The 66,909-nt window shown below is 34.9% G+C and overlaps 1 protein-coding gene and 1 long non-coding RNA gene across 2 annotated transcripts; both read left to right on the forward strand.

Annotated features, from left to right (window-relative positions):
- Window positions 1-14,419: 14,419 nt before the first annotated feature.
- On the forward strand, window positions 14,420-15,247 carry LOC148942451 (uncharacterized). Its single transcript, XM_089102701.1, has one exon. The coding sequence runs from the start codon at window positions 14,420-14,422 to the stop codon at window positions 15,245-15,247; it is 828 nt and encodes a 275-aa protein (XP_088958827.1).
- A 7,979-nt stretch (window positions 15,248-23,226) lies between these two features.
- LOC148942452 (uncharacterized) lies at window positions 23,227-46,010 on the forward strand. Its single transcript, XR_016143105.1, has 4 exons — window positions 23,227-23,241; window positions 25,521-25,660; window positions 32,379-32,642; window positions 45,548-46,010. It is a non-coding gene; the product is annotated as an uncharacterized LOC148942452 (long non-coding RNA).
- Window positions 46,011-66,909: the final 20,899 nt, after the last annotated feature.

The raw sequence follows: 66,909 nt of genomic DNA on the forward strand, positions 1-66,909 counted from the left end.
ATATAGGGGGGGGGCTGAAATTCATTTCTGATAGAAATACTTATTATATTCTTAATTATATTCATAATCAGCATAAAAAAAGGCATCGAATGGTGTATTCACTTTAGTCTTAACTCAATAATATGATTTGGTATTTATTGACCAAAAAGGCATCAAATGGTGTATTCACTTTATTTGAATTTATGCTATTCACAATAAATTCTAACTATTATTAGTCAACTAGTCGGAAAATGAATTGTTTTCTGGGCTAATGTTTCTTTCCAGCTAGATGGCAAAATTAAGTTTTGCTGGGGAGAAGTTATTAGTCAGCTAGTTGGCAAAATTAAATTTTTCTGGGGAGAAGTTATTAGTCAACTAGTTGGCAAATTTATGTTTGCCAACTAGTTTTGAAAAGGAAAGTTTTGATATACTCGAATCTCATCTGTGCTGTAAACCAATTTTACAAGGAGGAAATGGAAATGCAACCACTGAGAACAAAAGAAATAAAACATGTGTTGCTATAAGAAGTTGATGATGTTCTCAAGTCACCAAACGTAAATATTTGATTCTACCACATTATATAGTTTTATATTGCTAAGAAATTACAGCAATAAACTGAAAAATATAATTTTATTCTTGTAAAAATTTAATATCACTACTAAATTCACTTTTCACAAGCATATTTCTATCAACATCTTTTGAAGAAATACTCCTAGGTGAGGGCAAATCTGTGCTAACTTCATTGTAATCATTAACTGGAATGTCAATAAAAACGCCATTTGAATGAGATAATGGTTCTTTACTTTGATTTTAATTCAAAAGTGGAGATTTGTTCTGTTTGGGTTTCATTTATTGAATAACTTTACTTTTCATTCAAAATCTTATTCTGTTTGTTTTATAATTTATAAAAAACAAGAAAATAGGATAAATCTTTTTGAATTGTCCGAATTTAATATTTTCTCGTTTTTCGGCAAGTCTGGTCATTAAGAGAGAAATTTGTATTATTTTTTTTTCTTGTCTGATGAGCTAGTTTAAGGTGTTTTTCGTCACCGTTGTGAATTATATGACACGCTGAAAAATGCAACCAGGCATGGGCCGAATGTGTCAACTGTCAAGCTTGTGTATTTTACTTTTGTGTATGAATAGAAATCTTATTTTCGCTTCTTTCATTTGTTTTTATACTTTAAATCAATGCTTGGAAACAGATACAAGTCGTGATTCCAACTTTCTAACCTATAAACTTGATATATAATGCTCTTTGTTTAAGCATCACTTTTGTCATTCTGTCATTCTAACAAAGATTTTGTTAGCATCAAATTTCGCACATTCAAGAGGCTAATTTATGACAGGCGGGAAATATCTTGTAACAACCAATTTCCAGCTTTTATTGTTCCTAAAGCAAAGAGATTAGATATCAAGTTTGAGTCACATTTAACTTTGGACTCTTACAAATCAGGCAATACTGAATATTAGATAAAATAAAATTTAATTCTAAACAGAAAATGAAACTATTAAGGACTGGATGTGAAATAAAACCGAACTCAACGATTTGAATAGTATCTTACAGGAGGCGACTTCGGTTCACAAGTTTCACTAGCACAAAAAAATATCTATTTTGTTTCACTACACTGTAACACTTGTCAATAAGCTTGTGGATGTATAATTCAATGGAACATCTTTCTTTTGAATACCTTTTTTTAATTTTTAATTTCATTCCACCTCATCTCCTCTTAGTGGCACCAATAATAATAATAAAAATAATTAAGCATTTACAAAAAACTAAATGAAAACTACACTTTAATTTACATAGGGATAGTAGCCGAAGAATGGTCTTTACATTATTTAAGTCGTCCTTCTATACCATGTTACAAAATGCTCTCCCGCATAGGACATCCTCCCGCTGCAGGAAGTCCCCGCTTACGGTGGCCACTTTAAAATATCAAATAACAAACTTTCTTTAATTCTTATTCTACCAAAAATCCATAAATATAAAATAATCCCTTCCCCCCCCCCCCAATAATACAACCTCACAGTATTATAAACCTCTGTCTACTTCTTTGTTTGTATGCCTTTTATATGGTCTGATGTAACGTTTTACTCAAATTCTCAAATATATTCAATACACGACGGTATATGGTCTTTATTTAATGACTTGAGAATACACATACAGAGAAAATAAGGTAGCAGAAGAACAAACAACTAAGACGAAGGCGAAAGATGGAATGCCTTTTAAAGGTATACACTTGGCCCCATCTCTCTAGAATCGGAAGTCCCAGCTATTGCGTGTTCGACCGGCCTGCGAACAAACCCTTTCTCAAAACTCCCTTTAGTCCCGAAAGCCCCCCCCTGGACCGAGCTCTGGTTGAAATATATATAACAACTCTGCTAACATGAGACCAGGAAAAGGCGTCTCAAATTTATACCAAATACTTTACAGTATAACTTCAGCTTAATTTTACATTGCATAAAATAATCATACATTTATATATGAATCAAATAAGCTGAAATGACAACACTACCACATTTTAAATTTTCATTCTTTTCTTTCCTTTTCCTCCCTTCCGGATTAATCGGAAGGGAGGAATATGTTTTTAATCTTGCGTCTTGAATATCCTTTAAATCTTATGCTAACTGAAAGGCAATTAGCCTTGAGCTGCATCCACTAAGTTAAATATCTAGCAATATGTGTATAATAGGGATTTGTGTGGCCCTTATAGGTTTGATTCAGAAAAAAACATTAGAAACGTATCAAAAAGGCGGATAGCTTCCACATCATGTGTTTTTTGATAAGAATTGCCAAAAAGCAAAAGACCACATTTGGCCTAACTCTAGATTACATCAGCTACAGTAACAATAAAATATAACTGAAAATAGTCATGCGACACATCATTTTAAAGCTCCTGACATAAAGATTTTAAATTTTCAAGTCTTATCCAATAGTTTTTGAACCAAATTTGAATATGCCATGTTTTTCTTTGGGAGGTAGCCTACTTATATTCAGGGGTAGGGGGGTTTATGGAGCTAAAACATTCCTAGGCAAGGAAAACTTCTCCATTTAAGATATATGTTACTATAACAAATCTTTTTACGAATCATCATTCTTGTTTTGACATGGAGGGTTTGAGAGGAAAAGGGAGATGAGAGGCAAAAGAGACTGTGTATGATCGTATTAGATTTGTTTCAGAAAACAACGCTAGGAACATGTTTCGGATAAGAGTAGTGTTCAAATGTTGTGCTGTTCGGTAATTTTTGACAAAAAGCAAGAACCCTGATTTGGTCTACCTCTAGACTACCTCCATAAACGATAAAAAATTAAATATAATTGAATATAGTCATGCGACACCTCATTTGAAAGCTCCTGACATAAAGATTTTAAATATCTATGTCTTATGCAACAGTTTTCGAACCAAATTTTAATTTGCCATGTTTTCCTTTGGAAGATACTGATATTCTGGGTTAGGATGATTTTTGCAGGCAGGAGATTCTTAGGGAATAAAAACTTCTCTATATAATATGGATGTTACTATAACATATACTTTTACGAACTTTTTTTGTTCTTGTTTTGATCTGGGTGATTTGAGAAGGAAGGGGAGATGGGAGGAAAAAGAGGATTTGTTTGGCCCTTTTAGGTTTAATGTAGAAAACAACGCTAGGAACATGTTCAGAAGAAGGGTAGCTTTCAAATGATGTGCTGTTCGATAAGCTTTGCCAAAAAATGAAAGACCTCATTTGACCTACCTCTAGACTACCTCTGTAACAGTAAAGATAAAATATAATTGAATATAGTCATGCGACACCTCATTTCAAAGCTCCTGATATAAAGATTTTGAAAATCTAAGTCTTATCCAATAGTTTTTGAACTAAATTTTAATTTGCCATGTTTTTCTTTGGGAGGTACTTAAATTTAGGGGTGGGGGGTTTACGGAGCTAAGGCATTCCTGGGCAATGATAACTTCTCTTATTAAGATATATCTTACTATAACGAATCTCTTTACTAATTTTCATTTTTCTTGTTTTGACATGGTGGGTTTGAGAGGAATGGGGATTTGAGAGGCAAACATGTATTTGTGCGGCCCTTTTTTTTTTTTTATGTAACGCAACACTAGAAAAATATTCAAAAGACGAGTAACTTTTAAAGGTTTGGCTGTTCTTTCCTCTTCGCCAAAAAGCCAATACCTAATTTGAGTCTACCACTAACCAACCTTAAAAATAATAAAAAATAAAATTTAATTGAATGTAGTCTTGGGACACCTAATTTGAAAGTTCTTTACATAAAGATGTTAAATATACATGTCTTATGCAATAGTTTTCGAATCAAATTTAAATTTGCCATGTTTTTCTTTGGGAGGTACTGATATTCAGGGGTAGGATGGTTTAGGGAGAGTGTGCGGTCCTAGGCAAGGAATAATTCTCCGGTCAATTTTTATGCGGAGGTATAGAAACCTACCATAGAACTTCTAGTATCCTGTTGAGACTGGGAGGTCTTTACAGGAAAGGGGGAATGGTAGATACAAGGGGTGGTTTTGGACCGGTTTTGATTTAACGTAGGCAACAGCGCTCCTTCAGTTTACAAACGATGAGGGGCGTTCAAATATCGTGCTGTTTGATAATCTTTGACAAAAAAATGAAAGACCTCATTTTGCCTACCTCTATACTACATCTGTAATAGTAAAGATAAAATATAATTGAATATATTCATGCGACACCTCATTTGAAAGTTCCTGATATAAATTTTTTAAATATCCAAATCTTAACATATCGTGTTTGAACAAATTTTGTTAGTGCCTGGTTTTTCTTTGGGAGTTAAGGATAGTCTGTGAGAGGATGATTTTAGTAGCTAGAGCGTCCCTAGTTAAAGAAAATTTCTCAGGATAAGATGGATGGCACCATAACAAATATTTTCACGAACTATCATGTTTCTTGTTTTTACTTGGAATGTTTGAGAGAAAAGGGGAGATGGGAGGCAAAAGAGGTTTTGTGTGGCCCTTTTAGGTTTAATGTAGAAAACAACGCTATGAAAATGTACAAAAGTATGAGAGATTCCAGCTGATGTGCTATTTCACAGGCTTTGACAAAAAATGAAAGACCTTGGTTGTTCTCACTATTGATCAACTCTTCAGCAGAAGAGATAAAACAAACTATAGTACAGTTCTGGACCGACTTCGGTTGGAGCTCCAGACCTAAAGATGTAGATTATCCCTGTCTAACGCCATTTAGCTTTATAAAATATAGAAGGCAACAGGCGGGGCGGTGTTATGGACATATAGTTAGAATTGTATTGTTTATGTAGCGCCCACTGGACTTGGAACTTACTAAGACTTCCGGTCAGATGTCTGTTACAACAACAAATCCTCCTGTGAAATTTATGTATTTTTGTTGTGATATGGAGGTTTTTAAAGGAAAAGGGAGATGGGAGGCACAAGAGGAGTTGTGTGGCCCTTTTAGGTTTAATTTAGAATACAACGCTAGGAACATGTCAGAAGAAGGATAGCTTTTAAATGATGTGCTGTTTCATAAGCTTTGACAAAAAATGAAAGACCTCATTTGGCCTACCTCTAGACTACCTCTGTAACAGTAAAGATAAAATATAATTGAATATAGTCATGCGACACCTAATTTTAAAACTCATTATATAAATATTTTAAATATCAATTTTTATAAAATTTTTTTTTAACAACTTTTTATTTTGCCAGGTTTTTGTTTTGGAGTTTCTTTTATTTAGGGGTGGGGGGTTTAGGGAGCTAGGGCATTCCTGGGCAATGAAAACTTCTCTATTTAAGATATATCTTACTATAACAAATCTCTATACGAATTTTCATTTGTCTTGTTTTGACATGGAGGGTTTGAGAGGAAAGGGGAGATGGGGGGCAAAATAGGATTTGTCCGGCCCTTTTAGATTTGTTTCAGAAAACAACACTAGAAACATGTTCAGAAAAAGGGTAGCTTTCAAATGATGTGCTGTTTGATAAGCTTTGACAAAAAGCAAAAAACCTCATTTGGTTTACCTCTAGACTACCTCCATAACGATAAAAAATAAAATATAGTTGAATATAGTCATGCGACACCTCATTTGAAAGCTCCTGACATAAAGATTTTAAATATCTAAGTCTTATGCAACAGTTTTCGAATCAAATTTAAATTTGCCATGTTTTTCTTTGGGAGGTACTTATATTCAGGGGTAGGGTAGTTCATGGAGCTAGGACATTCCTAGGCAAGGAAAACTTCTCCATTTAAGATGGATGTTACTATAACAAATCCTTTTACGAACTTTCATTTTTCTTGTTTTGACAAGGAGGGTTTGAGAGGAAAGGGGAGATGGGAGGCAAAAGAGGATTTGTGTGGCCCTTTTAGGTTTAATATAGAAAACAACGCTAGGAAAGTATTCAGAAGAGCGATAGGTTTAAAATGTCTTGCTGTTTCATAAGCTTTTACAAAAAATGAAATACCTCATTTTGCCTACCTCTAGGCTACTTCTGTACTAGTAAAGGGAAAATATAATTGAATATAGTCAGCGACACCTCATTTGAAAACTCCTGATATAAAGATTTTAAATATCCAAGTCTTATCCAATAGTTTTTGATCCAAATTTAAAATTGCCGTGGTTGTTGTGGTGATTTACTGATATTTAGGGGTAGGATTGTTTAAGGAGCTAGGACATTCCTAGTCCAGTAAAATTTCTGCATTTAAGCTGTATATCACCGTAGAATATCTTTTTACGAACTATAATGTTTCTTGTTTTTACATTGAGTGTTTGAAAGAACCAGGGAAAAGAGAGGTACAAGTAGTTGTGCTTGGCCCTTTTTGAATTTACGTAGAAAACAATACGAGGAAAATGTTAAGAATAAGGATAGCGCCCAAATGTTGTGCTGTTTGATAAGGTTGGACAAAAAATGAAAAACCTCATTTGGCCTACCTCTAGACTACCTCTGTAACAGTAAAGATAAAATATAATTGAATATAGTCATGGGACACCTCATTTGAAAGCTCCTGATATAAAGACTTTAAATATCCAAGTATTATACAATATTTTTATAACCAATTTTAAATTTGCCAGGTTTTTCTTCGGGTGGTACTTATAGGTAGGGGTGGGGGGGTTATGGAGCTCCGACTGGCTGTGGGGAGTAAAAAGTCCAAATGGACTAGTGATATTACTACAAAATATCTTTCTGCGAAATTTATGCTTTCTCGTTTATATAGAGACGTGTTTAGAGAATTAAAGAGTAGGAAGGCAAGAGGATTTGTGTTACCCTTTTTGATTTTATGTATAAAACAACGCTCTGAACATGTAAGATAATCTTTCAAATGATGTGCTGTTTCATAAGCTTTGACAAAAAATAAAAGACCTCATTTGGCCTACCTCTAGACTACCTCTGTAACAGAAAAGATAAAATATTGAATATAGTCATGTGACACCTCATTTGAAAACTCCTGATATAAAGATTTTAAATATCCAAGTTTATCCAATAGTTTTTGAACCAAATTTAATTTTGCCATGTTTTTTTTTTGGGTGGTACTTATATTTTGGGGTGGGGGGTTTATGGAGCTAGGGCATTCCTGGGCAATGAAAACTTCTCTATTTAAGATATATCTTACTATAACGAATCTCTTTACGAATTTTAATATTTTTTGTTTTGACTTGATGGGTTTGACCGGAACGGGGAGATGGGAGGAAAAAAAGGATTGGTGCGGCCCTTTTAGATTTTTTTCGGAAAACGACACTAGAAACATGTTCAGACGAAGAGTAGCTTTCAAATGATGTGCTGTTCGATCAGCTTTGACAAAAAGCAAAAAACCTCATTGGTCTACCTCTAGACAACCTCCATAACAATAAAAAATAAAATTTAATTGAATATAGTCATGCGACACCTCATTTGACAGCTCCTGACATGAAGATTTTAAATATCTAAGTCATATGCAACAGTTTTCAAACCAAATTTGAATGTGCCATGTTTTTCTTTGGGAGGTACTTATATTCAGGGGTAGGGTGGCGTGTGGAGCTAGGACATTCCTAGGCAAGGAAAACTTCTCCATTTAAGATGTATGTTAATACAAAAAATATTTTTACGAACTTCCTGTTTTCTTTTTTTGACATGGTGGGTTTGAGTGTAAAGGGGAGATGGGAGGCAAAAGTGGTTTTGTGCGGCCATTTTAAATTTTTTTCAGAAAACGACACTAGAAACATGTTCAGAAGAAGGGTAGCTTTCAAATGATTTTTTTTTTGATAAGCTTTGACAAAAAGAAAAAAATCTCATTTGGTCTACCTCTAGACTACCTCCATAACGATAAAAAATAAAATATAATTGAATATAGTCATGCGACACCTCATTTGACAGCTCCTGACATAAAGATTTTAAATATGTAAGTCTTATGCAACAGTTTTTGGACCAAATTTAAATTTGCCATGTTTTTCTTTGGGAGGTACTTATATTCAAGGGTAGGGTGGTTTATGGAGCTAGGTCTTTCCTAGGCAAGGAAAACTTCTCCATTTGAGATGTATGTTACAATAACAAATCCTTTTACGAACTTACATTTTTCTTCTTTTGACTTGGAGGGATTGAAAGGAAAGGGGAGATAGGAGGCAAAAGAGGATTTTTGGGGCCCTTTTAGGTTTAATTTAGAAAACAATTCTAGGTACATTTCCAGAAGAAGGGTATCGTTCAAATGTTGTGGTATTAGTTAAGCTTTGACAAAAAACGAAAGACTTCATTTGGTCTACCTCTAGACTACCTCAGTAATAGTAAAGATAAAATATAATTGAATATAGTCATGCGACACCTCATTTGAAAGCCCCTGATATAAAGATTTTAAATATCCAAGTCTTATCCAATAGTTTTTGAACAAAATTTAAATTTGCCATGTTTTTCTTTGGGAGGTACTTATATTTAGGGGTGGGGGGTTTATGGCGCTAGGACATTCCTGGCAAAGTATAACTGCTAACTTTAATAGATATCTTAACTTAACGATTCTCCTAATGATCTTTCATATTTTTTGTTTTGACAGGAAGAGTTTTTCCGGACAAGGGAGATGAGAGGCAATAATAATGTGGTATATTACTTTTTTAGTTTTGTCGGGACAAAGCACCAGAAACATGTTCAGAAAAAAGGTAGCTTTCAAATGATGTGCTGTTTGATAAGCTTTGACAAAAAGCAAAAACCCTCATTTGGTCTACCTCTAGACTACCTCCATAACAATAAAAAATAAAATATAATTGAATATAGTCATGCGACACCTCATTTGAAAGCTCCTGACATAAAGATTTTAAATATCTAAGTCTTATGCAATAGTTTTCGAACCAAATTTAAATTTGCAATGTTTTTCTTTGGGAGGTACTTATATTCAGGGGTAGGGTGGTTTTTGGAGCTAGGACATTCCTAGGCAAGGAAAACTTCTCCATTTAAGATGTATGTTACTATAAAAAATCTTTTTACAAACTTTCAGTTTTCTTGTTTTGACATGGAGGTTTTGAGAGGAAAGGGTAGATGGGAGGCAAAAGAGGTTTTGTGCGGCCCTTTTAGATTTGTTTCGGAAAACGACACTAGAAACATGTTCAGAAGAAGGGTAGCTTTCAAATGATTTTTTGTTTGATAAGCTTTGACAAAAGGAAAAAAACCTCATTTGGTCTACCTCTAGACTACCTCCATAACGATAAAAAATAAAATATAATTGAATATAGTCATGCGACACCTCATTTGACAGCTCCTGAAATAAAGATTTTAAATAGCTAAGTCTTATGCAACAGTTTTCGAACCAAATTTAAATTTTCCATGTTTTTCTTTGGGAGGTACTTATATTCAGGGGTAGGGTGGTTTATGGAGCTAGGTCATTCCTAGGCAAGGAAAACTTCTCCATTTAAGATGTATGTTACTATAACAATTTTTTTAAGAACTTTCAGTTTTCTTGTTTTGACATGGAGGGTTTGAGAGGAAAGGGGAGATGGGAGGCAAAAGAGGATATGTGTGGCCCTTTTAGGTTTAATGTAGAAAACAACGCTAGGAACATGTTCAGAACAAGGATAGCTTTCAAATGATGTGCTGTTTCATAAGCTTTGACAAAAAATGAAAGACCTCATTTGGTCTACCTCTAGACTACCTCTGCAACAATAAAGATAAAATATAATTGAATATAGTCATACGACACCTCATTTGAAAGCTCCTGACATAAAGATTTTAAATATCCAAGTTTTATCCAATAGTTTTTTAACCAAAATTAAATTTGTCATGTTGTTGTTGAGATTGTACTTAGCGTCCGCGGGAGTGTTTCTTGTGCAGAGATGACAGTCCTAGTCAAGGAAAACTTCTCCATTGAAGATTCATGTTACTACCCAAAATCTTTTTACAAAAGTTCATTGTTCTTCTTTTGACAAGTAGGGTTTGGGAGGACATGGAAGATGGGAGGTAAAAGAGAATTTGTGTGGCCCTTTTAGGTTTAATGCAGAAAACAACGCTAGGAACATGTTCAGAAGAAGGATAGCTTTAAAATGATGTGCTGTTTCATAAGCTTTGACAAAAAATGAAAGACCTCATTTGGCTTACCTCTAGCCTACCTCTGTAACAGTAAAGATAAAATATAATTGAATATAGTAATGCGACACATCATTTGAAAGCTCCTGACATAAATATTTTAAATATCTCGTTCTTACCCCATAGTTTTTTAATCAAATTTAAATTTGTCTTGGTTGTCTTTTGCTGGTAATTTTATTTCAGGAGTTGGGGGGCTTTTGGAGCTAGGGCATTCCCTGGAAAGGGAAACTTCTCTATTTAAGATGTATGTCAATATGACAAGTCTATTTGCAAGTTTTTATTTTACTTGTTTTGACAAGGAGGGTATGGGAGGAAAGGAGAGATGGGAGGCAAAAGAGGATTAATGGGGCCATTTTAGGTTTGATGTAGAAAATAACCTTTGAAACATGTTTAGAATAAAGATAGTTTTCAAATGATGTGCTGATTGATAGCTTTTGAATAAAAAATGAAGCAACAAAATGTGTTTGCCTCCACCTCAATAGGCCTAACAGTTAAAATAATATTTTTTTTTAATATAGTCATGTAACACCTCATTTGAAAGCTCCTAACAAATGAATTCCAAATAACAATGAAAAATTCTGTGAAAAAAAAAATTTCAGTCATTAATTTTAAGTTCACGCTTATATTTGTACTTTTAAGTAAAATATCAAAAACAGCAAAAAAATTCAAAAATTTGGTAGCAGTTGAGAGCTATAAGTGTCAGCAGTTTTTTTTTTAAGGATAATTTTTATTTTCAGAGCTATAGGGTAAGCAATTTTAGGTCAGGGAGATAAACCCGGAGATGGGAGCCAGGAGATAACTTCATCCTGGTAACCTTATTTTTGCTTCTAATAGCTTGCTTCATTGCTCTCTGCACAAAACTAGGTCTTGAAAACTTTCTAACTTTCATGTCAAGGCGTGAATGTTTACCATTGCTACTGTCAAGCAGCAAATAAATTTGAAATTTCAAACTATTTGAAAGCTATCTGGCATCTATTAGAACTTTGTAAGTAATGTAGATGACAGGAATGCTTGATACAAAGGACTAGGATTTTCGATGGCTTAGTACCAAAGCATAATGTTCTAAAAATGGAATTATCGTCAAAAATTCCAAATAAAATACAAGTTGGCTTGTTTTTATTGGTGGTTAAAGGCTTTTTTTGCGAGCTGGAAAGTGAAGTTCGCTTAGCTCTCCGTTGTGTACATTTTACTATCCACAACTAGCGGAAAGCTACCGGACCTTGGTTTGTGAAAAGCACAGCAAAAAAAAAACGTAATGCAGATATCCAATTGAAAGAATTCTATGATACATATCAATTTAGTGATTTTGCTCGTCTATCCTCAGTTTCTCAGACCTTCATAGACATACTTTTTGTCTGTAGCAGCGTTAACACGGGTGAAACTTTTGGTGCTTTTTTTAAAGTGGTATTTTTCGGGTAGCGTGACACTATTGTGGCACTTCTCAGCAAAATTGGCACTTTTTTTCAAAGTAGTAATTTTTACAAAGAAGAATATTAAAAAAAAATGGAAAAGATATCTGTCAATGTAAAAAAGCATCAATGTCCTTTTTTCTTTCATTTTTCCATTCCTCTGTTTTCAGATTAAGAAACGCACGTTCCTAAATCTAGTTCTGAAAGAGTTAGTGTCTGATCGGTTATTAATTGTATTTATCATAGGGTCATCAATAGCTGAGACACATGTTCGTGTCATTCTGTTCAGTATTTTCAGAGAAAAGAAAAGTTCCAAGCATCCGAACGCACTGCAATAATCCAGATAGTTCATTTGTCGAAAAACTGGGTTAAAAACTCTCAATGGAGACGAGTATTGCTGTTTTGTTCCGTTTTCTCAAAAGAAAAAAGTTCGCCCGGCCTTTTCTCTTTTTTTTGTTCCTTTTTCCTTTTTTGTTCCTGACTCGAAGACCGTAAATCGCGCAAATATATCTACTCTGACAAGTCCAAGCCTGGAGTTCGTTGCTTCTCCAAAAAGAATTATGTCAATAGGTACCCTCAATAGTAGAGCCTTCACCAGACAAGAAATAAAGGACCTACTCCAAAGCGAGATAAAACGGTACAGCTGGGACGCTATTGGTCTGGCCAAAATCCATCTTTCAGTCACTGGTGAGGAGAAACACAAAGATGTCACCTTTCTACTTTCAGGACGTAATGATGGGGAACATCAAGATGGTATAAGTTTCCAGTTGTCTAATAAGGCTAGAAAATTCTCAATTGCTGTAACCCCCTCTTGGAAAGGCTCTTCATGATCCGCCTAAAAGGTTAACCTGCCAACCTCACAATTATCCTAGTTACGCTCTGGATTTCAGCAAAGACCACCAAGAGTCTGAAAACTTTTATCTCCAGCTCCAAAGCCTAGTTGATTCTGTTCCCAAAAACACATAATCTTTGTCATTTGTGATTTCAGTGCCATCGCTGGTAATAACTACGCAGGACCTGAAGATATAATGAACAAATTTGGCCATGGACAAATGGACAGAAGAGGAGAGCGCCTTACCTAATTCTACGGAGATGGTGATTTAGTCACCACAAACACACTTTTCAAGCACAAACCTTGTCTTAAGACATCTTGGACCTCACCAGATGGAAAAACTAAAATCTTGATAGACTACCATCCTCGTGTACAGACGTTGGAAAACGTCCGTCCGTAATAGGGTCACAGTAACTGGTGGTGACTTTGATAGCATCCATTTGCTTGCCAATTCCTAGGTTCAAAACGAGACTTAAAACAGTATCAAAATTGTCTGAGAAAACCTCCAAGTTCCGAGTAGATCCTGAAAGATGAAAACACACGTATGATATATATCACCACTCTATCTGAAAAAACTTCGGACCTCACGTCAAATTCTCCACCTATTCTTCCCAAGGAAGATACCAACAACCTGGTGACTAGCAGCACAAAAATCATCTAATTATGTTGTTGCCTATTCCACACTGGATATCCAAAAAAAAACAAAAAACAGAAACCTTGGATAACTGACAAGATCTGCTCTCTCTGTGACGAAAAGTGCCAGCTCACGAACAAGCAAGATAATGAAAGCAGGGACCGATACAATCATCTCAAACAGGTTGTAGAGAAAGCCAACCGCCGTGCTCGTCATGCTTTATTAAAGAAAAATGCGATCAATGTGAATTAGCCCTCAAGAAGGGAGACCTCTTCTTCATGTATAGAAGAGTGCGCAAAATGGCTAATAAAAAGAACATCAAGGTGTGTCCACTTCTCGACAAAACATGGAAATTAAATACAATCCACAGACAGAATCTGCTCTCGATGGAATAAGGAATTTAAAAAATAACCTGAGTTAGGTCATTAACCCAGACCCAAAAATTATCGACAGCTTCCTCGTAACTTCTACAGACCTCAGTTCTCCTCCTCTTTGTTCTGACATAAAAGCAGCTATCAAAGACCTGAAAACAAACAAAGATAACGGTCCTGATGGAATCCAGCCTGAACTCCTGAAAATAAACTGCGAACCACTCCTTGACCTTTACCACAAAATTACTACAACTATTTGGGATAAAAGTCACCTCCCTCACCCTGGTGGAAGTGGCAATGGTCCCCCTACATAAAAAAGGCTCTGAAGCTGTCTGCGACAATTATCACCCAATAAGTCTTACCAGCCACGTCGCAAAAATTTGTCACAAGAGTCATGCTCGGTCGTATACAAGCCATTTCCTCGATAGTCATACCAGAATACCAAACCGGCTTCCGACCTAATAGATCAACAATGATCAAACGTTTAATTCCCGACACATCATGGAAAAATACAGCTAACTTGGCAACAGCATCTACCCCCTTTTATAGACTTTGAACTAGCTTTTGATCTCATTTGGAGGAAAGGTCTATGGCACATGCTTATTCACTATGGCATCCCATCCAAACTGATCTCTCTGATCAACGACACGTATAAGAATTTCAGAAACCGCGTCATGACTGGAGAAAGACTTACCAAAACTAATGAAACCCCTACTGGAGTGCTACAAGATTGCCCACTATCATCGGAGCTGTTCAATCTCATCCTACATGCATCCATTTCACTCACAGACAACCCGTCCGGAACCCTTATCGGAGGAATAGTGATAGACAAACTAGCATATGCCAATGACACATACTTAATAGCCGAGTCCCTTCAAGACCTCCAATCCCAGGCTAACAACGTTCACTCGTCTAACAGCCTCTTTGGGATTGCCATCAGCACCTCAAAATCGAAAGCCATGAGCTGCATATGCAAGCCCGATTCAAATGTCAGCCTCCAGCTGGGTGCAGACATCATTAGGTGGGTGGAAGACTTCACCTACCTAGGGAGCCTACTTACTTTTGATAACAACCAAACCAAAGACGTCAAGAGACGCCCAACACTTGTGAAATTCAGCTTTAAATCCCTGATGCCCATCTGGAGGAACGAGAATTTTTCAACAATTCTCAAAATGAGACTCTTCTACTCCCTCATTATCCTGATTGCCATCGGTACCTGTGAATCCTGGACGCTTAAAACTGAGAATCAGTGTCACTTAGCTGCCTTTGAAAACAAATCCCAACGGTACATCACTGATATCACCTACCATGACAGAGTCTCCAACTCAAAACTTCTCAATAATCTGAAAGTCAAACTAACAATACTGGATAAAATAAATCAACATCAAATCAAATGGCTAGGACATACTCAAAGCATAGCTAACAATCGTCTTCCAAAGATAACCTTCGATGGACCAGTACACGGTTCTCGCCCCAGAGGTTACCCCCGAAGATATGGATAGAAAACTTTTTACCCAATAAACTGCCGCAACTCCTCCACCTAGCCGACAACAGAAGCACCTACAGGAGGCATATCCTCGAACTGGGTAAAGAAGAGGCCCCAAAGTGACCTTTGAGGATGGACGAGAGTTAAGTCAAGTAAGTCAAGATGGCACTAGAGCCGACTTTTCAGGTTGCAAAATTTAAAGATTCAGAAAATCCCTTGCATCCGAATGGTTCATTTACACATTGCGGAAATCCGTCCTTATCTATTGAAACGATCGCCCAGAAAAGTTTTAATGCAGTTTTCAAATGAATGCATCAGCATGACCTAAGTTTTCAAGATGAGGACAAGTTCTAAAAGAAGAATATTGCCTAATTGGCAAAAAATTTATTAAAATTAGCTGCAGCACCTGTAGTTATCATCAAAACACCAAGAAGGGTATAATGTTCTCATCCTCCTTTGAAAGCTGTTGAGCAATAGAGAGCCGAATGTCACCATTTTCTTGGTTTTCTTATAGCCTGAGTGAGCAGTATCATACAAGCTGCGGTAGCCTTGAACCAATTTTATAAGATCACGAAATTTTTGATGATACATAGTCAGGGTTTTATTCATTGTAAAACCTTGCCAAGAATCCGTCCTGATTTGATCAAATCGTTGCGAAAAGCTAGAGACTTTTTCAAGCACGAAAACGGACGGAATCTTTGCACGGATCACTAGATCTGAATGAATTTCCGTAATGTGTACGTGCACTATCAAGTTGAAAAGCTTGTTGGTACAAGCGCGAGCGACGCAAAGTGTCGCGACTGGTAAATCATCGGAAAATGATACTTTTGATACGAAAGTGACACTATTTCGCCACCCGAAGTGGCACGAAAAAAACCTGCCGAGTGGTAACGCTGGTCTGTAGCGAGAAGATTATAATTGAATAGACTTGGAAAAGAATCCAGCCAAACCCGTCAGTGGAAAGAGTTTCTGACTATTGTTTCTGGCTCCAAATTCAAGCTATTGCGCTTATGACTTTAACGAAACTTTTGGTTTTGACTTCTTTACTCATTTAATTGTCATTTATTTCAAGAAATTAATAGTATTTCTGAAATCTGAATAAAATAATGACAGAGATTCATTATCAACTATCATTTACAGATAGAATATGAATATTTAGGGCCCGGTCAATTTTTAAAGAACTTGCTTTTTTACTATTTATTTGGAACTAGTCAGTATAATATGCAATAAAATTTCAGTTGAAAAAACTTTTTTTTTGTTTAATAATTATAAAACGCAAAGTTACAGAAGCACCGGAAAAATTAGATGAGAGTTCATATAGTTGAGGTTTAAACATCAGATTAGCAAACTTGATTGAGTTGACGTAACAATAACAACATTTTAGAACGTCTTCGAGATTTTTTTTTTAAATTCTTATGTGGTTAAACGGGAAGAAGCATAATATAAGACTAAAAAAAAACTTAAAATTAGAAATACAACAGAGTCAAATAAAACAAGGGCGTAGAAACCTTGCATAAATTTGTATTTATAATAAAATGCAAGAGGTAATAAATAACTGTGAAGTAGCTACGTAAATAATATATAGTACATGATGGAAGAAGATGTTTAAATACAAAAACTAGAGGATAAAAAAAAATACATATGTTTATGTGCATATAACCTGCAGGGATGAAAAATCATGGCAGAGTGGGTGGGGGTACTTAAGCACTGGAAAAATTAGATGAGACTTCATACAGTTGAGGTTTAAACATCAGATTAGCAAACTTCATTGAGATATAAAAAACAATTTGATTTCTACATAATAAAAAAAAACGCTTCAACAAAAAAAAACACTGATTTAAAAAAAATAAATAAAAAAAAGATTGATTTCAACCTGTAAAAAAACATGATATTGGAATGTAAAAATTATCTGGAAATTCAAAGCAAGGAATCCTTGCAAGTGAGCTGGAGAGCTCTGGAGACCCCTCCAGCTGGAGAGATAGAGCTGGAGAGCTCTCTGTGACTTACTTCTCAGCTGGATGAAAACAGTAGTCAAACCCTTCTGAACATATCGAACAATTTTTTTAAGTAGATTTCTTTTCATGTTTCTTTTCTTGAAAACAGGGTGACGTTACTAAAGGAAACAGTCAAACAGTTAGTGGTAACGAACTATATGTAAGAAGTGATGTAGCTCAATAGTAACTAAAACTCAAACAAATAGAATCTTGGTAACAATGGATATATATAAAGAATCGAATTTTGATGCTTATTTGAAATATATAAAATTCATCAAGCTAAAGCATGAGAAATGTTGCCCAGTTTTTGGAAAAGAAGGAAAACACTACCGAAACATCAAATACCCTTAATGAAAATCACACCGTCAGATTCAGCGCATCAGAGAAGCCTATTATAGAGGGTTCAGGGTCCTGTGTACAAAAATATTGAATTTTGAATTTTTCACCGGAAGCGAGATCACTGATGTGTGTTTATTTGTTTTGTTTTTTCGGTTATCGGTTTTGTATTTCCAGGGGTGATTTTGCCAAGCCAGTGATCTTAGACGATCGAGAGATGGCTCATTTTATATCTAATCAAAAGTTCTAGTGCTTTTTTTAAGTAACCAAAAATATTGGTAACCAACAACTCCTCCAACAACTGTTTTTTTCTCAAAGTCGTCTGATCAAAGTTTTGAGATAGCCATTTTGTTCAGTCTAGTCGAAAGATCTAATAACTATGTCTTTTAAGGTGTCTTGATCCCCTACAGCCCCCCAGGGAAGGGCTGCAAGCTAGAAAATTTGCATATTGTTCTAATAATGCATTGCCTATTGGGAAATATAAATATATAATTTTTGATGGGGATGAGTATATTATGACAGGGGTGGGAGAGATTACGTGGAAGGACATTTCCATGGAGTAAGTTTCTGTGGTTGAAAATATTTTTAAATGGAGACGAGGGGGGGGGCTGGACTTCCCTACATTATTTAAAATAAGATCAGAATTAAAATTAAAAAACAAGTTTTTCCAATTGAAAGTAAGGAGCAACATCAAAACTTAGAACGAACAAAAATTATTATGTATATGAGGGGGTTGCCCCATTTTCAATACTTCACTCTTTACACTAAATTTGTTTTAGAACTTTTAAAAAAGATTATTATTCTAATAAATTGTGCTTCAGGAGTCATTCTTAAATAATTGGAACAAAAAGTCAAACTTTAGTGTAAATAGTGAGGTATTGAGGAGGTGGCAACCCCCTAATATACGGAGACTAATATTCTGTTTGTTTAAGTTTTAATGTTCCTCCTTAATTCCAACTGGAAAAAGTTGTGGTACTTATGTATATAGCGAGTATACTGTTGTTCTTCTTCGGTTGAAAAACCGGTTTCTCTGCATGCACTCGGAGATAATTAGTTAACCTGAGTGTGATAAACTAATATGCAGGTATATTTTAATTAAACATTTAATATACAGAGTTGCTTAGGTTAGGTATTTAATATAATGCATTCTGGGCGGCCTGCTTTTCATAATTCTCTGTTGTAGTTTCCATAATGTTGTTACTAAAATATTATATTTTCATTATACTTTGGCATATCAAACAGTTCGTGGTAACGAAATGTAAGTAAGGAGCATCCCGGCTTAGTAGTAACCAAAACTCTAAAAAAGGTAATTTTGATACCAATAAATACATCAAAAGAATTATATTTTTATGATGATTTTAAATATATAAGTTGCATCAAGTTTAGTTTTACCCATAAAAAGTTACGCGCCTGAGAAAATCTGCCTAATTTTCAAAAAAAGGGGGAAACACCCCCTAAAAGTCATAGAACTTTAATGAAAATAATTTTGAGATAGCCATTTTGTTCAGCATGGTCGAAAAATACAATAACTGTGTCTTTGAGGATGACATAATCCCCCACAGTCCCCGGGGGAAGGTCCGCAAGTTATGAACTTTGCCCAATGTTTACATATAGTATTAGTTATTGGGAAGTATGCAGGAGTTTTCAGGGGGATTTTTTCTGGTAGTTGGGGGGGGGGGGTCGGGTGTTACGTGGGAGGATCTCCATGGAGGAATTTTTCATGGGGGAAGGGACATTGCTAAGAAAGGGGTGCTGGATTTCCCAGTATTATTTAAAAAAACGATCAGAAATTAAATAAAAAAAACAATTTTTTCAACTGGAAGTAAGGAGCAACATCAAAACTTAAAACGAACAGAAATTATTACATATATGATTGGGTTCACCCCCAAGTCATTAACTCACTCTTTACGCTAAAGTTTTTTTTTTTTGTGCTTTCATCAGAGCTATTTATTGTAATTAGCGGCCTTTGTGATTAAGGGGTCATTCTTAAAGAACGGGAACAAAATTTGAACTTAAGCGTAAAGATTGTGGTATTGACTAGGGGGGAACTCCTTAATATAGATAATAAAAATATACGAATATAGCAGTTCGTTACGTAAGTTAATTCGTAAGTTAAGTCAGAACTAAATTTCGAGAAAGCCATTTCGCCGAAAAAAGTAAAATTAATGTGCAAATTTCTTTTTAATTATTCATGTGCGGTAAGCCAAAATCAAAGCTACATTAACTCAAAAACGTTCAGAAATTAAATTAAAAAAACAGGTTTTTTTTACCTGAAAGTAAGGAGCGACATTAAAACTTAAAACCAACTGAAATTATTCCATATATGAAAGGGGCGCTGTCTCCTCCTCAACGCCTCGCTCTTCACGCTAAAGTTTTTTATTGTTTTAATAAATAGTGTTGTGAGAAAGAGTCAAAATAAGCGTAAAGAGCGAGGCGTTGAGGAAGGGATAGCCCCTTTAATATACGGAATAATTTCTGTTAGTTCTAAGTTTTAATGTCGCTCCTTACTTTCAGGTAAAAAAAAACCTGTTTTTTTTATTTAATTTCATTAGGATTAACCTAACTTCACTTCTTTGGTGTGGTCGCTATAATACACAAGTACCAAGTCGTTTTTAAAAAATTTGATAAACAATAATGTATGCACAAAAACAAATATAAGCACTTTTCAAAAAGCCAAAAGATTTTAAAATTTAAAACAAATTCTCCTTTAAAAAGCAAACCTCATTGCACAGAATAAGCAATGAGGTAAAAGCATGTATCTATGAAAAGCCAAGCAAATCTGCCAAAGGAGTTTCAATGGAAGAATTTCGTTTTCTTCTCAAGCTCTCATACATACGATCAACTAGTCTGATTTGAGTTCTTGTGAAGCGAACGTTAATTGAACAAAAATTTACAGTTAATTGGTAGGTAATATTTCGTTGCTTTTTGATTATGGTTTATAGCCCAGTATGCTACACATTATTTCTGATTAGGGTTGATAAGTAATATAAAGTATATTAACTCTACTCTGCTATCGTATCTGCCAAAAATTGAGCATCGGATTTCTTTGCTTTTATTAAATCACTCGAAACCCAGTTCATAATTAAGGAGTCCGAAAAGTCCAAGAAGTCCAAAAATATCTAAAATACATGTGTTTTTGGTTTATTTACAGTAAATAAATCTGGCATTCGATTTTTAGCAGATTAAATAAAAAAAAACAAGTTTTTTAAACTGAAAGTAAGGAGCGACATTAAAACTTAAAACGAACAGAAATTATTCTGTATAAAAAAGAGAGTGTCCCCTCCTCAACGCCTCGCTCTTTACGCTAAAGTTTTTTATTGTTTTAAAAAATAAAGTTGTGAGTCAAACTTTAGCGTAAAGAGCGAGGCTTTGAGGAGGTGACAGTCTCTTTCATATACAGAATAATTTCTGTTCGTTTTAAGTTTTAATGTCGCTCCTTACTTTCAGTTAAAAAAACTTTTTTTTTATTTAATTTTGAACGTTTTTGAATAAATGCAGGTTTTGATCTTGGCTCACCGTACATGAATAATTAAAACAAAATTTTCATATTAATTTACTTTTATTTAGTTAAATGGCTTTCTCGAAACTTGTTTAATTTTATTTACGAACGTTTTTATTAGTAATAAATATACGTAACTTACGAATTAACTTACGTAACGAACTTCTATATTCATATATTTTTAATACATTTATTAGGGGGTTCACCCCTAGTCAATACCTTGCTCTTTAAGCGAATGTTCAAATCTTGTTCCAATTCTTTAGAAATGACCGCTTAATCACAAAGGCCGTTAATTAGAATAAATAGCTCTTATGAAAGTACTAAAAAATCTTTGGCTTAAAGAGCAAGGCATTGACTACGGGGTGAACCCAATTATATATGTAATATTTTCTGTTCGTTTAAAGTTTCGATGTTGCTGCTGTTGCAGTTGAAATACTTGTTTTTTTACATTAAATTTATGATCGTCTTTTTAAATAATGCTGGGAAGTCCGGCGTCCCCTTCATAGCAATGTCCCTTCTCCCATGAAAACTTCCTTCATGGAAAGATCCTCCCAACTACCCCTGACCCACCCACCCCCCCCCCCACTACCAGGAAAAATCTCCCCTGAAAACGTCTGTATGCTTCCAAATAACCAATACTATACGTTAACATTGGGTAAAGTTCATAAATTTCAGCCCTCCCCCCCGGGAACTTCGGGGGATTAAGTCATCCTAAAAGACATACTTATAATATTTTCGAACATGCTAAACAAAATGGCTATCTCAAAATTTTGATCAGATGACTGGGAAAAATATGAGCGTGGGAGGGGGCCTAGTTGCCCTCCATTCTTTTTGGTCACTTAAAAAGGGCACTAGAACTTTCAATTTCCATTCCAACTAGCCCTCCCACGATATTCTAGGACAACTGGTTCGATACGATCACCCCTGGGAAAAAAAACAAAAAAAAAAACAAACAAATGAACACGCACCCGTGATCTTTCTTCTGGCAAAAAATGCAAAATTCCACATTTTTGTAGATGGGAGCTTGAAACCTCTACAGTAGGGTTCTCTGATACGGGGAATATGATGTTGTGATTTTCATTAAGGTTCTATAACTTTTAGGGGGTCTTTCTCCCTTTTTTCGAAAATCAGCCAAATTTTCTCAGGTGCCTAACTTTTGATGGGTAGGATTAAACTTGATTAAACTTATATATTTGAAATCAGCATTAAAATGCAATTCTTTTGATGTATCTATTTGTATCAAAATACCGTTTTCTAGAGTTGTGGTAACCATTGAGCCGGGTCGCTCCTTACTTACAGTTCGTTACCACGAACTGTTTGATATGATATAGTGCGTAAGGGTGGCCGGCGTTTACCCCCCCCCCCTCCCTCCCAGGAGAATAACCCCCGGAAAATACCCTCCCCTCCTTGAAAAATATCCCCCTGAAATTTCCCCCAAAAAGTTCACCCCCTGTAAACTTCCCTCTCCATAGAAAATTCTTCCCGTGCAAAATCCTCCCAGCAGAAAATTCATCCTCCCTTCCCACCCAAAAAATGTATGCATATTTCCCAATAACAAATACTATACGTAAACAATGGGCAAATTTTATAACTTAAAAACCTTTCCCCAGGGGCTGTAGTGGGTCATTTGATTTCCAAAGACATAGCTATTGGGCCTTTCAACTATGCTGAACAAAATCTCTATCTCAAAATTTTGATGGGATGATTTGGGAGAAAAGTGGCGTGGGATGGGGTCTAGTTGCCCTCCTAGTTTTTGGTCACTTAAAAAGGGCACTAGAACTTTTTATTTCTGTTAGACTGAGCCTTTTTCCAATGTTCCAGGTCCACTGGGTCGATACGACCACCCCTGGGGGGAAAACGAAAAAATAAATACACATCTATGATCTATCTTCTGGCAAAAATAACAAAATTCCATGTTTTGCAGATATGAGCTTGAAACCTCTTCAGTAAGGTTCCTTAATGCGCTGAATCTGATGGTGTGATTTTCATTAAAATTCTTTGACTTCTAGAGGGTCTTTACTTACTTAAAGCTCTTGCTCGGCAGCGTTGCCAGCGTAGAGGGAACCAGTCGTCAGTGCCGTCAGTCTTCTCCAGAGTGGTCGGTTCATGGCGAGGGTTGTCGCTTCAGCCGGGTTGATGTTTCTGGAGGCGAGCCGATCACGGAAGACGTTCACCCATCTGGTACGTAGTCTTCCCCTAGGACGCCTCCAGCCGTTTGCAGCTGGGTCGAAATCGAAGATGAGCCGGGCGGGTGTTTGGGCAGGCAGACGGAGCAGATGACCATACCAACGCAGCGAGCGAGACTCAAGCTGCTCGGACAGGGGTGGGACAGGGGTGCCCCAAGGAACTCTGATAGGTTCCATTTTATTTCTTATAATGATTAATAGCCTCATGACTGATCACACAGAGCGATGGAAGTATGTGGACGACCTGTCATTACTTGAGGTTTGTTGTCAAAATATTAAAAGCTCAATTATGACATAAATTGACGATGTCACCAAGGAGGCTTCTTTGTCGAAGATGAAAGTTAATGCTAATAAATCGTCACTTATGACAATTAAATTTTTAAAATCACCCCCTTCTTTCACAAACCCCATTCCTCCCAAAATCTCTGTCCCATGCATTAAACTACTTGGAATGACAAAAACCGGTGACTTGAAGTTGGATGCCCATGTTCAAATCCCCTAGGGATCTTCTCCAAATTTATCGTTCTTTTATTCGGCCAATACTGGAATTTGCTTGTCCAGTGTAGCATTTTGGTCTTTCTTCAGAGCATATTTATAAGATTGAAAATGTCCAAAAACGAGCACTTAGAATCATAAATTATGAAGGGAAGGTTCCATATCATTATCTACTAGGTAAGTTCAAGCTCACCACGTTGGCCGAGAGAAAGAACTTCCTATGCTTTCGTTTCGGTACCAAGACCCTGTCTGTTCCTCGATTACGTTCCATCATCCCCGAACCCTACTTTTCTGCCCGCAACAGACCGCCCCGTATAAAATACCAAAAAAATCCCCAAACTGACTCCCATCCCCGCTAAACATGAAAGGTATCGGAAGAGTTTTGTTCCGAGTTTTGTTGAGTTGTACAATAGCCAGGAGAATTAGTCTTTAATTTTATTATTATCTCTTATTTTTTTTTCTTTTTGACTTTTTAAATAAATTTCTTACTCATCATATTTTTAATGCATTTTCAATAATTTTATTGTTCTCTATTTTGTTTTTATTTTTACTTTTTAATTAAGTGTTGACCTTTTTCATATATTTCTTTTGCAATATTTATAGTGGCATTGAAATATATATAAATAGTGTTTTTTTTTTGGACGTAAAATTCAAATTCGGCAAAACATGTTGTGAAAGAAATTTTAAAAATAAAATTCTATTCTATTCTTAATCGCAAAGAGCGTTAATTAGAATAAATACTTATTATGGAAGTAATAAAAAAGCTCCAGCCCAAAGAGCGAGGTATTGACTAGGAAGTAATCCCAATCATAAACGTAATAGTTTCTGTTTGTTTTAAGCTTTGGTGTTTAAAAGTTTTCAGTTGAAAAGTCTTTCAGTTGAAAAATTTTTCAGTTGAAAACTTTTTTTATTTAATTTATGATCGTTTTTTTAAATAATGCTTGGAAATACGGCGCTCCCTTCATAGCAATGTTTCTTCCCCCATGAAAACTTCCTCCATGGAAAGATCTTCCCACATATATCCCGATCCACCCCCTACTACCTGGCTGAAAACGTCTGTATACTTCCCAATAACCAATACTATATGTAAACATTGGGCGAAGTTCATAACTTGCAGTCCTTCCCCCCGAGATTGTGGGGGATTAAGTCATCCTCAAAGACATAGTTATTATATTTTCACCATGCTGAACAAAATGGCTATCTCAAAATATTGATCGGGTGAACTTGGGAAAAAAATGAGCGTGGGACGGGGCCTAGTTGTACTCCATTTTTTTTTTTTTTTTTTTGGTCACTTGAAAAGGGTCACTTGGTCACTTGCCACAGAGGCGACACCCTGTGGCAATTACAGAGGCATCAACCTCCTCTCGATACCCGGAAAAAGCTAAATTGTGCAGAGGCAGCAAAAAACGTGCGAAATGACTTTTTTGCGGTCTTTCATCCACTATTTCATCCGCATTTTGACGCCCATCCTCACACACTTTTCTGTTGTAAAGAGTTGTCTGTAGTATATTGTAGTACACTGAAATTTTGATTCTTTTTTATTAATTCATATTTTATCATTTAGGGTCTTTTTTGAATATTTCCTGAGTAATTATGGTTTGATAAAAGAATAAAAGGGTTAATTCAGAATTTTTACGCTAAAACCCCCAATTAAAATTGGCTCAGTTGATTTTGAATCCAAGGTTTCCTTTTCTTGTTTAAATTGTCAATTAAATCCTGTCACCAGACAGTAAAAAAAATCTTATTCAACAAAAACTATCAAATGTATTTTTCATTCAGATTATGCACAGACGGTCAGAGAGGAACAACCATACGGAACATGCAGCTGATTGGCTATGGGATCAAAAAGAGAACAGTCATCCAGAAGAAGTGAACAATGCGGATTCAAGTGTGCCAGCACCAAAGTCAAGAAGACCAAAGTAAGTTGCTTATAGAGATGGCGCTGGTAATAAGTTATTTTTTTATATTTCCTATCAAGACCGTATCCAGGAGAGGGGGGGGGGGAGATTATTGGGTTTGACACCACCCCTGCGATTTTTGTCCGAATCTTAAAAAAGTACCAAAAATGCATATAAACCAATTCTTTGATCTTTTTAAAGTTTTATATGCTTGTCAACGAGTTTGATATACTAGCTAACTCGTTAAAACTCAAAAATGATACTTAAGTTTTCAACGATGCATTTTTTTTACATTCTTTTTTTACCAGAAATTTCATTTCTCCTCCAATCTCCACTATTCTGGTAATTGGCCACGTCCCTGGAAAATTTTCTGTCGGTGCCCTTGATTATCTAAAATAAAACTAAATCAATTCAAACAGTCAGATTACATTTCTACTGTCCTGGGTTCTTTTAAGTCACTGCAATCCTTTTAAGGTTCTATTGTACCTCTTAAGTCGCAACTGGCCGGTCAGGAGGAACATAATTGAAGATTTAGCTTCAAGCAAAGTTTGAAAAAATTCTAATTTATTGTTAAAAAGCTAACATATCGGGCCATAACTCCAGAACACTAAGAATAGCCAATATTATTCTTCAAAATTCATATTCTATACATAATTGTTTTTTGTTTTTTTTTTAAGTCAAACCGAGTCAAAACAGTATTTATCCCCAAAAACGTAACCTGGTACCACTAGGAGCGTACTTTGTGTATTTTGTTATTAAGTGATAAATTTTGCTGTTTTGGTATATTTTTCAGTTTAGAAATATGATAAAAAAAATAATACTGATAAGTCTAATGACATTTTTTATTTTGAAAAATAAAAGTCAGTTATATAATATTCACAAAAGAGGCAAATAAATGATTGATAATTTTACATTTTTTTACAATGTTATTTAATCTATTCTAGAGCTTTTGTTAAAGTAGTTTTTAAAACGTTAGGATATAATACTCGGCATTTGCTTACAACTTGGCGGAAATATTACTTTTGGTCTTCATCTTTTGTCAGAAGGTTGTTCAAGTCGTTTATTAATTTAACACCACGCTCAGCCCTATCATTAACTACTTTTAATGTTTTAACAATTTTAAATCCCTCTTTGGAAGTCATTATTTTGAGGCCAGGTGTTTGGATGTTGTCTTAGGAAATCTGTTTTTATATTAAATCGGTCAAAAAATTTAAACTTTTCTTTGGTTAGTAAATTTACCAATCCTCCATCAACTACATGTTTTAATTTTTCTTTCCTGACTTTTGGGTTTACAACCCTAGTGTGCTCTGATGGTTCATCGGTGCTACAGACCAGTTTATTAGCCAAGTGGGATCGAAAAAAGATAACCCCACCAACTCTGCATTCAAACTCTGCAGTTTCATTAAGTATAGTCTTACCCATTAAAAGCTAAGAGCCTGAGAAAATTTGTCTGGTTTTCGACAAAAGGGGAAAGACCCTCTAGAAGTCATAACATTTTAATGAAAATCACACCATCAAGATTCAGCGTATCAAGGAACCTTGCTGAAGAGGTTTCAAGCTCATATCTGCAAAAACGTGGAATTTTGTTATTTGTGGCCATAAAAGATTGAGTGGACAATAGTCCGCTGCACTTGAAGTGCCTTAGCACCCCTCTGTTTAGCCCAATTTTACTTGGTAAAACCAACCTTGGTAAATCTTGGTAAAACTCTTCAGTCAAATCTTGATAGGCTCTTGAATGCGTAAATTTTTGAAAAGCGTAGTGAATTTGAAAAGCGTAAATTTTTAGCGTTTAACTGTAGCTATCCCGTTTCTTATTCTATCGGCACTTCTGCTGTGCCGATAGCAGAACTTCTGCTAGGGGGGCAGACTTCTGCTCAACCCCCCCCCCCCTCCCCCAATAAAAATGCTGGAGATTCGCTCCTGATCATATCAAACCAATGGTCCTAAAATGTTGGGAGAGGGACATGGGCATAGGCAGCATCTTGTCTAGGGGGTGCGGTCGATTCTGTGAGGGAAGGGATGAGGGAGCTGAAGTTATATCGGCAGTTTACAAAATCTCACATCGCCATCAATTTCTATCACCTTTTGGAATCTTTATTCGTCAATAATCACCAAAAATCACAAATCGTCAATTACATTCTGTATTAGTTTTTCTGGATAACTATGCTCTTATTATCCTCTTGCAATACCGTGATATAATGAACCCACTGTCCTGCTTCCAGTTTCCAGAAAACATAAACACCATAAAAGCGATTTGACACAAATCAAATTACGATTAAATAAATGCTTCCAGTTCTAGGAATCCAATTCAATTAAAAGTTGGGCGATATTAATTATCAAAATTGATGTATCAGTATATCGGACCATTGAACCAAAAATTAATATTGAATATCGATATCGGAAACGATATTTGGAAATTTCTGTTTATTTCCAGCTTTTTCAACCATCTAACAGTGAACATTCAACCGAAAAATTCCAACAAACAAAATTTTTCGTTAATATATAGTGTAAATTTAAAGTTCTAGGGAGGAGAGGGGGCAGTGGCCCTTTCTGCCCCCTTTCCTATGCCCAAAGAGAGGGGTCACTTGAATGGGAATCAACAGCTCTAGTACCCTTCTTAATTGACCGACAGCATTGGAGGTTATAAAGCCCGCTTCTCACGCCCCTTTTTCCGCAATGATTTCTGATCAAAATTTTGAGACAGCCATTTGACTCAGCACAGTTGAAAGATACGCCTTTGGGGATAACAAGACTCCCCACCCCAAAGCCCCTGGGAAAAGGGCTATAACTTATGTAGTTTGTCCATTATTTACGTGTAGTGCTTGGTATAAAAAAATATACGTACATTTTTAGGGGGGGGGATATCACGGGCATGGGGGAGGAAAGGTCTGGGGAGGATCTTCCAAGAGAAATTTCACACCGGGGATAAGGCCTGTAATTTGGTCATTGCAACTTGGTCATTGTTTACACATAGTGCTGTTATTTGGAACTGTACAGAAATTTTTAAAGGGAGAACTTTCCACGGTTCTCTCTAGCCTATTGGGCTAAATATAGAATAAAGTTGAAATATGAAAAAAAAATAAAGAAATTTGTCGTATTGAATATTCACTTCAGAAACATACTCTAAGCTAGGCATATTCTATAAGAACAGGATAATTGGTAAAAAGAAACATATAATAATATTAATATACAAAAAAAATACTAAAACACTGATTTTTGTTCTTGTGAAGCGAACATTAAGCTCTCAGCAGCTCTCTTTCCTATAACATCTGTGATTATGTTTCAAGCAGTCTATACTGTTATGTCCTGTGATTGTGTTTAAAATTCCATGCCATAACTCAAATCACTTGATATAAGCAGTGAATAGACTGAATAGACTGAAAAGAAAACAGAAAAATGAAAACCTTGAAAAACATGAGTTGAAAAATTACTGAGAAGACAGAGGAAACAGCTAGAAGTAGTTGAGTTGCTAGAAGTAGTATATGGCATCCGAAAACTGCACTTTAGGTTGTTTTTTCTAATTTTTTTTTTCAAAATGTGTGTTTTTCAAAATCTATGCAGGTGCAAGAAACTAGGGTAATATGGGCACCCTTCCCTCCATTTCTACCATTAGAGACAGCTCGCAGGCAACATTGTAAAGACCTTTTAAGGCTTGGATCAAAGCTATTGGATATTTTTTTTTCAAAAATATATCTTTTTTATAAATGAGTATTCTAGCGCCGATTCATTTCTAATGATTATTTTTTCTAGAATTTTAAAGTAAAAATTGTGAAAACACAAATCTCTGTAACCTGTATTAACTAAACATCTTAGATTCTTTTAATTATTTAATGAATGGTTGAATTTATTTCATTATTTATACTGCCAAAGATAATATAGCACCCTATGGACTCTTTCTGAAACAAACCCCAATCTTTAAAGGCAAAGTTTTTGTGGAGGATATTGAAACAATTGCGTTATATTCATATTTTTTAAAACACATTTTCTGGGGCCGGTATATGGATGACATTATTTCAGTATGGGATTATGGGGAGGAGGAATAAAAAGGAATTTTGAAACATCTTAATTGTTTGGGGGGGATTTAAAGTTTACTGTTGAATCGGAAGAGAATGTGAAACTTCCTTTTCTTGATGTTCTTCTTTTGAAAAAATCAAAATAGTCTGTATTTTAAAATTTACAGAAAACCGACATAATAACAATAAGATACAGAAAAACGATACAGAATACTGATACAAAAAAAAGAAATACAATAATTTACAGAAAAACGACCGAATAACAATAAGATTTTTGTCTTGTAGTTCCGGTCACGCTCGCCAAGTAAAAATTGGTTTGATCATTTCTATAACTCATCGGATCTTTAATCTTTGGTCTCCAAAATTTGCTGAGGAGTTGTCTTTTCTAAGGAAAACACTAATACGTAACATGTATCCCGAATGGTTAATTAACCATACTTTTTCAAGAAGAAGAAAAAGGTTTCTGGAGAAAGGATTAGTAATAAATACACGTAACTTACGAATTAACTTACGTAACGAATTTCTATATTCACATATTTTTAATACGAATATTAGGGGGATCGCCCTCTAGTCAATACCTCGCTCATTAAACTAAAGTTCTAATTTTGTTCCAATTCTTTAAAAATGACCCCTAAATCACAAAGACCTTCTTTTAGAACAAATAACTCGAGTGAAAGTACTAAAAAGTACTAAAAATTCATTGGCTTATAGAGCGAGGTATTGGCCAGGGGGTTAACCCAATCATACACGTAATATTTTTTGCTTGTTTTGAGTTTTGATGTTACTCCTTATTTTCAGTTGGAAAATGATGCTGGGAAATCCGTCGCCCCCTTCATAGCAATGTCCCTTACCCCATGAAAATTTCCGTCATGGAAGGATCTTCCCACCCCCTTACTACCAGAAAAAATACCCCCTGAAAACGTCTGTATACTTCCTAATAACCAATACTATATGTTAACATTGTGTAAGTTCATGGTTTTCAGCCCTGTCCCGGGGACTTGGGGGGAATTAAGTCATCCTAAAGGTCACAGTTATCATATTTCCAACCATGCTGAACAAAATGGCTATCTCAAAATTTTGATCAGCTGTCTGGGAAAACAATGAGCGTAGGAGGGGGTCTAGTTACCCTCTATTTTTTTGTCACTTAAAAAGAGCATTAGAACTTTTAATTTCCGTTCCAATGAATCCTCCCACGATTTTCTAGGACCACTGGGTCGATACGATCGCCCCTGGGAAAAAAATAAAACAAAAAAAAAAACAAATAAACCCGCATCCGTCTAACGGGTTGTACATTAATAAAAAAAAATAAAACTTTCATTTCATCGTCTTGTGCTATTTTTTATCGTATTTCATTTTTTTTTTTGTTTTTTGTTTGCCCTAGGTTTTATCGTATCGACCCAGTGGCCCTAGAATATTGCAGGAGGGCTCATTTAAACGAAAATTGAAAGTTATAATACCCTTTTTCAGTGATTAAAAAAAGGAGGGCAACTAGGCCCCCTCCCACGCTCATTTTTTTCTCAAATCACCCGATCAAAATTTTGAGATAGCTCTTTTGTTCAGCAGGGTCCAAAATATTGTAACTAGGTCTTTTATGGTGACTTAATCTCCCGAAGTCGCCGGGGAGAGGGCTGAAAGTTATGAACTTTATCCAATGTTAACATATAGTCTTGGTTATTGGGAAATATACCGACGTTTTCCGGGGGATTTTCTCTGGTTGTGGAGGGGGAGTGGGTCAGGGGTTATGTGGGAGGATCTTTCCATTTTGCTTATGGCTCATCTTACATTTACAATAAAAAAAAACAATGCATGTTAATTTTACTTTTATTTGGTTAAATGGCTTTCTCGAAAGATGTTTAGTTTTATTTACAAACGTTTTAATCAGTAATAAATGTACTTAACTTACGAATTAACTTAACAAACGTAACAAACTTCTATATCCATATTTTAATACGTATATTAGGGGGTTCGCCCCTAGTTAATACCTTGCTCTTTACGCTAAAGTTCAAATATTGTTCCAATTCTTTAAAAATGACTGCTTAATCAAAAAGGTCGTTAATTAGAATAAATAGCTCTTATGAAAGTACTAAGAAATCTTTGGCTTAAAGAGCGAGGTATTGACTAGGGGACGAACCCAATCATATACATAATTATTTCTGTTCGTTTTAAGCTTTGATGTTGCTCCTTACTTTCAGTTGAAAAACTTGTTTATTCTTTATTAAAATTCTGATCTGTTTTTTAAAATAATGCTGGGAAATTTGGCGCCCTCTTAATAGCAATGTCCCTTCCCCCATGGAAAGGTCCTCCCATATAACCGGCCCCCCCCCACGTCCCGAAAAAAATATCCCTTGAAAAAGTCTGTTTACTTCCCAATACCAATACTGTATGTAAACATTGGGTAAAGTTCACAACTTTCAGCCCTCCTTCCGGGGACTTTGGGGGATTAAGTTTGGGGGGATTTGCTTAAGCAGCGCTGCCTATAATTATTATCCACTTTTACCCGGCTATTAGTGATTCATTTGCCATTAAATGCGTTAATAGTTCCGGTAGGCTCCTAGTATTTGTCCATAGGTAAGTTTTTCATGTTCATTTATTGAACATGACTTTATCATAAGCTAAAGCTGTAATAGTTTTTCGTTTTGGTGTTTAATGATAATAATTTAATGCAAAATACCTATATATAATTATTTTATATCATTTTTTATGATTATAATCATTATACTCTTTAGCTACATACTTGGAGCCTCAGAAGATTGTTTTGAAGACTGACAAGCCGAGACGAAAGGAAGTTGCTTTGTTCGATGACGTATGGGCTGGACGAAAGGCGACTTATATCAAAATCAAAAATAAGGATCAGATCTACGTTTGTGGGTTGAACAATCGAATGGCAACTGAAAGTGCCATTCAGTAATTTCCAATATTGACCAGTTTGAGCGAGCGACCCATTACCTTAGCTGCAGCGCAGCATCACAACCTGCCGATTTCACTAAACGGTGATTCTTTTAAATTATTTACTTTTTTTTATATAATTTATTAATTGCAATAACTAATCTTTTTAACTTTAAACAAATAAACAAATAATTTATTGATTAAATAATAATTTATAAAATAATTTATAAAAGTATGCTAATAAATAATGAATAGTAAAATAAATATAATAACGAAATAATATAATTGTAGCAATAATATAATGATAAAAAAATGTAAAGATAATAATGATAAATATAATTTATAAATATAAATTATTTATTTATTTACTTTAATTTATTATAAAATAATTTATGAAAATAGTTAATTTACTAAATTAAATAATGTATTTTTTAATAAATAAATGTATAATTTATTGATTTAATAAATAATTTTTATAGTTGGGAGAGGGACATGGGAACCTGAAACTTCAAAAGTACTTCTTAGACGAATAGTTACATATTCTTGAGCATTTCGAATAAAGAAATCAAAATATTTAAAACGAAAATCAAAGCATGAAACTTTGTGAAAAATTAAAATATGAAGAGGAGAGGAAAACCTTGGCAGTCACCTTCCCGTTATGCCCGTGCCACATTATAGTCATACTTGTCGATAAAATCAAAATTACGCACGACTACAGCGCCAATTACGTTTGCCCGTTCGTAATTTTTCGAGTTGAGCATTGTTCGACTTTCAAACATGATTTTCTTAGTCAGAGTCAACGTTTAAGGCATGCTTTTTGAAACTATAAAAGATGGAAACTTAGAACAGTGGTTTTTCTACCTGGGAGAGAAATTTGGCAAAAGTTAAGAAGACTTAGCATTATTAGAGAACAGTTGGACACAAATTACTGTTGGAGTAAAGAAAGAAGAAGATAGGGTTCACCTACCGTAGACTATGTCTGACGGTATAAAATAATGATTTTCCCCCCTGTATTCTTAAAACTTAATTTACGAGTCGGGAAATGTCTTTTAGGATTTTACGTGAAATAGTTTATTTTTTTACATACATTTTTATGACCTGTCCACAAGTCAAAGAATTTTTCATGGGGGGGGGGTCAAACCCCAAACTCAAAATAAAATTGAGTTTTGTTTTAGTTCTGAAAAAATTAGTTTTAATCAAGGTTGTAAGCTTCATTGGACCCTTCCCAGGGTCTTCTGAAAGTTAACAGATTATTTTGTTTTTGAAATAATTTATGGAAAATGTTTTTTCTCCAACAGAGTTAAAGAAAACTCTTTAAACTAATTTCTTGCAATATAAATTTTTTTGCTTTTTAAATACAAGTGTGACGCTAAAATCAAGAAAATTGCCGTGTTATTTATGATATGTGGCTTTCTTTATCGATACATGTGACTGTGATGTGGTACGGGCTTTATATTCACGGTTAAGCTTGACACGATATGAAATATCAAAATGAATTTAAAGTAGAGAACAATGCTACAATCCTTAACGAACTAAATTGTCCTGTCTATGAAGGAGCGGCCATCCCTTACAGCCCCATGCTAATAAAAAGACATTTATTATATTTTCGACCATGTTGAACTAAATGGCTATCTCAAAATTTTGATCGGGAGACATTGAGAAAAATGACAGTGGGAGGGGGGTCTAGTTGTCCTCCATTCTTTTGGTCAACTAAAAAGGGCACTAGAACTTAATTTCATTCGAATGAGCCCTCCCATGATATTCTAGGATCACTGGGTTGATACGATCAGCCCAAGGAAAAAAAAACAAAAAAAACAAATAAACACGCATCCGTAATCTTGCTTCTGGCAAAAATACAAAAATTCCACATTTTTGCAGGGAGGAGCTTGAAACCTCTACAGTAGGGTTCTCTGATAAGCTGAATCGTTTGTTGTGATTTTCATTAAGGTTTTATAGCTTTTGGGTGGTCTTCATCAGCCCAATTTTCTCAGGCACGTATTTTTTGATGAGTAGGGTTAAACCCAATGAAACTTATATATTTGAAATCAGTATTAAAATTTTATTCTTTTAATGTATCTTTTGGTATCAAAATCCCGTTTTTTAGAGTTTCGGTTACCATTGAGCCGGGTCGCTCCTTACTTACAGTTCGTTACTACAACTGTTTGATACAAGATAGAACAATTCTGACTGTACCATTCCTCGTTCTGAATTAACCCGCGACGCATTCCTCACCAAACCCGTCTTGGCTAGAGGCTACTATATTCAACTCACCATAAATGGTGGAGTGTTCGCAGGAACATCTCTGACTGGCCCAGAAATGGGTTTAGCTGCAGAAAGTGATTCGACAGGTCTTGTGTAATCAGCGTCTTTATGGTCATTACTACTTGTGAGCAAAACACATTTGAATAAGCCTTAAGCCGAATTGAGAATCACCCTGCCAAATAGATTTGTTACAAAGTGAATTTGCAGCAAATCGTCAATTTACCGCTTAAAAAAGACCTCTTGAACCTAGATAACTACACCTCTTTTCAAACAGTTTGTCGCAACGAACTGTAAGTAAGGAGCGACCCAGTTTAATAATAACTGAGACTCTAAAAAACAGAATTTTGATACCATTAGATGTATCAAAAAGAATCAGATTTTCAAGCTCATTTCAAATATATAAATTTTATCAAGTTTAGTCCTGCCCCTCAAAAGTTACGTGAGAAAATTTGCCTAATTTTCGAAGAGTAAAACACCCACTAAGTCATAAAAACCTAATGAAAACCACACCATCAGATTCAGCGTATCAGAGAACCCTACTATAGAAGTTTCAAGCTCCTATCTACAAAAAAGTGGAATTTTGTATTTTTTTTCCAGAAGAAAGATCACGAATAGGTGTCTATTTGTTTTTTTTCTCCATGGGTGATCGTATCGAATCAGTGGCCCTAGAATATTGTGAAATGGCTCATTTGAACGGAAATTAAAAGCTCTAGTGCCCCTTTTTAAGTGACCAAAAAATGGAGGGCAACTGGGCCCCTGCCACGCTCATTTTTTCCCAGTCACCCCATCAAAATTTTGAGATAATAAATTTGATCAGCATGGTCGAACAATATAGTAACTATGTCTTTGAGGATGACTTAATCCCCAACAGTCTCTGGGGGAAGGGCTGCAATTTGTAAACTTTGACCAATTTTTACATACAGTATTGGTTATTGGGAAGCATAACGTTTTCATGGAAGGGGTTCTGGCAGGTGGGGGAGTTGGATGGGTTGGGGTTTACAAGGGAGGATCTTTCCATGGAGGAAGTGTTTGGAAAAGTACATCTTACTTTTTCCGTAGACTTAGTCAGTGCTATTAACTACATTCATAACTTCATTTATAATGCTAGACAATTCTTTACCTTTACTGGAAGTTTTAGCATCTGTTTCTTCCAAAAAAATGGTATCTTTCTCGTTAAGCTCACGAGCTATGTCACTTATGAGTGCGCCTCTTATATCCGCTCGTCCTCCAATGGTCCACCTTCATATCCAGATGAACCTGATGAAGAATCAAAATTTGGGGGTGGGAAACAATTGTTGCTTTTCTTGGCTCTGGCGTTGGAGGATAATCCATTTTCACAGTTTTCATCCGTTTCATAAAGTGTTATTTCGTAGTTTTCATCATTACTGAGTGTTGATTTATCGATTTCCATACTCTTATCCCAAACCTTAGCAATGCTAGACAATTCTTTACCTTCCAATTCCAATGGTCCACCTTCATATCCAGATGAATCTGATGAAGAATCAAAATTTGGGGGTGGAACAATTATTGCTTTTCTTGGCTCTGGCGTTGGAGGATAATTTGGGATGACAAGCGGGCTTATTATGTTTGATATATCTATCTCTGATAAACGTTTATAATTAGCTAGACGTCGGGGCTTAAGTGGGGTCAAATAATTTTCTGAATCTGTTGATGAAGCAAATAGCACGTCTTTAGGCGTTTCAGGTGATTCAGATTCTTGAGCATTCAACTTTATTTTTTCAGGTATTAATGAATCTTGACCGTCGAAAGTTTCGTCTGTCACTTTCTTTGGCTTTGCATCAGAAGAGCCTGTAACATCATTATCAATGTGAAAAAAGACAATATATAAGATGAAGGTTTTAGATTTTATTAATTTTGTAGGTGATGAAAAATAAGGCTCAAGCTCCATAAGAAAAGAGGTTTAGAAAGGAAAAATAAGAATTGTCTTAATAGGGTAGCTTACCCAAATGAAACGGTATATAAGGGGCACCGGTACTTACAAAGAATCCAGAAACACACGATAAGTGAAGTTTCGTTAATGCTAATGAAATAAAACAAAGTAGGATGAAAATATAATAGTTTAGAAACAAATTTGGGATATATTTGCACATTAGGGGGTGAGGGTAAAGCATAGCATATATTTAATACGTAATCTAACTTAACCTAACCTATGTACCTTTTTTGCCCCTTCAACTCCCAAAAAACTAAAGTTTAAATCTTTGTCACGGAGTGAGCAACACCTCACAAGTAGCAGAAACCTGTTGTTCATTAAGCATCTCGGTCTTTCTCGATTCTGTCTTTCTCGCGTGTTTCTGGATTCTTAAAAAGTAAAGGGGTAATTCACAAAAATGTAGAGGGCAATGATTTTTTCAATTATACATAAACATATTTTCTTCAAAATCTAAGAGAAGGGGGGGGGGCAATTTTTTTTTTTTTTTTTTGTTTTCAAATGAATATAACCAAAAAAAGAAATTTTCAAAACCTATGGGAGGTACTTGCCCCTCCCCCGGCTGGATCCACTGTGGTATATCCTTAACTTCTTTTCAAAAATGAGTTGGGCAACGCTTTTTGTTGCCTCCCAAAGAACAAACATAATATACAAAAACACAAGTGTGTAGCTGAATAAACAAGCATTCAATTTAGTATTTATCATACCAAATTTAGCATGTTGTCACTGAATAACTGTATTAAATCATTAAAACCATTTGTTTTAATAAATTAAATTCAACACTATCTCGAAAATTTTCATTTTGGGATTCTGTGAATGAATTTTAACAACAAGGATAACTCCTTCGGCCCCTTCTGGGAGGGTCAGAAGCTTAATTAATAAGTCAAACAAAAGGAAACATAGACTCAAAAACCACAATGTGAAGCTGAAAACCTTTTACCAAGCAGAAAACTCTTTTTTCTCCTTATTGCTTCTTATTATGGAGCTTAACATTAAGATAATGCAAAATCAATTTTAATATTTACGGCTTTCAAGTTGAATACAAGAACAATGAGGACAAATAGTCAAACCATAAAACTTCAATAAAAAAATATTTTCCACATTCAATATTTACAAGCTAAACTAAAGCTCTCAAGACATTGCTAATCAACAACAGTAAATGTCACAGAAACACACAGATAAACAATAAAAATCGTCTCATCGAATAAAATTCAGAGAAAGGTGATAGACTAAAATCAAAACAGGTTTGGGCATCGAGTTGTAAAGTTACGGGTAACGCTAAACAGTTTTACTAACATTTTTGGCATTGACAAATTACATTAAAAATGAAGAACAGAACATTTAAAGAAATTCCTTAATTCTACATCACTAAGATGTATAAAAAAAAACAAAAAAAAAACAAGAAGAGGCCTGTTGAGAGCAATCACATACCACCGTTTTACCTTATAACTAATCCTTTGCGTTTTTTAGTTCAGAGTCGAAATTTAATAAATAGGCTAAATAGATTAATCGGTTCTTGATTCCGGGTCAATCAGTCAGTTACTCTCTTGTGTCATACAGTGTACAGCGGTAGCTAACAGGCTTTTATTTCCTGTACAAGAGCATTGATGCAATAGACTGTTCATAGCACCTTTGAACTTCGATAGGGCTAAAGCCCAGTCCACATACTCAGCAATGGCTAGGTAGGATTACAACAACGTCAGTTAAAAGAAGTTTGCTGCATGTGTTAACAGCCAGCTCTGAAATGCAGTTTTTCTGAAACTGGCATTATTCGAGGGGTCGTCCCCTTTCTGCTGTCTTTTGGTCGTCCCCTATACATATTGAAGCATCATGTGTTCCGCACAGTTCCGCCACGCTAGGCACAATAACGCTTGACAAACTTTCTCGATGCTTGGAATGCGCCACCTGATATACGTAATTTCGGGGTGTTCCCATTTGAGCGCTTTCCCATTTGAGCGCCACGGAATTTTGTTCCATTTGAGCGCCATGGAATTTTGTTCCCATTTGAGCGCCACGGAGTACCATTTGAGCGCCAAACCCAAAATTGTGATTTTGCGGTGGATGAAGCGTGGTTTGCTGCCACATTGACCTGTAGAAATATTTATTGCCACGAAGACAACGAACAAAACTGAGGATTTTATTGGGTCAATGGTTGTGAAAATAACTTCCATTTATAGTATTATAAACTAAGTAAATATATATAGTATTTATGTATACCATATATATTTACTACTAAAGGTATATACAGGTACTTATGCATTATGCGGTATCCACCGCTATATACTGTATGAGGAAAACAGACATGAAGACCCGTCGGTAAATTTTTCGCAGTTGATATTATTGACATAAGAATAAAGTAAACATACCACTCGATACCTTTTTTATGCTCTTTCCAAATAGAATAATCATTTTTTCTGATATGAATTTTACCCCCACCCCTATATATACCAATTCAGGGTATATATTTGCACATTAGGGGGGGGGTAAATTTTATTTCTGATGTTAATGGGAGGTAAGTTTAAAATTTACCCCCACCCCCCTAATGTGCAAATATATACCCTGGATTGGTATACATAGGGGTGGGGGTAAAATTCATTTCCGACAAAAATGATTATTATATTTGGAAAGAGCCTAAAAAAGGCATCGAGTGGTGTGTTTACTTTATTCGTAAGTCAATAATATGATTTGCGAAAAATTTACCTGATCACCTAGCTATATCACCTAACATACGCAAAATATTATCTGGCGCTCAACTGGGACACAACTGAACTATTTAAAATACGGCGCGCAAATGGGAAATTCCCATTTGCGCGCCATGGCGCTCAAATGGGAAAGCGCTCAAATGGGATACACCCGTAATTTCTGAGGGTTGAGACCACTTGGGCATTATTGTATGCCGCTTTTTATACACCAAATCTGGGTTTAAATACTGGTGCGTACTAGGGTTACTTAAAGAGAGACTACCGACGGTGCCTTATCTTAATGCTTCTAACTTCCCAAAGAGATATTTCAGCCAACTGTCATTATCACATTGAATCCAAGTAATTAACAGTTTCTCAGCCTTCCCATTCAACAGTTTCTCAGCAAGTAATTAAGTCTTCCAAAACAATTTTAACTGTCAAATGAAGCTTCAAAGGTTCTAATTGAATCTTAAAAGAATGAGGCGTCAAGGTACAAAGCAAATACACAAACACAGCATTGGTTTTGTAGTTATTTCTAAAAAAATGTGCGTATTTGGCTTGTAACCGATATATATTTTACGAGCATAAACTTTTTTTGCTGTTACGATACAAATATGCCCTGGGGGAATATAAGGTTTTTATTGAAATGTTTGTCGTAGAAACTTGAAAAAAGGCTGATTCGATTGGAAATTTAAAGGGCTAGTGCACTTTTAAATAGTCGAAAGTGATTTGAGGGCAACTAACCCCCCTCTCACGCCCACCTTTTCCCCAAACACATCCAATCAAAATTTTTAGATAGCCATTTTATTCAACGCAGTTGAAAGTTTTGGAAATTAGGTCTTTTAAGGATGACAATCCATCCCCCCCCCACAACCCTCAGGGCACTGGCTTTAAACTATGCCCTGGGAGCATGTGAGGCTTTTATTGAAATTGATGTTGTAAAAACATCCAAAAGGGCTCATTCAATTGAAAATTGAAAGGGCTATTGCCCTTTTAATAGTCGAAAGTGATTGTAGGTAAACTAACCCCCCTCTCACCCCCACCATTTCCCCGAACATATCCAATCAAAACTTTTAGATAGCCATTTTGTTCCACGCAGTTTAAAGTTCAGGAAATTATACTTTTGAGCAGGACACTCCCTCCACAGTCGTCAGGGCAAGGGTTATAAGGTATGCCCTGGGGGAATATAAGGTTTTTATTGAAAATGTTTGTCGTAGAAACTTGAAAAAGGGCTCATTCGATTGAAAATTCAAAGGGCTAGTGCCCTTTTTAATAGTCGAAAAAAGGCGTAGTCGTAGAAACTTAAAAAAAGGCTCATTCGATTGGAAATTCAAAGGGCTAGTGCCTGTTTTAATAGACAAAAGAGATTGGAGGGTAAATAGCCCCCCCCCGTGCCCATCGTTCCCCCAAACACATCCAATCAAAATTAAAATTGCCATAACTTACAATCTTCGCCCTGGGGACTCTGGGGGATTTTTCATCCATATATACATAATTTCCAGAACTTTAAACTACGTTGAACAAAATGGCTATCTCTAAACTTTGATTGAATGTTTTTGGGAAAATGGAAGGCGTGAGAGGGGGGTTAATTACTCTCCACTCACTTTCGACTAGTAAAAAGGGCAATTTCAATTTCCAATCAAATAAGCCCCTTTTCAAATTTCTACAACAACTTTCTAGATAAACTTTATATGCCCCCAGGGCACAAATTACAACCCTTGCACTAAAAGCTCTGATGGGGTTTTTATCCTAAAAGACCTAATTTCCAGAACTTTCGGCTAAGTTGAACAAAATGGATATCTTAAAATTTTGATTGGATGTGTTTAAGGAAATGGTGGGCGTGAGAGGGGTGTTAGTTTTCCTTCAATCACTTTCGACTAATAAAAGGGCAATAGCCCTTTCAATTTTCAATTGAATGAGCCCTTTTGGATGTTTTTACAACATCAATTTCAATAAAAACCTTCCATGCTCCAGGGGCTTAGCTCAACCCTGGCCCTTAGGGTTTTGGGGGGGGGGATGGGTTGTCATCCTTAAAAACCTATTGTCCAAAACTTTCAACTACGTTGAATAAACGGGCTATCTACAACGTTTGATTGGATGTGTTTCGGGAACAGATGGGCGTGAGAGGGGGTTTAGCTGCCATCAAATCACTTTCGACTGTTAAAAAGGTGACTAGCCCTTTGAATTTCCAATCGAGTGAGCCCTTTTTCAAGTTTCTACGACAAACATTTCAGTAAAAACCTTATACTCCCTCAGGGCATGACTTATAACCCTTGCCCTGAAGACTGTGGGGGGGTGTCCTGCTCAAAGGTATAATTTCCTGTACTTTAAAATTTGTAGAAAAAAATGACTTTCTAAAAATTTTGAGTGGATATGTTTGGGAAAATGTTGGGCTTAAAAGGGTTGTTAGTTGCCTTCCAATCACTTTCGACTATTAAAAAGGGCACTAACCATTTCAATTTCCAATCCAATGAGCCCTTTTTGAATTTTCTACGACGACGCGTTCAGCAAAAACCTTATATGCCCCCAGGGCATAACTTAAAACCCTTGCCCCGAGGGTTGTGGGGGAGTGTCCTCCTCAAAAAGATATTTTCTATTTGGAAATCAATTACACTTAACAAAATGGATATCTCAAAATTTTGAGTGGATTTTTTTGGGAGAATCATGGGCCTGGGGGGGGTAGTTGCCCACCAAACCCTATCGAATATTAAAAAGGCACCAGCCACTCCAATTTGCAATCGAATGAGCCCTTTTTCAATTTCCAGGAAATTTAAATTGTCAGTTCCAGGAATTCAAGTTCCAGGAATTCAAGTTCCAGGAATTGAAATTGAAGTTTCTACGACAACTCCTTCGATATGAAGTGCCCGGGTATGGAGAACCAGAAAACAACACATTGTGCCCACATCGTTTTTTACTTAGGCAGCGCTAGCGTGCTACCTATGATAGTCTTAACCTCACGCTTACCTTTTAATGTCACTTCATTATACGTATCATTGCAGTGTTATAGCGTTTGAGGCATCCCCCTGTATAAACTATCATCCACAATTCTTGTTTTTTAAAAGCTGATGCACACTTTTACATCATTGTATTATAAAACAAATCAATTAAGTCAGCCTAAATGAAGCATTAAATAAATATCAGTACAAAACTCGCCGGTTTCAAGCCCCCCCCCCACCCCCTTCTCCCTAAGATTTTTATCCGGCTCAAGTAATCGTAAAAAAAATCCCATAGATAATTTTTGATGCCTATTTCAAAGTAATTTTTCCCCCGAACAGAAGTCTACGATAGATACTTGCCGTAGCATAATCTTTTTGGCCTTTAGACAAATTGTTGGGACAAACTCTCATCTGACTTCTAAGCATAAGTAAGAAGTGACAGTTTTATGTGCCAGGGTTCGGCCACCAAATGGCATTGTCATTCATGAAGTTTCGAATCATGTTTTGGCCTCGAATTGCCTTCAAATTACTTTCAGAACTGATTGAGCATCCCAATTACCCTTACAGTATGCCTATACCTTACTTCTGCCGTATGATGATACGCTATCACAAACAATAAAAAACAATTATTCATATGCAACTCTGAAAAACTTACACCAGCTTTGCCTCTCACAGAAAATCTGTCTTGGTTTCACTCTAATTAGTCCGTGTTTTTATATTTTTCACGCCTCGCTCTTTAAGCTAAAGTTTGACTCCCAACTACATTTTTTTAAACAATAAAAACTCTATAGTAAAGAGATAGGCGTTGAAGAGGGGACAGCCCCTTTTATATATGGAATAATTTCTGTTCGTCTTAAGTTTTAATATCGCTCCTTACATCGACTTAAAAAAAACTTGTTTTTTTATTTAATTTCTGAACGCTTTTAAATGAGTGCAGGTTTTGATTTCTTCTCGCCGTTAAATTAATCATTAAAATGGAATTTGCTTGCTCATGTTACTTTTTTTTGGCTAAATGGCTTTCTCGAAATTTTGTTTTGATGTAACTTACGAATTAACTTACGTAAGGAACTTCTATTTTCGTATGTTTTTATTACATATATTAGGGAGTTTGCCCCCTTGTAGATACTTCACTCTTTACGCTAAAGTTTAAACTCTGTTCGAATGACACACACCTGTATCCCAAAGGCCGGTTAATTAGAATATATAGCTCTTTTAAAAGGCCTAAAAAAAACTTTCGCGAAAAGGACGAGGTATTGACTAGGGGGGAACACCCTCATATACGTGATAATTTCTGTTCGTTTTAAGTTTTAATGTTGCTCCTTACTTTCAGTTGAAAAAACTTGTTTTTTTATTTAGTTTCTGATCGTTTTTAAAAAAATCATTGTAAATCCGGCGACCCCCTCATAGAAATGTCCTTCCCTCAAATAAAACATCCTCCATGGAAGGATACTTCCCTGTAACCACCCTCCTCGAATCCCCCAACCACCACCAGAAAAAATCCGTCCTGAAACGTCTTTATACTTCCCGTTAACCAATACTATGTGTATACAATGGGCAAATTTCATAACTTCCAGCCCTTCCCCCGGAAACTGTGGGGGATTAAGTCATCCTCAAGGACATATTTATTAGATTTTTGAGTATGCTGAACAAAATGGCTATCTCAAAATTTCGACACTTTTGTCCGTAAAAACTTAAGCAATTTGCCCTGGTCTAAACAACAACAACAACAAAAAAAATAATACATTATACCCACATCGATCTTTACTATAATTAGGTCAAGCCTTCCAATCACTTTTGACTTTTAAAAAGGGCACTAGGCGTTTCGATTTCCAACCAAATGAGCCCTTTTTGAGTTTTTAAGACAAAACTTCCTATAAACCCCTTGTATGCCCCCAGGGCATAAATTAAGACCTAATTTTCAGAACTTTCAACTACGTTGAATAAAATGGATATCTAAAAATTTTGATGGGATGTGTTTGGGGAAAAGATGGGCGAGAGAGGGGGGTAAGTTGCCAACAAATCCCTTTTGACTATTAAAAAGGGCACTAGTCCTTTAATTTCCAATCGAATGAGCCTGTTTTGAAGTTTCTACAACAACGCCTTCTATAAAAACCTTATATGCCCCCAGGGCATAACTTCAAACCCTTGCCCTGAGGGTCGTGGGGGAGTGTCCTCCTCAAAAACATAGCAACACTGAACAAAATGACTATCTTAAAATTTTGATTGGATGTGTTTGAGGAACAGGTGGGCGAGAGAGGGGGGGCTAGTTGCCCTCAAAGCAGTTTTGACTTTGAAAAAGGGCTCTAGACCTTTGAATTTCTAATTGAGTGAGCCCTTTTTCAATTTCCAGGAAATTGAAATGGCCCTTTTTAATAGCTCAAAGTGTGTGGAGAGTAATTACCCCCCCCCCTCTTACGCCCTGAATATCCCAAAACACATTCGATCAAAGTTCAGAGATAGCCAGTTTGTTCAACGTAGTTGAAGATTTTGGAAATTATGTATTTAAGGATGACAAACCCCCCACAGTCCCCAGGGTGAAGGTTGTAAGTTATGCCTTGGGGGCATATAAGGTTTTTAATGATAGAGTTGTCGTAAAAACTTCAAAAGGGGCTCATTCAATTGTAAATTGAGAGGGCTAGTGTCCTTTTTAATAGTTGAAAGTGATCGGACTGTAACTAGGCCCCCCCCACGCCCATCATTTCATAATTATTTGTTCTCTATAAATAACATAATTTGTCCTCTAAAGTTGATTCTGATGTTTGTAGTGCTCTATGTTTTAGCGCTTTAGAAATATTTTAAAAAGCTTTTAAAGTAAAATTTTGGAAATTTTTGAGTTTGGGGCAAAGGGGGATTTCAAAAACATCTTCCTTGGACATAAATTGTCCTCTAAAGTCAATTCTGATGTTTGTAGCACTCTATGTCTTAGCGCTTTAAAAATATTTAAAAAAGCTTCTAAAGTAAAAATTTTGGAAAAATTTAAGCTTGGGGGGAAGGGGGATTTCAAAAACATCTTCCCATAAATATAATTTGTCCTCTGAAGTCGATTCTGATATTTGTAGCGCTCTATCTATTAGTGCTTTAGAAATATTTAAAAAGCTTCTAAACATTCACTGACAATTTCTAACCTGTAGTTGTTTAAGTTGTTCCTCTAGTCTTCTAATTGTTTCTTGTGCTTCTTTTAGTTCTTTTTGGTTTTGTTCCATCCCACTCCCACTGCTGATCAGCAGTATCAGCAGCCGTCTGTGTGCTAGTTTCTTCCACTTTCACTGGTTTTCAGCATTACTGAGTCTTTAGTTGGTGAGTTTTCTCAGCACTTTTTTCCTTCTCATCTGCCTCTGAGATGAATCTAATGGTAGCCAATACTTCAGGTTTCAAAAGTGTCTAAAAAAAGGAAAAAAATCACCAAGAAGAGAGTTTTCGATGAGCGTAAAAAGAAAATTTGAATGTAAATACGAGGTAGAGCTTTATTAGTTAGTTATTTAGTATTAGTTATATTAAAGTTACTTATCTGTTATTACATACTTTTTCAACCAAAATATTTTCTTATTTGTTTGATTATTTCTGGTCTATCTTGATTCAGGTAAGATCTTTACTGACAGAATAATAAAAAAGGCTATTATAGTTATATTATCGGTACTTTTTATTTTAATTTATACAAAATTAAACAAAATTTTTAACTCACCCATTCCATATTTTGTCTTTAATAAACCTTAGGGTTGCATACTTTTTGTTTTAGGCTTGTAAGTTTAAAACTGTTTGGAAAAAAAATTTATTACATTAATTGAGTAATCTGTGTTTTGGTTACGCAGCTTTTCTCTATTGGAAGACCTCAAGAACTATGGCGATATTTCGCTCTTTCGACTTTCGAACAGAACGCTCTGTTGCTTCCATGCTCTGTTAATTTTTTTAAACTAATTTACTGGATAAAACACAAAAAAATTTATCCTTTTTGGTTGCATATGGGTTTAATATACCTAAAAAAAAAAAATACTATAACATAAGGACGAAAAAAGGAATGGATAACGAAAATGAGTAATTAAAATTTTTTTTATTAACATATACCATTCTTACCAGCATAGTATTATATTTTAATTATTTGTAGCTTGAAGTACGCTCTCTCATCCCCTCTTTCGATGTAAAATTGAGATACAAATGGCCTGAAACAGCCTTTTTCTCACTTTAGCAAGGTTGTAATTTTATGTTTTGAGTTCATTTTATCTACAAATCGATAAATTATGGAAAGTAATTGTATACCGACAGTGTTTGACAACAGTTTCTCATGAAATTTAAGGATAGTAAATATTGAACAGCAATATACAGTACATACTGATGCTTCGGATTTCCGCTTCTTGGCCCGTCAGCAAGCAAAGGAACTGAAGGGGTGGGGGGGGGGGTATTCAGGCATTTTGTGCTCTTACAAACAATTCCTGTTCACCTTTGCTCCTCATTAAATATCAGCATATTTTTGGTACTTCATAGTCCTCCATAATGTAATCTTTAAGCTGCATTACGACCCCATGACTAAACAAAGATAAGACTGGTCAGTTCTTAATATATAGCAAGGAAAAATTAAGTGCAATGAGGGTAAATAATTTAACAGGTAATAAAATATTAAAAATTAATATAAATAATAGTTACTATAATGCAAATAATTATACTAAAAAGCCTGTAAATCCCCCCCCCTCTCTCTTGAGATTCCTAAACATACGGTGCAGGAATTTTGTCAGTGGTTTAAAATTTTTTGGCTAAAGGTCACAACACTTCGACCTGTCTTAACCGGTTTTGTTGATTACTGATGAGGAGATTCTGTGCCCTGTTGTCCCTCTGATTGTCAATTGAAAATTAACTATTTAAATCGGATTGCTTTTTTGTGTTATGAGGGGCAGATATTAAATTCTTTAAAGACAAAAGTTTTTTTTTACTAACAAATAATAAAATTTAGTACTTCATTACTGATTGTTGGGAGGAGTCCCATTTCAAGTCAGAATAATGCCCCCCCCCCTAGGAACTACATGGAGACTGAAATGAGCGATCAAAGAGTCCTGTACTAATCGTTATACATGGTGTTTTTGACAGTACTTTTTTATGTTTTAATAATATGGTTTCTCATAATTCGGATATTAAATCTTTCTATGCTACCTTCCATGAATAGACTGAGTGAATTTTGGGTTCAACTTCTATTTGAGACTCTCTGAACCCGCAGTAGCCTTCATAGAGAGGTGGAGAGATGCAAGTCAAGCCCAGACAACTTTGTAGAATGGTTTTTTAAACTAGTTCTTTGGAAGCTACCGCCAAGCAACAATTATTTTGGATCGAGTATGTGAGATAGTTGGGTGTGAAAAAGCAGTTTAAGTACCCCAGTTGCTTTTCTGAATCTTAGTGAAGTTTATTTTTCGGGGTTTGTTAGTTTAATATACTGTATTATATATAAAATGTAAAAAAAAATTTATTACATTTTTTTACATTATTTTATGTTTTTAAACTAAGTTTTTGGTCCCCACTATCTAGTCGGCTTGAGATTTTCAAAAATTTCATCTTAAAGTATGTACTAAAATGATGTCTCTACTGTTAATTGGCCTTTGTGTTAAGTTTTGATAGAAGGTAGGAAATTTTCCATGCCAAAATGACCAATCGATATCTCTAAATGATCTTTGAATGGTTTGTTTGATCTGAATTTTGATTCCACGATTTGCAAAATTGCAAAATACAAGTTCAAGGAACTCGAGTTGTAACTGATATTTAAATTAAAACTAATTTTAGACTGAAGACTTATTTAGGATGACAATCCCCCACAGTCTCCGGGGGGAGGGCTGAAAGTTTTGAACTTTACCCAATGTTTACATAGAGTATTGGTTATTGTTAATTATACTGACGGTTTGACAGGGGGATTTTTTCTGTTAGTTCTGTTCTGTTAGGAGTTTGAAAACTAAAGTAGGGTTATCTGATACGCTGAAAATGATGGTGTGATTTTCATTAAGATACTATTACTTTTAAGAGGTTATATCATTTTTTTAAAAATTAGGCATCTTATATCATGCTCTTAAATTTTGATTGTTAACACTAAATTTGAAGAAACATTAAATATTTAAAATCAGCATGAAAAACCAATTCTTTTGATGTATCTGTTGATATCAAAACTACTTTTTTAGAGTTTATATTATTATTGAGCCTTAATATTTAAAGAAATAGGCTGGGAAGTAATCATTTTTGTTCGTTTTAAGTTTCAACTTGGCTCTTTACTTCCCTCAGAAACCTTTGTTTTTTAAAATTATTAATGAAAAATAACATATATATGATACGAAAAATGTGGTTGAATACGACTATTTAAGTACGCATGTCTGTCTTGGCTTTTCTCTGTCTACATTTACCCAGCCCAGTCTTGATGCAACCTATGCAACCTATTGCCAAAAATACTTGATAACTTCAATTCAATTTCTTTAATTCAATTCAATTTCATTAACTTCAATTCAATTCAATTTCAATAGCTACAAAGACAGTATTTAAACAGATGAAACTCTATATGAAGTGGATTACCCTTTTCAAGCCCAGGAAAATCAGAATAGTTAAACTTCTCATTAAAAGCTCAAAGTGATGCTTAAAAGGAAATGTTTAACGGGCCTTGTAGCTACAGGGCAATTTAAATCACCAATTTTACACTATATTTACTCGGAAGTAACTTATTTTACCTTATTCTACCAATTTTCCCTTTTTTTTTACCAATTTTAGCTTAATTTACCTATTTTACCAATTTGTCTTACCGAGTTTTTATTTTGCGGTAATTTTACAACACTACTTAGGACCTAATTTAAAGTTTTGAACCTTCTAGGCCCAAGTGTTGCCTCTCCGTTTTGCAGGATTTTTCGGGAAATCTGCAAAATTACGGAATAGTGAAAGCCGTAGGGCCTAATGGGCCTTATTGATAAATCCTTGCTTGGTTTCACTCCAGTTGTAATTTTATTTCCAATGTTGTAATAAGTACAAAAAAATATTTGTAATTTAATTCGTTTTAGTAACGCGCAAAATCCGAAGTAGGCCTTATGTTTTTACCGTTAAGGAGACGGTAAGTAGCCAAACTCTTGTTTGTAGTGAACACTATAGGTATTTTGAAGATTTTTGAAAAAAAAAATTGAAAAAATTCTGTTTATAATATATTTAAATATTTCATTTAATAAGTAAGTAGTTATATGGACTTTCGTGTAACGACAAACCCTCCTAAGTTTTCTCGAGGGCGAAAGTTTTTGTTTTTTTCCTGTGAAATTTTTGTTTTTTTTCTGTGAAAGGAGACAGATATGTGATACCCATGCAAAAAAGTCATTTTCCTTGGTGTTCAAGATGGGAGACTTTAGTTATCCTACAATAAGTTTTTGAACATTCTGATGCCCCTAGTGCACCTCTTATTTTTATTTGACGCCATTTTTAGGTGGTTTCAGGCTCTTTTTCGAAATCCCCATAAATTTTTTTTCGCAATAAACTTGTACTTCCAAGATTAACCGAAAGAATAGTTACCATTCCTGTTTTAGTGTCAGATGACAATTTTTTGTCACTAGTCAGTTTTTTTGAAAACACATTGTTCAACTTTTGATTACTATGGGCTATGGTTCGCTCTTTACTAGGTTTCAGCTGCCGCTGCAACCATGATGACAGAAAACTCGCGCTTGATTTAAAACACAAAAAAAAATAGAAGATTTTTTAAGGTAAAATTAAACATTTTAAGAAAAAGTATAAAAGAAAAAAATTAAATAATTTTAATATTGTTGATTTATTTATTTATTTAGTTCAATTTGGCGTCTATTCTGCATACTTAGCTCAGTTCAAGGATTGACAATCTTTTTGTATCTTAAAATTACATTTAATAATTTTTCTTTAGACAAGTTTACCGCGTCAATACATACTCACTTTATATTTTTTATCAAAACTGTATTTTTTCAATCCAGCGCTAGTTCTCTATAATCCTACTAACATAGGGAAATATCACCAGTTGGTTTTTGGGGAACGATTTGGGGACAATGATTTTGGGAAAATGATGGACATTTAAAGGTTCCTTTTCCTTCAAGAATCAACAGCTTCAAACGATTTGAGGAGACTGAGTTTGGGTAAATGATTGACATTGGGGGCTCCTGGACCTTAAATAATCATCTGCTTCGAAAGAGTAGGTGACTATGATGTTGGTGAATTGATTGAAAGTGGCGGCTCTTAACTTTCAGCTATAAACGGACTTGCACTAGGACTTGAATTCTCCGATTGAATAAGCCCCTTTAGAAGTTTTTCGACTTCTCCTTCAATACGAATTGTTGTTTTCTAAAACAAACGAATAAACAACATGCTGTGGCAACAAGATTTTTTTCTTAGACATCGCTAATGCGCTGCCTATAATAGTCTTTTTCATGGAATAAAACAAAAAAAAACAAAGTTTTTTTTATCTGGAATTAAGGAACTTGAACGAACTTAAAACTTAAACTTAAAATTCGAAAAGAAATTATTCCGTATATGAAAGGGGCTGTCCCCTCCTCAACGCCTCGCTCTTTCCGCTAAAGTTTTTTATTGTTTATAAGAAAATAAAGTTGTGAGAAAGTCAAACTTTAGCGTAAAAACCTCTGATACGCTGAATATGATGGTGTGATTTTCATTCAGGTTCTATAACTTTTAAGTGGTCTTTCTCCCTTAGTTCTAAAATCAGCCAAATTTTCTCAAGCACATAACTTTCAATGGGTAAGAATAAACTAGATTAAACTTACATATTTGAAATCAGCATTAAAATTCCGTTTTTTAGAGTTTCGGTTACCATTAAGCTGGGTCGCTCCTTACTTACAGTTCGTTACCACGAACTATTTGAAAAGAAAATAATATTTTATTTCATTTTCGGTTCTTGTTTCTGTATAAAAATTAAGGTTTAGCTTGCTATTTCTATGTTGGAAATTTCATCTTGCTTGATTTAGTTTTATACAAGCTCAAGTTGACATAAAAAAAAAAAAAAAAAAAAAAAAAAAAAAACTACATAATTCCCCAAAAATTAGATATACGCTCTTTGATAATCTGGATACACATAAACTCTTATGATTTATCAAATTGTAAGAGCAGAAGTAGTAATAGAAAGTTTAAACTTAATATCCTCAATCATTCTCTGGAAATTACTGAGATTTTAATGTCAGCCAGCCTACACATGGTGCCTCTTGATATAGTTATACAACTTGACGGAAAAATTGTGTAGCTGTAGGGGTGGGGTGATAAAATACCCAATCTGCCTGGAGACATAGTTACTGGACCGTTCAACTATGCTGAACAAAAGGGCTATCACATAATTTTGATGTGATGTCTTTGAAAATTATGGGTTTGGGAGGGTGCTGCTTGCTTTCCAATTAATTTTCACTCTGAAAAAGGGGAAAAGAACTTTTAATTTCCAATCAAATTGAACCAATTAAAAGTTTTCATGATGCTGTTATTAATGATAGAGCGGCGCGGCGTACGATATTGCTTAAATGCCCTTTTCAAAACCTACGTTCACAGTGTCTTTTGGCTTAATTGAAACTCCCCCTATATGGTCCCTAAAATTTCAACCCTTATGGCTTTGTACTATAAGCAACACTGTATAAGTACCTGTGACTTACAAATGTGAACTTTCGTAGGTCCAATTTACTGAACTTTCAATTTCCTTTTAATGAACATCCGAAGTCTGTCCAGGGAGACGATGGATTGCGGGATTTTTTGGGGGAATATTTGAACTATTGTGCATTTTTTAAGAAATATTTTAGACTTTAGAACTATTTTTCCTTTTTCAGATATTATTTTGTAATAACAAAGTTATGCATTCCCATTAGTCATCTATGATAATCATGTAATTGTTGCTATTGTAGGACAAAATTATCTGTATACCGTACAAAATAAATTAACAACAATATTTAAAAAACAAATAGTAATAAAAATTACTGCTTCAAACACATTCAACCACAAATCCGCTATGTCTATAAAAATTTGAAGACTGAAATGTTTTTTAGTTACACTGAATGTTACATATTCTTTAAATTACAGTAAACAAAAAGCCCCCTTAAAGGAGCTTAATATGGGAAAACTCGGTTTCTGATATAGGCCTAGTGGTGGATCCAGAGGAGGACGCCCCCTCCCTTTAGCGTAGTCTATAGTAGTGTAATTTACATGATTAACTCAAGTTTGCGTTAATTAAGCTTGCTCCTAACGCAAGTTTATTGGATCAACCTATGTTGCGCCCCTCCCCTAATTTTTTTTTTCGAATCAACCTTTTTCGCGCCCCCCCTCCCCCTACAAAAATCTTGGATATATATATATATATATATATATATATATATATATATATATATATATATATATATATATATATATATATATATATATATATATATATATATATATATATCGATATATATATATAGTTATAAGTCACCCACTATGGATTCGGTGTTAATTGAAGAATGCCTACGATATTGCTTAAATGCCCTTTTCAAAACCTACATTCACATTGTCTTTTGGCTTAATTGAAACTCCCCCTATATGGTCCCTAAAATTTTAACCCTTATGGCTTTGTACTATAAGCAACACTTTATAATTACCTGTGACTTAAAAATGTGAACTTTCTGAGTTCCAATTTCCTGAACTTTCAATTTCCCTTTTAATGAACATCCGACGTCTGTCCAGGGAGAATAGGGATTGCAGGATTTTTTGGGGGAATATTTGAACTATTGTGCATTTTTTAAGAAATATTTTAGATTTTAGAACTATTTTTCCTTTTTCAGAAATTATTTTGTAATAACAAAGCTATGCATTCCCATTAGTCATCTATGATAATCATGTAATTGTTGCTATTGTAGGACAAAATTATCTGTATACCGTACAAAATAAATTAACAACAATATTTAAAAAACAAATAGTAATAAAAATTACTGCTTCAAACACATTCAACCACAAATCCGCTATGTCTATAAAAATTTGAAGACTGAAATGTTTTTTAGTTACACTGAATGTTACATATTCTTTAAATTACAGTAAACAAAAAGCCCCCTTAAAGGAGCTAAATATGGGAAAACTCGGTTTCTGATATAGGCCTAGTGGTGGATCCAGAGGAGGACGCCCCCTCCCTTCAGCGTAGTCTATAGTAGTGTAATTTACATGATTAACTCAAGTTTGCGTTAATTAAGCTTGCTCCTAACGCAAGTTTATCGGATCTTCCTATTTTGCGCCCCTCCCCTAATTTTTTTTTTCGGATCAATCTTTTTCACGCCCCCCCTCCCCCTAAAAAAATTTTGATGGATTCGGTGTTAATTGAAGAATGTAGCGTCGCCACAAACTTTAAAGTATTTTAATTACATTTTAATTAAATTTTTTTTGTTTTTTATTAAAATTATTTAAAATATTTTTTTTATTGTTTTTTTGCCTTTAAATAAAAAATTGTTTTTAAAAATTTTTTAAACTATATACACGATTTATTGTGAAAAAAAATTAATTAATTTAATTAAAGCATTAAAAAAAAAAACTAAAAAAAAATAGTTAAAAAAATGTGAGTTAATAGCTGCCATATATTTTAATATTATTTATTTGTTCATTTTAATTCAATAAATTAAATTCAATTTAAGTCTTTTCTTCATTGATTAACTTTCAGTCACACCTGCAAATGTATGGGGTGTCGTCTCATCGGTATCATTTAAATTTTATTCATCCGTTATTCTTTCATTATTCATCACTTATTCTTTTTATTTGTCTATTCTTTAGTTGTTGTTGGTTATTCTTACCTTTTAGCTCTACGTTTCAAGATTTTCATATTTTTTTCCAGTTTCTTTCAGGTCTTTTGAATGTTATCACGTGATTTGATTTATATATGGCGTTTGAACACACTAACAGGAGAACAGTAGAGACTACATTGGATTCAAATCAGGAACATACACTATACTTAAATTCACAATCACAGGTTTATATTTCTACATTACTAAATGAAGATCCGGCTTAATGTTTACTTCAAGCACCCAGCATCAGTACCATTTTGTTTTGAAAGATGAATAAAATTAAATCTTTTACATTATGTGATTCTTCTCTTCTAAACTAGAGCCATTCATTAGAAAAATTACAAATACAGCCTTACCACCACATAGGGTGTGCATTCCTCCCAAAAGCACTGCCTGACCCTCTGCCTCTGAATGTCTTCACGTACCGGCTTACATCTTGGTCTTGTGAGATAAAGACCACAAATTCGAAGCAGTATAATTTTCCAAAGATAAAACTACACATTCAGGCCAGACTTGGTTAACGAGGGAGGCCTGACCATTAAAATCTGCCGTTTCAATTGCCCCCATTAGTAGCTTGGCTCTTACAGTTGATGACTTCTCCAACAACACTGTGCAATCTAATTAAATCACTGTGGCTTTGAAAGACAATTTGGCTATTCAATATTTCCTAGAAAATTTCATCATAAAAATATCTATGTGCTCATCATGAGTTTTGTGTTGTTTTTAAGATTAATTTTTAGGTATTTATTTTTTTTTTTTTTTTACTTCTATATAAGTTTGGATGGATAAAACAAGCCGTTCAGCCGTTCAACCTTTTGAACGGCTGGCTTTAATGATACTCCTTGTAAAGATGAGCCAAATTGTCTTGGAATATTTTTGGCTAAAAATAATTTGTTGAGGAAATTTATAGCCTCTGTGTCTTACCGAATTTAAGCTGTACCAATGCATCAACTGATTTTGAGCTTCTTTCATATTCAGCTTTCTGAAATTTCTCGCTTTCTTTGAATTTTCTGTTTCGGTCTATCTTCCTCCAATTAGGGATTTTGAAACCATTCATAATCTTTTTTGTGGGGACCTCTATTAAACGGCTCGTGCGGTTTGATGGGTATGAACAAATTTGATGACACTTATACATTCTAATTCGACATAAAATGCTAATAGTTTGATTTCTCTAATTACATCAAAATTCAATTTTTTAGTTACTGTTACTATTGAGTATGTTCGCTTCATACTTACAGTTCGTTAACACAAAACGGTTGATTAGGAGAAGTTTTTTCAGCTTGAAGGTCAAAATGATCAGTAAGAAACTGAAGGGTCAAGGGCTTAACAGCTTGGCAGACTTACCCATACCACTTCATATACAGGTTTTTCTGTAAAGTTTTCCGAATTTCATTTATAGTATTGGATGTAGAAAAGGAATTACCGAATACATAATTTGCATGCGAGTCAGTATAATATGTATGGTCATTCAGTTTTTGTATATTTAAATTAATCAAGGGTGGCCAATTATCTTACGAGGTAACCTGCCTCTTCAGATATCTGGTGAAAGCTATTTCTTCGGTTATAATGTCGATAGGAAGGCATCCTACTAAAGCCATTATTCTCTCATTTTTAGCGGATTAAAAAAGTTTAGGAAATCAAAAATATGTAAATATTTTATTTATGCTTATATTAATTTTTAAAACTACAAAAAATAAATTTAAAAATAAATAAATAACGCTATAAAAAAAAATACGTGTTAAAAAAAACGACCCCTTTCCCCCAGTCATCCGATCGTGGGTTTGGGACAGCCATTTTGTTAAATGCAGTTTAACAGTCAAAGTACACAGCAGTTTAGCATCAAAATCCCCCCACCGCCTTATGGTACATGTCTGTAGGTTAGGACATCTGCCCCTGCGGCAAGTATCGTATGTGGAATGGTAACGGTCATCCCCCCTTTTCAGAGGGGGGGGGGGGTTTGAAGGGTCGAATATTGAAATTTTATCTTATGAAGCGGGAAGGGAATAAATGAGGATGTAAGTATTCAGAGGGTGAAATTTCATGCGAAATTAAACACCAAGGAAATTTTACAGAATTCCCATACTAAATGTTTTTTTTGTCTTAGTGGTGTCTGTGACTACTAAATATTAGGTGGAGATTTGGACTGGATTGGGATTATCTCGAGGATTTGTCCTGGGGTCGGGGGATTTTCTACTGGAGAAATTTTCCACTAGGGACTCTTTTGCTGGAGATGCTTTTCACTTGGGGGTGAAATTTAAGGGAAAGATTTACCACTAAAGGAAATTTCAGCCATGACTTGAAAAATAATCAGAATTTAAAGTCTTTTTCAAATAAATGTTTGCTACGGAGAACTTTTCAGGCAGAACCATTCATAAGAAATTTTTGATAAAGTAATAGTTAAAAATAGGGATAAATCCTTTTTAATAGACAGTGTATAGATAATTCACAAGAAATACCAGATATTTCGGTCACATATACAGTGACCGTCATCAGTAGTACAACTAAACTAAAACAATTTAAAACAAAAATATAAACGAAATCATAAAACTAAGTATTGTTAAAATCTCTAATTCTTTTCAAAGGTGGAAGCTAGCACTCTTTGACCTTCATGAAATTGGTTCATTAGGGTTCAATGATATAACCATTTGGACAAAAGTCAACTACATTTGGTGAACTGAACTTTACTCTGTCAGATTTTAATAAATTATCATAGATAGAGTTCAGCCCAAATTCCCGTGTATCCCGATTCAAAGCAATATTCTTGAATAAGATTTTCTTTATTTCAAGTTTCACGAAAATTTTGCTTTAGACCCCAATCCCTAGAACTCAAAGAGAAATTCTCGTACAAAATAAAATGGTCTGGAAAATTGAAAATATGTTCTGAAAGGGCTGAAGGAAATCTTCAGACTTATAATCTTGCCTTAAAGTCGAAGAAATAGAATCTTTATGTTGTAGTAATCTCATTTCCAAACTCTGGTTAGTACGTCCCACATATGAGCTTCCACAAGTACAAGGGATCTGATAAACCCCACTTTGTTGCCCCAATGAAGTTAGATCCTTCCCAGAATCTAGAAAACTACCCAAAGTATTATTACTAATTGAAGCTACCCTTAGACCATTGCTTTGTAAAATTATTTTAAGTTTTTCGCTTCGCCCGGGTACATATGGTTAGGAACAAGAAACATCTCTCTCCCGAGTTGGCTCCACGACTTTCTTAGAAATCTTTAGAAACCTTTTTCTTCTTTTGAAAAAGTCTGGTCAATTAACCACTCTGGATACTGGTTGCTTATTAGTATTTTCCTTAGAAAAGACAACTCCTCCTAAAAAAATTTGGAGAGGAACTACTAAATATCTGGTCAGTTAAAGAGATGATCAAATCAATTTTTACTTGGCGAGCGTAACCGGAACTATAAGACAAAAATCTATTTTTATTTGTCGGTTTTCTGTAAATTTTAAAATCCATACCATTTTTATTTTTAAAAATAATAACATCAAGAAAAGGAATTTTCACTTTATATGTAAATTTAAAAGTAAAATTTAAATCCCCCCCCCCGCCAAACAAAAAATATTTTACAAAAATAAATTTAATTAAAAAGAAAGGTTTTTCTTTTAATTTTCTGCTGCGTGAACATGTCAATTAATAATTTGTAAACTGGTTAATCCCAGATAAGACAGAAATATATATGCACACTAGGAGGGGGAGGGGGGGTAGGGGTAACGAAGAAACTCACGAAAAAATAGGTTTTTTATAGAATGTAAAACAGCATAATCCTTAGGGATCGGAGCACAAGACAAAAATACCAATATTTATTCACCATACGGAATTTAAAAAATCAATATCTAATAAAATTGTCATGTTTGAAAAGCATTATTTTCCGGAGGGGTATCAGAAGGGGGGTATCTTCCGTGGAGGTGTATTTTCCGGGGGGGGGGAATTAAATATCGGCCCCCGGTCGAGAGTGGGTAATCACTCCAGATGGCATGCGTGGGAGTGCCAAAACAAGCTTAGAATGTAAAAGTCTTCGACGAAAATTGTAAAATTTACAGTATTGATGATACGGCAATAGCCGGCAAATTATAAATTTGCCCCCATTAGAAAAAAAATTTAACTCCGGCTCTGGTTGCAACAAAAGAATATTTGACTTAATAATCAATTATGTTTATATCGAGTATTATGGGATAAAATATATTTTCCAATAATTAAAAATAAATAAAAACCTTTTTTGTGCGTCTTTTTCACAGACCTTTTTGTAAACATTTCTTGTTGCAAAGAATAAAAATAAAAAAAACATACAAAATAGTGTTAGTAGTTTCTTATTATTCATTAAAATTAAAGGGGTAGGACCCCCCTCACCGTTATCAAGTGCACACAATGTCAAATTTGTGACTCTATATCAGTGTTTTCTTTGCATGATAATATTCACAAATAACAAAAAAACAAAACATTGACTATTAGGCAAAAGATGGGCAAACAACGAACTATGGTGGGGTGCACTCTTCTTCTCCAAATTTTTCTTCTTTTTTTTTGAATTAGAGCAAGAGAAAAATAACCAATAGATATAAATAAATATATATACAAAATCATTTTAAAAATTAAAATTAACGCACCAAATCGTTATTTCCAAATGTGCGTTCCCATATTATTTTATTTCAACTTGTCACTTACCGGGGCAAATTCAGGGGGCACCCCCCCCTCCCTATCGGAGCTTCAATTAGGTTTCGTTCATAAATATACGCACTGGTTCTTTTAAAAAAAGGGCTCATAACTTTTGGGGGGGGGGGCATCAAACCCCAGTAATTTACCCCCTTTTAGGAAAAACTTTGATCATATAAAAAAAATGCCGGAAGTGCCTCTATTTTATCGCTATTTTGAAGGGTATTGATTTTATATTTATTGGTGTAAGTAAATAAATGACTTAAAATCAATGCAAGAAGATCTGTCACTGGCAATATGAACAAGAAGAAAAAAAATCACAAAATTTCCAAAATTATCCCCCCCCCTCAAAAAGAGAAAACACATAGGACCTTTAGCAGTGCCAAAATAAATTTGCGACTCAAAAAGTTTTTCTTCTCTCTACTGGTTTAAAACTTCACACAGTAATAAAATAAATTCAACAATTCATTAAATCATTAAAAGAATCTAAGATGTTTAGTTAACACCGGTTACAGAAATTTATGTTTTCATATATTTTGGTCCTTTTACTTTAGCATTCTAGAAAAACTAATTATTAGAAACGAATCGGCGCTAGAATGAATCGCCACTAGAATACGCATTTATAAAAAAGATATTTTTGAATATAAAATATCCAATAGCTTTGAACCAAGCCTTAAAAGGTCTTTACAATGTTGCCTGCGAGCTGTCTCTAATGGTAGAAATGGAGGGAAGGGTGCCCATGTTACCCTAGTTTCTTGCCCCTGCATAGATTTTGAAAAACAAACATTTTGAAAAAAAAATAATAGAAAAAACAACCTAAAGTGCAGTTTTCGGATGCCATATACTACTACTACTTCTAGCAACTCAACTACTTCTAGCTGTTTCCTCTGTCTTCTCATTAATTTTTCAACTCAGGTTTTTCAAGGTTTTCATTTTTCTGTTTTCTTTTCAGAGTCTATTCAGTCTATTTACTGTTTATATCAAGTGATTTGACTTATGACATGGAATTTTAAACACAATCACAGGACATAACAGTATAGACTGCTTGAAACATAATCATATAGACTGCTTGAAACACCGTCACAGATGTTATAGGAAAGAGAGCTGCTGAGAGCTTAATGTTCGCTTCACAAGAACAAAAATCAGTGTTTTAGTCTTTTTTTTTGTATATTAATATTATAATATATTTCTTTTTGCCAATTTTCCCGTTTTTATAGAATATGCCTAGCTTAGCGTCTATTTATGAGGTAAATGTTCAACACGCCAAATTTCTCTAGTTTTTTTTTATATTTCAACTTTATTCTATATTTAGCCCAATAGGCTAGAGACAACCGTGAAAAATTCTCCCTTTAAAAATTTCTGTACATTTCCAAATAACAGCACTATGTGTAAACAATGACCAAGTTGCAATGACCAAATTACAGGCCTTATCCCCGGTGTGAAAGTTCTCTTGGAAGATCATCCCCAGAACATTCCTCCCCACGGACAGTTATCTCCCCCCCACTAAAAATGTCCGGATATTTTTTTATACCAAGCACTATACGTAAACAATGGACAAACTACATAAGTTATAGCCCTTTTCCCAGGGGCTTTGGGGTGGGGAGTCTTGTTATCCCCAAAGGCGTATCTTTCAACTGTGTTGAGTCAAACGGTTGTCTAAAAATTTTGATCAGAAATCATTGCGGAAAAAGGGGCGTGAGAAGCGGGCTTTTTAACCTCCAATGCTGTCGGTCAATTAAAAGAGATACTAGAGCTGTTGATTCCCATTCAAATGACCCCTCTCTTTGGGCTAAGGAAAGTGGGCAGAAAGGGCAGCTGCCCCCCTTCTCCTCCCTAGAACTTTAAATTTACACTATATATTAACGAAAAATTTTGTTTGTTGGAATTTTTCGGTTGAATGTTCACTGTTAGATGGTTGAAAAAGCTGGAAATAAACAGAAATTTCCAAATATCGTTTCCGATATCGATATTCAATATTAATTTTTGGTTCAATGGTCCGATATACTGATACATCAATTTTGATAATTAATATCGCCCAACTTTTAATTGAATTGGATTCTTAGAACTGGAAGCTGTTATTTAATCGTAATTTGATTTGTGTCAAATCGCTTTTATGGTGTTTATGTTTTCTGGAAACTGGAAGCAGGACAGTGGGTTCATTATATCACGGTATTGCAAGAAGATAATAAGAGCATAGTTATCCAGAAAAACTAATACAGAATGTAATTGACGATTTGTGATTTTGGTGATTATTGACGAATAAAGATTTCAAAAGGTGATAGAAACTGATGGCGATGTGAAATTTTGTAAACTGCCAATATAACTTCAGCTCCCTCATCCCTTGCCTCACAGAATCAGCCGCACCCCCTAGACAAGATGCTACCTATGCCCATGTCCCTCTCCCAACATTTTAGGACCATCGGTTTGATATGATCAGGAGCGAATTTCCAGCATTTTTATTGGGGGGGGGGCAAGAAGGGTCTATATCTGGATAGTCAAAGGGCATGCTATTTATAATACCCCCCTTGCCACCCCAAAATGACGTCCCTGGATATGAACACCCCTGAGAGAAAAACACAACAAGCAAACGCGCAAAAGTTCTTCTGGCCAAAAATTTGAAATACCATATTTTTTTTAGAAAGGAGATTCAAACCTCTACAATACGATTCTCTTATATGCTGAGCCTGATAGCGCAGTTTTCATTAAGATCATTAGGCATCTTTAAGGGTGTTCCCCTTCTTTGTCAAAAACCAGGCAAATTCACTCAGGCTTGTGGCTTTTGATGGATAACATTATGCTTAATTAATTTTGTAGGCTTGGAATCAGCACAAAAAGCTCAATTCTTTTGATAACTTGATCATTATCAACATTTTTTTTTAGTGTTTCGGTTACTATTGGGCCAAGTTGCTCCTTGCTAGCACGTCGTTACCACAAACTGTCTGAAAACAGTTATAAATCGGTGGTTCTAAGTAAAAAAAAATTCTAGTCTTCACTTTGATCGTGCTAAAGTTACTCAGAAAATTTTCAGTTATCAATATCTTGTAAAATATGTTGTCAATCAAAACTCTTGTCACTTATCAAGACGATAAGAAAATAAAATATATTATATTTTACATTATATTTTATATATATTTTAAATATATATATATATTTTATATTATATTTTACAAACGATTATTACATACACATGATTATTATTTTTGCATTTCACCTGGCCATTACTGTTAAATTTTTTTCTGTTTCATTGATGGTAATTTTTTATTTTTTAAGCATGAATTGTTAGATACCTTTAATTATACCCTTGTTTGGTTTTAATATTGCTCTTTGCTTTTCATTGAAACTTTCTCTGAACTTTTTTCCCACTTATACCTAAATCCTTCATTCCTCTGATCCTTCTGCAATATCTGCTCAATAAATTGCAGAGAAACAGCTTTCTCAATATTTATGAAACTCCAAGACCAATAAGACCCTTTCATATTAGAAACAGTTTGACCAACAAAAGGAGTGCTTTACAAACCTTATCCAGCAGTGAGATTCCAAAACCAAGATTTTTCAACCAATTGGTTCTTAACGAGCTATAAGATAGCCAATAGAGCAAGTAAGGGTACTTGTTACTTATCTAGAACACACTCAAGTTCTTTATCTGAATGTAAGGTCTGAGAAAACCGGTTTTATAGCCCCAGAGACAAGAGACAGGTGACAGGTATGCATTTGACATATATTATGTGGCTATATATTTGCATATTCGGGGGAGGGGGGGAGGTAAAACATTATGTCAGTTGTCTCTTGTCTTTGTGGCTATGAAACAGGTTTCCTCAGATCTTACAGTCAGATCGAGAACTTGAGTGTATTCTGGCTAATTAACAAGTACCTAAGTAAGTAGTTAGTAAGTATGACAGCACTAGACCCTCAAGGTTTAAGTATTTATTTCTGGGATTTTTTAAATCTTAGAGAAGGGAGTTTTTTTCTAAAAAAAGGATGGAGAACAAAACGAATAAATAAAAAGAACACAAAGGATACGACCATAGTTCAAAACAAAGGTGATGATCTCCGTTTCTTCGCCCTTCAGCGACGAAGTGCAATGGGCGTTGGGGCCAGCCATCATGTACTTTCACGAACCCTTCCTGTTTACCTTCCTCGGTTTCTCCAGGTAACTATTTGAAGCTAGGTCGACTCTGGTTGAGCTTGCAGAGCCACGCTCCTGATCCACATCTGAGCTTAGTGGATTTTAGACCGAATAATACCTCTAGCCAGTCGTCCAGAGACAAAGATTGGCCACATTTTACCCATAGATATATCGAATTTTTTTGAAGATGGCAAAATAGGTTAGATAGGAATTTTGTTTTTCTGAAAACAGACAAAAGATATCTAATACAGATGTCTCTATTTCTGTTTTTCTTTTCTTCTTCTGTGAAAGTTTCGTTCTTCTGTTAAAAAGGTAATAAATATGCAAATAAACAAATTTGTTTTTTATATTGTTTTTTTAATTTTTATTTTAACGAAATGTATATGATACATATTTCCAGAACCCACCAATTCAATATTTAAAAAAAAAAAAAAAATGTGTAGAGTATTAGGCATGATTTGTGGCTATTTGTAATGATGAAGATGTATTAATTGATAAGATAGTGTTGCCTTGTTTATTTAATGATAAATATATTCAGACAATGAATTCTTGTTTATTAATAAACATTTATCAGACGACCATACAGGTAAATCTGAAAGTAGTCACAAATAAATTTATGATTTGTTAATAAGCTCTATTAAATTCCCTGGAATTTTTTCTGTAAATGTTAAATATTCTGAATTAGCTTGTTTTTTAAAAGGCAACATTAATGAAAACGTTTTTGGAAGAAACTGACGACAACACGAACAAAAGTACAAAATTTATTAATTTATCATTAAATTAACTATTTAATAAATTAATAACTGTCAAATTTAAACAAATAATAATTTATTAGTGTATTATCAAATTAATTTATTATTTATTCATCTGTAACCGAAAAATTCCTCACTTGGACACCTTGACTATATGCTTTTGTATGTGTTGAAAATAACTTTTAGCGATTGATGGGAGCAGTAATTAAATTTAAAGCAATTAATTTTATTGATCACCAAAAATTAATTGTTTCAAAATAGACAAAATTGAGGCCCACCACCAAAAAAAAATTCATTTGTCCGTTCCAGCCAATACCCGCTTAGGATAAAAACCGAGCATCAAAGATCAACATAAATGTAACTTATCTAGGTTTTCATCAATTAATTATTCCATTTTGACTTACAAAATTTTCATTCAAGCTTCTTCGCTAATATAAACAGAACAAACCATACACAGCGCAAATTTACTTTTAAAAAAGAGACAGGCAAAACGAGATTCATTTATCGCGTCATTTCTAATAACTATTCAACAACCTACAAATTGACACAAATATACCCTCCTTCAATAATTACAAGCTATCCCGATGCATAATCCATTTCTTGGATGTATGGTCAAAACGATGAGACAGCCACTGTTGTTCCAGGATTTCATATCTTTCCTTAGATAAATAAAGTGGCTTCCCTCGCCTGAAACAAAAATAGATGCTATTAGAAACTAAATATTGCCATTTGTCACGTTTAACGTAACATTACTATAAGTGACCAGTATATATTAAAGATGAAACACATATAATTTTCTCCCACCTACCCCTCGTGTTCTTCCTTCGATAAAATAAGTTACTCCCATCACCTGAAAAGAACTACAACAGAAAAATAAGTCTTGCCGTTTTGTCAGGTGTTGTGGTTTTTAAGTTTAACGTAGCGTTGTCAGGTAAGGTTAATATACTCTTCTTGGAGCTTGATTAGCACGGAGATGCCTTCTCATCATTTCATCACCGGATGAATTTCATCACCTCAACGCCTCGCTCTTTACGCTAAAGTTTGACTTTCTCACAACTCTTTTTTTTAAGCAATAAAAACTTTAGCGTAAAGAGCGAGGCGTTGAGGAGGGCACAGCCCCATTCATATACGGAATAATTTCTGTTCGTTTTAAGTTTTAATGTCGCTCCTTACTTTCAGTTTAAAAAACTTTTTTTATTTTATTTAAAGGCTGCGAAATCAGGTGCTTTGGGTGGCTGTAGACGCCCAACTGTACCTCCTAATCCCTGTACGTCTTAAGGTTCGAACGTGTGACCCAGCCTCTTTAACTCTTTAGAATACTTAGTTTTTTTCAAATAATTTCTGCACATTTTTGTACAGTTTATTACTTATTATTGCTTGACTAACTGTTAGCTGATCGTGTCAGAAGTTAAAGTTGGGGGGCTGCTCCCCCCGAAACCCCCCGCTCTTCAAGATTCTTGCGTTAAGGCTTTTAATTCCTGAATACTCAAATCAAATGCACAGTAAAATTTTCTTTTTTCAACTTGTCTTCGAGCATGCGGGTACACGGCATGTTATCAAAGCAGTGGAGACTTACCTGTAACCTGAAGGCCGACTGTGATATTCTTCTGGAGACGCCTGTTAAGCCGAAGGATTTAATAGATTGGAATTAAAAAATAATCCGAGTTTCTTTTTTAAACTTTTAATTCAATATATAAAAAATTTCCTCTGACAGGGAATCAAACCCGGGTCTTCCGCCTGACAGCCAGGAGTAGAGACCACTGTACCACAGAGACACTTGTTATATTATTTTTAGTCTCTGCAATCTGTTTTTGACGCAAGCAAATACCCACAAAACTTGATGTTTGGTTCTTGGAAAACAGAAGAGTGATCGAATTGAGCTGAAATTTTGAGCATATGGTGCCAGTCCCCAGGAAAGCTTGTCCTCTAAATTTCAATCGGACAACGTTAAAGGGGGGCTGTGGTGGGAAAAATTAACATGGGCTCTTATAGGAAAACGAGGTTTTTCGTAAATGTAAATTCGGGGAATAATTTTTTCGGTCTGAAAATATCAAAAGGCCCTAACAGGTCGAATTCCGCTTCGAATGAGTCCTCATTCACCCAGATCCGTTGCCAACTGTGGCCTTTAGGCGTGGCTAATAAAAAAAGAAGAGAAATGAACATTCAGTGGCTATGTCTGGTTTTTGGAAAATAGGGAAGGAGTGATCGGATTGAGCTGAAATTTATAGGATAAGCTCCCGGTCCCTAGTAAAGCTTAACCTCTAAATTTCAGCCCGATCAGACAACGTTAAAGGGGGCTGTGGTGGGAGGGTCGAAACTTCCGGTCCACTTTTACCCATGAAGATAAAGTCGGAGGGGGGTGAAATTTTGCACGTTTCTTAGTTTGAGCTTGGGCTACAAAATACAATCACCGCCGTCTCTCTGCGACCTCTAGGACCGGAAATCGCTTAACATTGTGGTGGGTCGCCTCTTTAAAGAGGCACAAGTGTGCCTCCTTGATAAAGTGAGTTCTCAGATATGAGAAAAAGTTGTTGAGTACACATTTATTCCGTTTCACGTAAAAGTAATTGCTTGGCTACAAAAGAACTCTTAATCCATTTTAGGCAAACAATTTATTGGAAATTGCCAAAATTAATATTTTTGGCAATTTGCCAAAATAATTTTATAGGAAATAATGATGGAGATAATAGAAAATAATGATTAATAATATAGGAAATTGACAAAAATTGCAATTTTGCCAAGAATTAAGCCGAGTCTTCATTCTTTTTCAGGCGACGTCAACTGAGTGAAAACAACTTTTAGTTCACTGGATTTGACTTTTCCTGAAAAAAATTACTCAAAAAAAGTATTTTTTACGGGGGTAAACGCCGGCTCCAGTACCGAACAAACAGCATATTTATATCTTGTAATTCATTAGTTTCAAATCTATCAATCCATCGAGTCAGATTTATGGTGGGCTATCACATCATATGGAACGATATTTTAATATTGCTGTATATTAGGATATTGTTAAGACTTTTTCTTACATCTAAGTTTCTTCGATCTAAAGTTCCTTCAAAAATTAAAAACCACCATATTTTCGCATGTTTCTGGCGTATTTATCAATCTATAGAAATGGAAGCAAATCCTCTAAATGAAACTTGGCAAAAGGATAAAGCTTAATTTCATCGAACAAGTGACTACGAAATTGTCCTCTTATAGTGAACGGTATGTTATTATATACCGATCGGTATACCGGACTAATATCGGAAATATTAGAACGGTA

Source organism: Artemia sp. Qi Xiang Cuo, chromosome 16 (genome assembly GCF_049724085.1).
Source record: "Artemia sp. Qi Xiang Cuo chromosome 16, ASM4972408v1, whole genome shotgun sequence".
NCBI classification, from domain to species: Eukaryota; Metazoa; Arthropoda; class Branchiopoda; order Anostraca; family Artemiidae; genus Artemia; species Artemia sp. Qi Xiang Cuo.

Excerpts from the sequence above, each read along its gene's own strand:
- LOC148942451 (XM_089102701.1), top strand. The coding sequence starts at position 14,420 with ATGACTGGAGAAAGACTTACCAAAACTAATGAAACCCCTACTGGAGTG.